We start from the raw sequence: 72,089 nt of genomic DNA, 5'->3' as shown, positions 1-72,089 counted from the left end.
TTCTTTTGGCTTGCACTTCCCTACATCAGGATCTAGAAAATGCCTCCAAATTGGGTCATAATGAAGCACACCACATTTGTTTTCTTTCTAGTCAGGATCAAACTCCTGCTCTGCCTGTTGTCCAATGTCTGAAAACAATTATTTCATGTGTGGCATCCAAATTTACAGTTGTTTGTGGTGGGAGGGCTGATTTAGTATCAGTTACTCTGCATGACCCTCTTTTTTCCTGTCAAAATCAGGCTAATAATAGCTACTTTAAAATATTATTGTTAAGATAAAAAAAAATAATATATATGAATTCCTGATAGTGCCCGGAACATTTATTTGCAGAAGCTCCACAAATGACTGCCATCTATTACTGTGGTTTTGGTATAATGTGTTAAAATCTGTATTGGGCAGATGTAATTGAAAAGGCTAACAGGCAAGCAACACAGATGGGTCAAAAATCATACTTGAAGCCTCAGGTCTCACCATCACACGCAGCAAAAATTCAGCAGCAATGGCATAGCCTGTAGGCTTTGGAGTGTCTTAACCAGCTACTGACACGCTCAGCTAAAGGACAGTGTCCTTGGAGCCAAGGACCAGGCGAAGGCCATTGTTCACAATAAGAAATGAAAGTGAGAACATCAAGCACAATGACGGCAGTGTGATCTAGTGGAACGAATACACAGGCTTTGGAGTCAAATGGGCCCGAATTTCAGTCCCAGATGTGTTATTTGACTTTAGGTAGGCAACATAATCTCCTCTATAAAATAGGGAATAATGTATACCTTGCAGGGTTGTTCTGAAAATAAGAGATACTATATGTAAAGTCTCCAGCATTTGGCTGACATGTAATCACTACTATCATCTCTATCACCTGGCTATATCACTCTCTTGCTTAATAACTTTCCTTGTTTTCTTATTTCCCTTAAGAAAAAATCCAAACTCCCGGTGTGCCTAGGTGGCTCAGTCAGTTAAGCATCCAACTCTTGATCTTGGCTCAGGTCATGATCTCACCATTTGTGATTTTGAGCCCCACATTGAGCTCTGTGCTAATAGCATGGAGCCTGCTTGGGATTCTGTCTCTCTCCTTTCTCTGCCCCTCCTCTGTTCTGTCAAAATATATAAATAGACATTAAAAAAAAAAAAAGAAAAAATCGGGGTGCCTGGGTTGCTCAGTTGGTTAAGCATCCAACTTCGGCTCAGGTCATGATCTCACAGTTCGCGAGTTTGAGCTCCGTGTCGGGCTTTGTGCTGACAGCTCGGAGCCTGGAGCCTGCTTTCGATTCTGTCTACCTCTCTCTCTGCCCCTTCTCCACTCAGGTTCTGTCTCTCTCTGTCTCTCAAAACTAAATAAACATTAAAAAAAGAAAAAAAATCCAAACTCCCTAATATGCCTTAGAAGACTCTCCATGGCCTGACTTCCTTTGACCTCTTCAGCCTTCAATCTTAATACTCCGAGATTCTTTGACTCTGCTTCAGCCACACTGAACTACTTTCTTAACCTATCCAGTCCTTTACATTGCTTTTATCTCTGTATGAAACATTATTCCCATCCTCCACTTGGCTTACCAATTTAGACATCACTTTATTCATTCATTCTTTTGTTGATTCATTCATCAAATGTTTATGGGAGACCCATCATGTAGCAGGTACTGGGATACAGCAGTGAACAAGGTGTATACATCTCTGTCCTCATTGAATTTACCCTGTAGCTTTACCATATCCACCAAAGCTAGCCATGGGGGGTTGGGAGGGCTGCTATATACTTTCATGATGCCCTGTATTTCTCTTCTTATAGCCCTTCTCTTAGTATTTTGTAATTGCTTATAACTTATAGTTAACTGTCACTAGATTGTAAGATCTGTGGAGACATGAACCATGTTGTCCTAATCTTCATTTCCACTGCCTAGCACATTAAATATGTGTTGAATCAACAGTAAAATACCGTTAGCTAAAAACTGAAAACTCAGCTTGGCTCTGAAACATTCCCAGAGCATCTACTCCATGCAAGGCACTGTAGAAGATGAAGATATGGGCCCATCACACCAGCCCAAGTGCGGGTAACAACCACCAAGATCTCTCTTAGGCCCGTGTCCCCACTTGCTAAGCTAACAAGCGCATGCTGATATTCCTTTGATTCTGCTGGCAGTGAGAACTCACCGTTGCTCTCCCCCCTCCCCCCCCCAGTTTAGCTTCTGCTGGAGAAGAGTTTTCTTTTCTGTGTTAAGGGTTCTTTCAGTTTCAGAGAGCCTACTTAAGTCTGCAGGAACCACACTAAGCTCTGAACAGCAGCAGTTGCACACACGAGAGTGCATCCTGTCAGTGAATGAACAGACCCCACATGAGGTACTTTCTGGCTTCCTCCTAGGCCTTTGGGAGTTTCCTGCTTCCCTTGGGTACTACCATCTCTATAGCTTCATCTCCTTTCCCTAATTAATATTGCCAAAGCCTAGTTGTATTTCCTGTCTCCAAATGAATAAGTATGATTGGGAACTCAGCTTTCCTCAGTTTTGCTTAATAAATTAGATTACCTTGAGGCAGTGAAAAAGTCATTCTCATGTATTGATAATGAGCATCAAAGCTGGTACAATCTCAGGGCAATTGGGCAATATGTGTCAAGAGTATCTTAAGACTTTATATCCTTTGACACAGTAATGCTCTTGCTAGGAATCCATCCTAAGGATAAAAAATGCATCACACATTTGGTTGTAGTTACCCAAAATGCAAGCATAATGCTCAGGAGAAATTTGTCTCTATCAGATTTGCTTAAAGGTTGCTTATGAGACATTCAATTTTCAGATGAGAGTTGTTATTACAAAATATTTAGGTCTAAAATTTAGCCATTTGGAGGATTTGAGAGGAAAAAGAAGCTCTCAATTCTGTAAATGTGGCAGAGTATTGAGAGGAGTGAATAAAATTCCAAAGGGTAAGCTCCACCTCTGACTTGCAAGAGCACCAAACCTCCCTTTCTTCATCTACAAAATGGGGTAATAACTGCCCTATCTCCACTGGACAGGCATGTAAGGAGGGAATCCAACTTTCCCTTTTGTATATAATAGTGAGCTCTCCATAATGATAGAATTGTCTTTACTGGCCTCTCTTTGCCTTTAGAATGACAAAATCCTTACCACAGCCACAAAGTTCCCAATACTCTGGGCCAGCCAACCTCCCTGTTGGTCACTGTTCCAGCCACACTTTTCCCCAGGGCCTTCACATAAGCTCTTCCCTCTGCCTGAAATCCTGTACCCCTTTTCCTGGCCAACTCCTGCTTATCTGTAAAATCTGAGCTTAAATGTCATTTTCATCAGGGTATCTTCCCAGACTACCCCCAACATGGGTAGGTTCTCCCTATTAATCCTCTCACAGTGCTCTCTGCAGATCCTTTGTAAGGCTCATCACAATGGTCCTTAAATACATGTTTACACCATTATTTATTTGGTTGCCTCTCCCTTTCAAAACTCCATGAGGGCAGGTTCTGTTTCTGACTTGTTCATGACTGTATTTTCAGGGCTTGGCAGAATGCCTAGCACAGAGACCCGAGGTAATTTGTTAAATGAATGAATCCTTATAATCTTAGGGTGCCAGGAACAAAGATCTAATGCCTTCATTTTACAGCCGACAAAACTTAGGCCCAGAGAAGATAAATGGCTTTTCCAGGATCACATGGCCAGTAAGTGGACAAGGTAGTTTTAGAGTTCATTCATTCATTCAATAAATATTTTCTAAGAGCCTACTATGTTCTAGGCACTGTCCTAGGTGCTGGAGTTAGAATGATGGCCAAGACAGACCCTGACTTCCTGGAATTTACATCATGGTGGAGGAGATGGCCAATAAGCACATAAACAAATAGCACTTATCAGTATCTCATACATTATAAATCTACGAAGAAAGAGGTGCTCTGAAGACAAAATCACATAACCAGTAAGGACTCAAACCCATGTTTTCTGCTTCAAAGTACAGGGCTCTTTCCACTACTCCACGCCGCTTGCCCTAAGTAAACAAACAAAACCATAATTTATGAGGCTCCCTCAGCTGCCTGTGTGTGTGCTTGGTGGGGTGAAGCCCTCATGCTGTCCATGAAAAAGGGCCAACATCATCAGAAGCAGCAGCTGACTGGCTTGCCTGCTAAAGCAGGTGTCACAGTGTTAGCCAGCCTGGCCTCTGCTGCCTTGAAACTTCACATCTGGCACCTAAAGAGAGAGGGAGTGTGTTTAAATAAGACAGCTATTGACCAAGTGGCTTGAGGAGGGTTGGAGTTGGCTGGTCTCTGGGAATGATGCAAACCACAAGGGGACAGTACTCAGGAGGTGAACAGAGAAAACAGATGGGCTCAAACTGCAGGCATGACTATTGCCTGAGCACCCCATACATCATTGTGGGAGGTTGGGGGAGGTTATCTTTTCATTTATAAAGGCGCCCCCTGATGTCTATACTTGGGGAAACAGAATGCACACTCAGACCGCTGGTTTTTCTCTAAATTGCTTCAAGTAGAAACATGCTGAAACAAGTGTATAGGTGGCACAGCGTGACATGGCTCACCTGAAAGACAGGCATGCTGGGAGATCAAAGGGGAGCTCGGACAGGTGGGCAGAATCACAAGGAAGCCCACCAAAACACTGGGTCCATTAGCACTCCCTCCTTGCTTTATCATAACATCATTTTTGATAGTTTAATGTGTTGTCTATAACATAAAGTAGACATTCTAATAAAGGACAGTTGAAAATAAATGATGATGGGGCGTCTGGGTGGCTCGTTGGTTGAGCGTCCAACTTCAGCTCAGGTCATGATCTCATGGCTCGTGAGTTTGAGCCCTGCAGTTGGGCTCTGTGCTGATGGCTCAGAGCCTAGAGCCTACTTTGGATTCTGTGTGTCTCTCTCTCTCTGCCCCTCCCCCACTCATGCTGTCTCAAAAATAAATAAATATTTAAAAGAAGGAAAGAAAATAAATGATGACAACTTATTTTTTTCCACATAGGTTAAAGCCCAAAGCACTGCTCTGAAAATAATAAGTTATCATTTACTGACCAATCGCAATAAACCAGGCACTTTTTTATAATCTCTAGTCCTGACAACAATCTTGAAGTAGGTATTACCTTCATTTTACAGATGAGCAAACTGAGGTTCAGAGAAGTTAAATGCCTTTCTAGAAGTCAAACGGGTAGTCAACAGGCACCCAGCACCAGTCTATCCAACTTAGAAAAAAATTTTTTTTAATGTTTATTATTTTTGGGAGAGAGAGAGAGACAGAGTGTGAGGGGGGTAAGGGATAGAGGGAGAGGGAGACACAGAATCTGAAGCAGGCTCCAGGCTCTGAGCTGTCAGCAGAGCCCGACGCAGAGCTCGAACCCACGAACTGTGAGATCGACCTGAGCCGAAGTCAGACACTTAACCAACTGAGCCACCCAGGTGCCCCCAGTCTGTCCAACTTTAAAATCCGGTACTTTCTACAAACCCAAGAAGTGACAACCACTTACCTACCTGATTGCAAAAAACCAACTGCCTGTAGCTGCTCTGCTGCTTCTATAGGCTGAGAAGCCATGCAACTCATATCGTGAGCTATGCACAATTCTAAGGGGAAGGGGGCTTCATGCAGCTTTATTCAGGTTGGCTGTTACACTTTAGGGGTGAGCTCCGGGGTTTGCAGCAAAAAACTTACTGCTGGAATAAAAGTATTATCACTGAACGGTCCTGGCTATCATGGCTGTTCAGTAAGTGGCTGATATGCACCCTAATGATACGCGGTACTGCTTACTGTGCTCCATACCCCTGGAAAACATCCCCTGTCAAGAATGGACAATGATAGGACACTCACAGTCAAATCCCAGCTCTATCATGAACTAACGGGGCAGCCTCTCTGATACTCAACTTCCTAATTCACAAAATTGGGCTGATATCTACACCTCACAAAATTATTAGGATTAAATAACAAAGTATATGGAAGCACTTGGTGGGGAATAGGTGTACAATAAATATGACTTTGGATGAATTTAATTGACCATTCTGGGACTATGGGTCATTTTGGCCCAAAGAATTCCAGGGAGATGCAGTAAGTTCCAGATCTAAATCAGAGTTTGTGTTTGTGCGTCAGAGAATGGCCTACATGTATCCTTAGTGGAACTGTGGAACCAATCCCATCTCCATGGTTTAACTAGGACCATGGCTCAGGCAAGAGCCAGAGGATTTCCAAGCTTGAGATGACCCAGCAAAAGGCTAATCATTCTAGATTTGAAGCCACTCCCAATTCTCTCCTGTCATGAGTTTCCAAGAAAATCAAGAAGTCATTTGCCTAAAACTGAACTAAACCTAATTTCATATTATTTTCCTCTGCTTGCTCTATTGCAAGATGCAGGTGCAACTTGGCTCTGACTTATGACCTCCAGGTAATTCTCTCTTCAGTCTACAAAGGGTGATTTTTCTAACATACAATCCAGACAAGTTAAAATTCTTCAGTGGTTTCCTATTGTCCATAGAGTGAAGTCTAACTTCACTGTGATCTGGCCCCTGATCACTTATTTGCCCTCATAGCCCACTGTTCCACCTCTCCTCAATCCGCTTATAATCTCTAAGTAGTCCAAGCTTTCTCTTGTGCCTGTGCACCCCTTATGCTGCATGCCCTGTCCTTTCTGCCTGGGATGGCTTCACGTTCTCATTTGGCAAACTCCTATTCTCAAAACCTTAATCTCTAAGGCAGTAGCAGACAGCCCTTCCTGGGGCCCACAGCAACTCGTCGCCACATACCTCCCTCACACAGAGAAGGAAGGACATGGTACGGTGGAAAGAATAAAGGCTTCAAGTCAGAAGTCCTAGAGTTCAAATTCTGGCCCTCCAGGCCAACCAGAGGAGAGCAAGCCTCAGTCTCTAGCCTAATACCCACTGGCATGGTTTTCCTTAGGTAAAGATAGATGCAGGGCATCATAGCAAAGAGTCAGTGACTTGAACCACTGGCAAGATCATCCCTATCTGGGATCAACAATTTAAAGGTGTAATTCATCTTATTTCTTTTGTTCCAACTTCCACGTTCACTCACACACCTATCTGACAGGAAGTCAGCTTCCTATACAGGTGTGCTAATCACAACCATTCAAGTATTCCAGTTCCTCCAATTTTCCACTATAAATTTATTATTAAAGACACATCTCAGGGCTCCTGGCCGGCTCAGTCGGTAGAGCATGTGATTCTTGATCGTGGAGTCATACATTCAAGCCTCACTTTGGGTGTAGTGATCACTTAAAAAGAAAATCTTAAAAAAAAAAAAGACACATCTTATTGGGCACTTATTGGGCAAAGCATTTAAGCTCTCTGAGCCTCCCCACCTTCATTTGTAAATGAAAGTGTTGTGAGGATTAGAGAAAGTAAATTTAGATATCTTGCATGAATTTTGGCCCTTGGTAAGCACTCAAGTATTATATTAGCATTATAGCACATTATAAGTATTGGTCTACATCTCTCCCTGCACTAGATAGCTAAATTCCTCAAGGGCAAGAAATTCATCTTTATATTCCCAGCATCTAGCACAACAGTGCTGGGCACATAGTAACCTTTTAACAAGTCTGTGAAATGCACAAACATGCACATGTTTGCCTTTCCAATGATGGTCTGTCCCAGGCAAGCAGAGAACTGGTCATGTGGTTTTCTATTTTTCACAGCAGCCATCATGGTTGTTGGGCAAATCAGGAAGCATTTTCAAAGCATACTTATGGCAGACCAACAGCTTCCTCTTATTAAAGGTTGCTATATAGTGGAAGAGTCACACAATGTGAAATCTGAACCTAGGTTCTAGAACATCTGGTTCACTCCCCCTTACTGTGAGATGTTGGGCACACTAGCTAAACAACCTAGGCTTGTTTTCTACAAAACAGAGAAGAGAAAAACTTTGTAGGTTATCACAAGGATGAAATAAGATAAAGTAAAGCACCATATAAAGGTAGACTATAATTGAGAGTTTCATATCAGGCTTTATGGCAGGAAAATGGTTCTGCTTCCTATACGCCCTATTCCAGGATAGAATAAAACAGAATACCATGATTATGCTATGTTTATATAACCTTCACACATCTCTTAGAAAAACCTGGTTTTGATATTCAAAATGGAAAACACTGCTTTGGCCTAAGCCAGAGCAATCAGTGGGCAACAAATGTTCAGGGGCTACTTCTCTACCTGTGAACCTGCAGTATGGCTTAAATAGGATAAAGAAATACCAAATTTCCTCTTGATTTTCTTACATGGGTAAGTCAAAGGCAAGGCCAAGAACTGGACAATCTGTTTCAAAGAAAAACAGTGTTCTTGATTTAAACTGAAACCAATTAAATGCACTGCTTAGGGAACCAGGCTCTATTTAGATGAGCTTCCTGGTGATCTAAAATTAATCAGAAAACTTTATTTTATTCCAGCCTCTCTTTAAATTCTTCTTAACATTTATTAGTCCACTTATCTAACTTGGTAATTTAGTAAGCACAGTATACTGAGCATAATGGAATCTTTGTTTATAGATTCAAGACCACTTGGCAGGGATGCTGTAGAAAGGACTCAAGCAGCAGATGAGTGGTTGAGTTAGATAAACATTAAGATTGCCTTCACATCTCACAATCTGGGAACCGAACAACTAGTTGTACTTTCACTTATAAAAACGAACATCAATCATCACTGGGCAGTATCGAAGTGTGAACTAATATAGAGCCAAGAGCAAGATAGCATAGTGGCTAAGACTACAGGCACTGAAGCCAAATTGTCAAGATTTATACCTTGGCTCTGTGTCACTTGCTAACTCTGTGATTTTGAACAAGTTACTCAACTTTTCTGCCTCCATTTCCTCATGTGTAAAATGGGAATAAACGTGCCTATCTCATAGAGTTACTATGAGGATTAAGAGTTAATACTTCTTAACATACTTGTACAGTGCCTGACACACAGTGGGTGCTCAAAAAATGTGAGTTACTCTGTTTTGTGTGAGTTTATTGTATGTCCAAATACTAGGAGCTGCCCATGCAGCATTTCATAAAAGCCTTAAACAACATTTGGGGCACTTGGGTGGCTCAGCTGGTTGAACATCTGACTCTTGATTTTGGCTCAGGTCATGATCGCAGGGTTGTGGGATCGTCAAATCCCTGCCTGGGATTCTCTCTCCCTCCCCCTCTCCCCAGTTTGTACTCTTTTTGCAATCAATCAATCAATCAAACAAACAAAAACAACCCTTTAAGGTAGGTGGTAGCTCATCGTAAAGATGAGGAAACAAGTTCTCAAAGGAGGAGTTCCTCACCTAAGGTTAGTGCCTTTAGACAAAGTTTGAATCCAGAGCCCTCTGCCTCCCAACTTGTGCTGTTTCAAAGCATCCTGCTTCCCCATTGTGCCAAAATTGAGCACACATAAAATGGAGCTGAATTCATGCTAATCTAATATATATCCCATAAAGTACCTTTTGGAATAGTCCTTGGTACCTGCTTCTTTCTTGTCAGTATTCTCATTCTTAAGATAGGACAGAAATAACTCCACTAAAGGTTCACTTAATAGATTACCTATACCATGACTGTATAAATGATGAGTGACATTCAAACAGTTGAATAAAATCCACTAAAATGGCGAACCGTCCCTCAGCCTGTTTTCTTGCATTAAATCCTCTGTTGTTTTTCACAAAGGACTATAAAATGTTGCCCGTTATGATTATCCTGGTACTTTTCTGATTATTAAGTTCCTGTCTACCCCTCATCTAAGCATCATCTCCACTGCTACATAATGCTATTTATTTAGGGTGCATGTCCTGCCACTCCAACATGGTAACCTCTGAGCTCTTGCAGTCTCTAAAGTATCTTATCCAGGAATGAACAGAACTAGCATTCAACAACTGCTTGACACTTTGGATTTGCATGATCCAAAGCAGATATTAAACAACATGGTTTTTCCATTCTTCAAGAGCAGTCTAGTAAAAGATGTGAAAGAAGAACCTTAAGAAAGCCTGAAAGACCAAAAGAAAGAAGTTAAAGTAGGACTAGCAATGAGGAACTTTTAAGTATTTAAAAAAAAAAAAAGAGAGAGAGGGGTAGAAGCCAAAGTGAAGCCTCAAGAAACAAGGAGTCTGGCAAGAGCAAATGAGAAAAAAGAGAGGGAATGGTGTGGGGGAGCCAGACAATATTTAGAGCTTGAAATGAAAGGGCAATTCTAGAATTAAGGTGGGTTTGGATCAGAAGCCTTACCAAGTTTCTCTGGCTAAAGAGCCTGGGTGGCAATCTGTGGGTGGCCCACACTTAAGAACACACAGAAAAAAACTGGACACAGATACAAGTGGTGAGAAGTGTCATGAAGCAGGGAGTGGCAAGAGTCAATCCTAAATGCAGTCATTTGGGTACAATGTGCCCTTCAGAGAGGGCATGGTGACAGCATGGGCTAATTTACAGAGCCGCCAGGGCAATAACTCAGAAAGCAATACTGCCTTCTCACAACAAAACGAGGCAGCCCCAGAACGTTTCATGGTGGTAAAAAGCTGCATTACAGCATACTAGATCCCGGAACCAATGAAAGGAGACAAGTTTACCAAAACGAGTCTTGACACAGAGTACGTTTCTGGCAAATACATTATTATGCACTCATTCTACTCATGTCCTGGCGAAACTATTTAGTTTCCTTATATGGCCCTTCTCTTCAGCTCTCTCCTGTAAAATAACTAATGTCTTCTTAGAGAAACAAAGATAGAAAAGAAATAGAACTGTTCCACCCGTCCTCCCTCCCCTCCTCAGTTCTTTTCAGGGAGGTGAGTGGAGGCACATATCTTTGAGAGTGTCTGAGAACTACCCCATTTTTGAAATCAATTTCAGAAAACTGAAAAGCCTTCTGCAAGAGAAATCTGTGTCGATAGGGGAAGACGAGGGAAATACTGCAACTGTCTATGCTGGCTGCCAGAATGAAGCAGCCTTGTTTTAGCTGTGACATTTTTTAATCCCATTAAAACTTTAATAGCACTAGAAGTAGGATACAATGTACATGCATGGGTAGAAATACTATATGGCACATAAAATTAAAGAATATGCCAGCTGCCCTCTTAAATGAGAATCAACTTCTAATGTTATTATTCTTCTTAAAATTTTTCAGTTGGTCTTCACAGTCTTTACATTAAAATCCAAACTCCTTAGCCGGACTCGACTTCATTTCTCAATGCATTTCATCCCTTTTCCCAAAGTCTACTGTCCATTTCCCCCCAAAGCCATGTTCCTCTGCCTGGAAAATCTTTTCCATTTCTCTTTGGAGTAAAATCCTACTCACCCTTCAAATACCCACTTAGCTTTCTCTCTTCCAGGAAGAATGCCCACACTCCTATGAGCTCTCAGAGAACCCTGTGCTTACTTGTCACTGCACTCACCATATCATGTTATAATTTCATTTTAGTGGCTTGTCTCTTCCATTAGAGCCTGTAGACAAGTGCTAAATTCTAGGATGCTACCTATATCCTCTTGTGTCCAGGTCAGAGGCCTGACACATGAGTAGACACACGTATTTTCATGTATAGTAAATACAGCCATCAATGAACCTCACTTTGTTTCAATAGAAAAGTATCTACTCTCTCTAAAATTTTTCATAATATAGAACAAGTATCTTCCACCTTTGATCACATTTCCCGCCAGAATGACGACTTTCAAAGTAGAACATCTGGCTCATATCCTTGAAAACGTTTCAGGAAGTTGGTGGCTGACTGCATTTCTCACAGCAGGAAGGAAGCCACCATTTGTAGAGCACCTATGTGCTACAACTGTGCACCAAATTTAGGCTGCATGTATACGCTTCTTCAGTCTTGACAATCTATGGTAACTCGTTTTAGCTCTATTTTGACAAAGAACCTGAGGCTTAGAAATGTGCCCAAGGTCACATGGCTAGCAAGTGATGAAGCCAAACTAACACAATGTGCAAGATCAGGACTACATTTTCTCCTAAATGAACTAAAAAATGATGTTGGCTGAAACTAAGGTTTCCCACTGGGTTGAAAAAATGATGAAGGCAGCAAATGACTTGTTCATCTCAGACTATGGGTGTGCAGTTTTAACAATATGAACTGAAAACCAGCCTTGTTCCTGTTCAGAGTTTGAATAATTGCACACACTGCTGCCGTCCTGTCAAATAACAGACTCATCAGACATTCAGTTTGAAGCACTGTTTTAAAACAACTTCTCAAATTTATTTAACTCATGTGGATAACATGGTAGAGTTTTGTATAAAAAGAAAAAAAAGGCCACCACTCCCTCCCTCCTAAGCCTTGCAGACAGCTGAGTTCAGGCAGCATACTGGGTGTGGTGATCAAAGGATTTGCATTATCCTTTCAAAGATGGAACTCCAACTACCACTGGAGTTTTCCAATTCAAAATTCAGTTTCAATAGAGAGCCCAGCAGAATTAAAAAAAAAAAAAAACACAAAAAACTAGATTGTTGCTTTTTTAATTTTTTCAATTCTTATTTAGAAAAATTACTAGAGGCAATGACAAAAATAACCATTTAAAAGATCACTCTCCAGGGGCGCCTGGGTGGCTCAGTTGGATAAGCGTCCGACTTTGGCTCAGGTCATGATCTCACGGTTCGTGGGTTTGAGCCCCGCGCTGGGCTCCATGCTGACAGCTCAGAGCCTGGATCCTGCTTCTGATTCTGCGTATCCATTCCCTCTCTCTCTCAAAAATAAATAAACATTAAAAAAATTTTTTAAAGATCATTCTCCAGAGGTTTTTTGTAAAGGTAAGTCCAGGCTTTCCATCCTTTTACATTTTAAAAAGAAAGAGGGCTGTGGAATACGTCAACCTTTACTCTGCTTATGACACAAAGCGTCTGCCTTCTCAAGTCCTAGATGTAATGCCAGGACTCATCTCCCAAACTTCTGGTCTCAATCAAGTCCATGGGGTGCCTGGCTGGAGAGGCCTGGATGATGGCTGCTAAATATGTTCGTATGAATCCAAGGTCAGTTAGAATCCTAACCTTAAACAGTAGGTTTACTGGATGCTGACTGCATCATGACATACGCAGGCTAAGTCAGACATCCCTCGTCTGTCAGTTGTGAGTCATGCCAGCAGATGAGCCTGTGTTCTTTCCCTAGAGCTCACTGTACCAGATTACTACCTCACCACTTCGATCCACCAAGGTCACTGTCCAGCTATCATGAAAATCACTTAAAAGTTATCAACAGAATAGATGATTTTCCATAAGCAACAAATGAGAATGTGTTACTTGCTGTTTAGTCCTACTAACAACTCAGTCTCTCCACCTTTCTTGGGCAGCCTATACTTTTAGGCAAATAGGAGGGTTAAAATACAGAGGAGCAACATCTGTATAAAAATGTGTGCTTTATTTCTTCCTTGTTACCTTCCTGGAAAATTGCTGTTTCTGAACATTCAGGTTCCTTGAGAAGGAGAACTTTTTCTTAACTGTTGTACCCTGCATACAGAAAAGGCTTTCTCTTTTTAGCCTCCATTTCATTGCCTGGGTTTCACTCTCTAGGTACTAACAGTGGGAAAGGGAGAGAGGAGGAGACAAAAATCACAAAGAGCAGCGTAAAACATGCCCTGTGTCAGCAACATGGCAAGGCCTCCACTATCGTCAATGCTGACACTAAGTAATTTCTGGTGGAGTTGAATACATCATTACATTTCTATTTGTGCTCTGCCTGAGGCTTTTCCCTACCTACTAATTGCGAGTGAAGGTCGAGAGAGCTTTTGTGAAAGGCGCAGAACATAAGCAATGTGCTGGTCTGTAGCCAGGTGTCAGTGTACTTTATAACGGAGGAAGAGAGGATTAAAGGATTATAGGGAGATTTTTGTTTCAGCCTTTAGTCCAACAAAGATTTAAAAGACTTACAGAAAATGGCTTCACATAGAAGTATGGTAGTAGGGAAGGGATTATGGGGAGAGTGGTAAACACAGCCAGTAAAATTCAGGGATAAATGAAGACCCACACAAGTCCACAGAATACAAAGGAACAAAGAAGAATACTTCTTGAGCCATAAGTGCTCAGGACACAGGATTCGGTAGGGACCAGTGAATTAGCAACTAAATGGCTTCAGTGATAATTCTGAAACCTGTTCCAATTTATGTTTGGAGTGAATTCTTCTCCAGAACAGGTCAAGATTGTGCTTAAAAAAATGTCCTTAAAACACAACAGCTTCTTAAATATTCTTTTGCCTCTTGCTTCCAGGTGATTTCCCTTTGGTTAAAAACCAGAAACAGTATAAACCTCACAGGATGGAATAAGTCTTTTGATACAGGCAAGGTGAGGCACAGGATGAACTTACACAGTAAGTGAGAGTCTGTCTGTCTTGGTCTTCTCCCTTGACCACTCCACGTCTCTGAACTAACAGAGATGGCAGTTCACTTCCTCTGGAAGAAGCCAGTAATGGATACTTGTCTGTTGGCTTTGCCCAGAGCAGCAGTCCCTTTCTTTGGGCCCTTTCGTTCTTCTTTGGGTTCTTTTTTCACCATCATGGCGGAGGGTCTATGTACAGAGGAGGTCTTCATCTTAAGCTCCTCTTCACTATCTGTGCAGGATTCACTCACATAGACTTTTTCAGTCACTGGCAGAATAAAAAAAAAAAATGGGAAAGGAGTGGGTCAAGTCATTTAGAACACTGTTATTAAGAGAATGAGATGTCTTGTTCACTCCAATTCCTTCAGACCCTCTGATCAAGGGAGACCCTCTGATCAGCTCACCTAATACTAGAGCCTTCTCCCACTGGGAGATCAGATCAGGCCACCAATAGGAACTGTTTATCTTAAACTCATACAGTGTCTAGTTGGGGCTCAGAGCCAACATTTACCCTTACTGTCTCGCTGCTATGTCCCATGCCTTTTGCCCAAATTCTGCATTTGGGCCCTGGTCAATGCTAGCTAACTTCCTGAACTCTACACTGAACTGTCTGTATCTCAAATACCCACTTCTACCTCCACGCTTTGACTGACTTCTTCAATCTCACTTCCCTGACCCACAGTGCCTGCCTATTTCCTTCCACTGCTGCTTTTCTAGATCTTAATCTCTGCTTTATTCGCCAGTCTTCATCTTGTCTAACCAGGTTCACAGTCAGGGGCCCTCCTGGCTGGCTATATCCTGACATCACCCACTCACTCTCTGCACATCCTAAATACAAGAATTGCAGATTACTCAATTTTTCAGTTCTTAGTTCTAAATGACCGAACACTTACTAGTGGTCTGCATTGTGAAGATAACTGCCCGAAGCAAACTCAATCATATAACAAACTTGATTGTTTTAAGACAATGATAAAATGAGAAACAAAGTTACCAATTCTCTTAATGCCCTATCAACCAAAGGCATACTTTTGTTTTTTCTTATAACAATAAAATTCACTGACCCCCTCCCCCTTTGAAAATAATTTTACCAGTGAGCAGTCAGTATAAGGAAGCTGAAAAGGGCATAGGCACAGACAATAACTTCCAACAATGATGTCACAGAACTGATGAGGGTCTCTTCAGTATTACTGCAGCACACAAACCAATCATGAGAAACAGTACAATGCCACCTTCCTGTGACTTTAGAGAGCTGCAGCAGCTGTATAACCAACATCTACATTCTTTCTCAGCTTTCTTGGTTGCAGCAGGAAGATGAAGAGTAAAGGAAAACATCTCCTCTTGGCTGAACACAGTAACCTAATATGCATCATAAATGCTCAAACGATGAAAGAACATTTTTGTCCTATTAAAGAACAATAATAGTTTTAAGCACTTAATTAGCAATTAAGAACAAACTACTCCAGAGGCAGTGGCTTTGAAATCAACTGTATCTGCATACTAATATGTAGTCTGCCATTTATAAATTCTCAAACTTTTGATGTGCATCAGGATCACCTGCAGGGCTTATTAAAACATTGCTGAACTCTAATTCCAGAGCTTCAAATTCAGTAGGTGAGGGATGGACCTGAGAATTTGCTTTTCTAACATGTTCCCAGGGAATGCTGATGCTGCTGGTCTGGGGACTATACCTTGAGAATCATTGTTCTCTCCTCCCCTGTAAAATGGGAGTAACACTGCCTCACAGAAGGTATGGATGCACCTAGTGATCTTATTAGCAAGTACCCATCAATGCTGGTCTTTCCCTTCACAATGGCAAAGCCATGCTGGAGGTCTGTTGCCGGTAGAGCATTCCTTCACCATACCCATCTAATCCCATTAAGGGTACATAATTAACAGTTCCCTCACTAAGAGTTCCTAGGATTTGTCATTACTTTTAAGAGCCTAGAATTCACTTTGCTGATTCCTATCAACTTAGAGGCTACAAATCACTGAGAAGCTTTAAATATATATATGTAGATATATATATTTACATATATAAAGTGTTCTCAAAGGCCTTACTACTCACCTATGCTCCACAGACCAGAGACATTAGACTCTCCCATGATTTTATTAGAAATGCAGAATTTCAGGTCCTACCTGAGGGCCTACTGAATCAGAATTTGAATTTTAGCAAGATCTTCAAGTAATGTGAAGTTTGAGAAATGCTGCTCTAAGGTACTTAGGGAATTCCCATGGCATACCTATTAGGTCAGCAATTATGATCCCTGAACACTAGCCCAATCTCATCGGCAACTTGAAACGCATTATGCAACTGGATTATTGGAACAAACTTATGAGCTGCTATTTACTCAATATCTCAAATTAGGGAAGTCTGAAGAGCCATATGCAGACATAGAAAAGAAACAACTTACTACTAGTTGGTGGTATAAAACTTGGTCCTTCATAAGCTATACTTTGTATTCAAATGGCAGCAGGTCTATAATGTAAAACTCCAACATCAATTAGCTCATTATTTCATTACTTATTACTGAAACCACTGGTTGTCTCATTGCCAATTCTGTGCAATGCATTGCTTGGGGGAGTTAAAACCAGTCAGGGCAACACCAACAAAATTTCTTCAGCAGCACACTGAGTATACCTCAAGAGCTAAAAGAAGGATTTCTATATTCAAAGCTTTAGTTACTTCAAACTGTAAGACAAAGGAGATTTCAACTTAAAGATACAGAACCTTTATTTTAACTGAGTAACATGCAACTTTTCTGGGCTGCCATTTAAAAAAAAAAAAAAGAGCCCAGTTTACATGGATAACATCAGAATTATTCTCCACTCAATGTTTTGCTGTTAGAATTCTAACTTGTCCAAAAGTCTACCCCACACTAATCTCAGGGGCCCAACTCCCCAGTCCCTGAAGCAAAGTCACAGAAAAGGAAAGATCAGTTTTGAAAACCCCCAGACCAGCTCTCATCCAGCATAGGACAGGACAAGCCCCCTGTGCTGGTACATTTGGAACAGTCCAAACAGAAAGGAAAGCACAACTCCTTTGTTGGTAACAGGAGCCAAGATTCATTAGGTTGAGCTTGGACTACAAACCTTAAAAAAAAAAAAAGTGCTATGTGAGCACGGTTTTCATTGTTGCATCCAAGGCTCTTAATAGTCCTGTCTGGAGACAGGAGTGTAAAAAGTCCACATCCCATACCTGGCCAAAACTTGAGTACTGTGTTTTGAACAAAGCAACAGGTAATTAGCCACAAACTCCCAGTAAATGCTCACAATGATATATCTGACATTTTTCTTTCGGGGTAGAAGGAGGGAAAAACTGGCACTGATGCCTTTGTCCTCTTAAATTTAAAACAAAGAAAAAGTAAGAACTTCAATAGTAAATGCACATATTATCACCACTAGTCAAACCAAAAGGCTTGAAAACACACTATTAGAAGACTGAAAGCAAACAAAACAAAATACAAAAAAACAACCCTAACTTGAAGTCCAGAATTCATAGGCTCACAAAAAATTTGGCACTGAAAAGACCAATTTCCAGTGTAAGGAATTTTATTCCCCGATAATATGCTACAATTAAAATGGCACAGGCCTGAGGTGCTTGGGTGGCTCAGCTGGCTGAGCACTGAACTTTAGCTCAGGTCATGATCTCCTGGTTTCTGGGTTCGGGCCCTACATAGGGCTTTGTGCTGGCAGTGCGGAGCCTGCTTTGGATTCTGTGTCTTCCTCTCTCTCTGCCCCTCCCCCACCTGCATGCTCTCTCCTAAAAATAAACATTGAAAAAAAAATCTTTAAAAAAAATGGCAGAGGCCTTTTCAGAGGAGTGAAAGGTAGGGAACAATGGGACAGGGTTTGCACTTATTCTAACAACCACACAACCTAGGAAAAGTAGATTCTTCAGAATTGATCAATCTTTTTAAGATGAAAGTTTGAAACAGAAAAGGAGAGTCAAGAAAGGGAAAAGATACTTCTTTAGGAGAGCAGGTGCCACAGGAAGGGAGAAACTACAATTATAGTCTATCCAACTAACAGGAGGTTTCCAAGACTAAGCCCACAAGTCTCTGTAAACACAAAAAGTACCAGGATCAGAGCATCCTATTGGCCTGCAAGTGTGAAAGCCCCACAGAAGTTTGAGTCAACTGTGGAAGGGTAGAACAAGCTTAAACATGGCTGAAGAATTCAACCTATAACTAACTGAAAAGCTAAATTCTAATTCCCCTCTAGGTCACCATAAAAAGCACACGTTTTTATCTAACATGACTTACAAACGGGAAACATGAAGTGATTTGGAAGAGTCAAACCCCTCTGGAGAGATGGGACAAAATACCAAGAAGACTCTTGACACTCTCTTCAGAGTCTAATCATCAGTGGGGGCTTCCTTTCCACTGTTCAAATGTATAAAACAACCATTCTAGAAAAAAAAAGTTTCTCAATGTCCGTAACAACATTTTATGTTGGTATTATGGTTTCCATATCGAAAGTGCCTTTAAACGTTACCTCACCTGAATTTTCACAACAATCCCACATATAGGCAAAATGGATATTTTACCTCCATTCCATACATCAAGAAACTCCCTACCAGAGGTGACAGGACTTTTATCCAAGACCTCAAAGCTTATTTCTACAGGATGTGGTCCAAACAAGAACCCATGTTCTGCCTTTCGTTGTAGTGTTCTCTACTCTGCTACTCAGGGTGCGTGCCATGTTTGGCATGAGTCATGTGCACATTCAAGTTTGAAGCACGCTGCTCTGTAAGAGATCACGGAGCCAGAAACTCTTCTTACCTATGCAGCCTTCCTCATCCACAAAGGTCTTAGACTTCAGCACCCGTTTTCGTTTTCTTTTTTCTCCATTTGAGCTCTAAAAGATCACAGGAAGATCAGAGGTTACAACATTCAGTTGATCAATGACTCTATAGAGAAAAATAACAAGAGCTTTTTAATCTACAATAATCACCCTCCAATATTCCATGATGATAAAAAGTTGAATGTGAAACTCTATCCATTTCCTTTTACGGACCAGTCCTACTATACAGACAAGTTTACATTCCTATATATGGAAGCTTGATGTTTAATGCTTATAAGATAACTGTGATCATTCAGTCAACAAACTTTTGGTAAGCAGTGCACCATGGTTAAAAAGACCAATAGGACAAGGACCTTAGCGGATGAGAGAAGCAAGGAAGACAGACCACTGCAATCCACTGTGGTAAGGGCTTTAATGGAGGGCTGTGGCAGACATTATGGAAGCACACAGGAAAGCTAAATCAGATGAGAGGTCCGTGGCATGTACCCTTGCTGTAGATACTTGCTATTTTAGCCTTGATGCTGCAACATTACCCTTGTCTAATTTAGTTTCACACAGATACTACTAATACCAATTTCCTTTTATGTTCAGTGGTCTTTCATCCCACTTTCCTGTCAGCTAATGAGGAAATTAGTGCAAAATTTAAATGACAGTCTTAATACAATGAATTAAAGGAAAACTAATAGTTGTAAAGGAAAAAAACCTTGTTAGCACCTTTCTTCTCAACTCTTCATTATCTACACTAATAGACAAGATGCAGCTGAAGACCATTCAAAACTATATTCCCCCATTTATTGCCAGCTTTTCTCACCCTTCCCTTTTCCAGAAGAGTTTCTGAAGAACAACAAATGTGCATAAGTTGTTTGTTCACTCTATTTCCCAAACTTTGCTCTGATGCAGGCAAGACCTTACTTTGCAAAATTCCAATAGGAGTTGGGTAACACAGCAGCCCTGATGCTGGAGGTCATGAAAAACAAAACCACTCCCAGGCCTGACCTCTGCAACCTTTCTGAGATGCGCCCTATAGCTGAGCTCTCACCGCAGGTGAGGAGAGGGAATGTCCATCCTGTAGTACCTACAGAGAGTGGAATGAGAAAAGAGCCATCTACTGGTGTCCCTGGACTATACAGCAGTGGCCGGTTCAGCATAGTTTCAGGTCCTTGGGAGGTCAGACACATGGAAAGGCAACCATCCCAGTAAAGTTTTACCTTGACAGAAGGAGGCTCTGGTTCAGTCTTAGGCACTGGTTCAGGAGGTGGAGAAGCAGGAGGAGGTGGGGATGGTGACTCAGCTTCATAATCCCCAGGAGAGTCTGGTATGACTGAAATAATGAAACAAGCTTAGCTAAGAGAACTGTGGCGCTATCTGGTACAACGCCTTCTCTGGTGACTTTTTAAATGTCTGTATCCAGCAAAGGACATTTTGCAAGCAGTAATTCATGACAACCAAGGACTTTGCAGTTATAGATCTTTAAAATACACATTTTACTAATTTTATACAAAGAAAACCAGAGAATTAAGAGTTATTAAAGCTGGAATAAACCTTAGAGATTATCTTAGCTAAACCTTTTATTTTGTAGGAAAGTCTAAAGTTGTTTTATAAATATCCACTGATCATCTAACATGTGTCATGTATTCCACTTACAATTGTTTCATTTATCCTCATAACAACCCTAAGAGACAAATATTATTCACACATTACAGTTGGGTAAAAAGAGGCTCAAAGAGGTTAATTAACTTGCCAAGGTCACAGGGCTTACAAATGAGGCAGGAGGTTTTAAACCCAAGTCAGTCTGATGCCACAGCCTTACCATTCCAATTATTCTGTGCTGCCTTACCATTCAGGGCCAGACATTTTCTTTTAAGGTTAAACAAACAGATATAATTCTCAGATTATATCAAATGTTCCATGCCAGAGTCTTCATGACTATGATCCAAGGATTATCTGCAATCACCTGAGATGTTTATTAGACTGAAATATTCCAGCTGATGTTAAGAGCATAAACTTTGGAGGAAAAATCACCTTTGAAACCGTCACAATTATAGCTCTTACAACTAAGACTGGCTTACTATTTTGTATGGGAATTATTTCTAGTGATTGCTCACTGATGAGGCTTGTTTTGTTGTAGTGAGAGTAACCGGAAAGAACACTTTGGGAAAGCAATATTGATCTGGAAGTGGTATCACCCAAGAAGAGAGCATCTCCAGAGGGATCCCATCATTCCTGAACAGTTCCAGAAACAGTGGTCTTGGTATAAGGCCCATGAGAGGGGGAAGTGAAAATCCTCAGCTGACCTACAGCTTAATCACCACAGAGAAACTGCTGGTAAAAAGACTGGGTAGTTGCTTAGCCTCACCTGCTCCCTGAATCTCCTGGCTGTATTCAAATTCTTAGCACAAGTCTTGGATCTGAAATTCTCCCAACTGATTAGGTCAGTGTTAAAAATTATGACAGTGGAGGGTTCAAGGCCAAATGACCTAAAGAGGTGAAGCAAAACAAGAGCCAGAACGAAACAATAAATTATACACTTCAAGTATGAAATGGGCCCCAAAAACTTTATAAGCTCTGGGAAACAAGAGTCAGAAACATATGAGGAAAGTGGTCCAGCTAGTAACCCAGCTCTAGGAGAATAGAACATGATGGGAGCTCAAGTAAGCAAGAGAAAAGTTAAACCACAGAGCCAAGCTCCCATTTCTTTGAAGGTATAGCAATCAGGAAAGCTGTGTCACATGCGTTACAGGGGCAGGAGGAAAGTTTACACAGTGAGGAAGCCAAAGAAAAGGAATTTTGAGTCCTCACAATTAATTTAGGAGTTTTCATTCTATTTCCACTTCTGTAACCATGAAGACACTTAATCCTAGTGGCACCCTCTAAGACCCCTGTCACTGCACTGTATACAAATGTTTATCTAGATCCTCCTCTGACTCTAACCTCCATGGAGGCAGAGACACCACAATTTCCCTGGCACTGAACAAACAGTAACGATATTTTTAATAAAGGAAAACAATCATTTTTGGAATTTGGGATGAGGGGCTTCTAGGTCAAGGAAGAGTCAGCATATACCTCCCCCTCCCTTGCACATCCACCCAAAGAGACACATTACAGTGATGACTAAGGAATGAAATGCTGTAAACCTGCCTGCCACCCCTATCCCTGCCATAACAGGGAAGAGAGTAGAAGAGGGAGCCAAGAACTTGTAATGAATAAGAATTTTCAACAAATCCCCAGAAGATGGAAGGCAGATGGGAGAAAGGTGACAGGACAAGCATCAATTAGATTGAGTCCAATAGGAGAGCTTACAATCTATTACAAAACTTCTATTTTATCTGATTTTTCAAGTTGTGTATCACTTTAAATTTTTTTAAATAAAACATTTTGGGGCACCTGGGTGGCTCAGTCAGGTAAGCATCTGACTCTTGACTTTGGCTCAGGTCATGATCTCACAGTTGTGAGATCGAGCCCCACGTCAAGCTCTGAGCTGGGCATGGAGCCTGCTTAAGATTCTCTCTCTCTCCCTCTGCCCCTCACGTGCATGCACACTCTCTCTCTCTCAAAGAAATTTAAAAAAAAATTTTTTTAACGTTTATTTATTTTTGAGAGAGAGAGAGTATGAAGAGGAGATGGAGACACAGAATCCGAAGCAGGCTCCAGACTCTGAGCTGCCAGCATAGAGCCTGACGTGGGGCTTGAACTCACAAACTGTGAGATCATGACCTGAGCCAAAGTCAGTCACTTAACTGACTGAGCCACCCGGACGCCCCACAAAGAAATTTTTTTTAAGAAAGGAAGGATGGGGGGGCGTGTCAGGGTGGCCCAGTCAGTTAAGCATCCAGTCCTTGTTTTCAGCTCAGCTTCAATCCACAAACTGTGGGACTGGACCCCACATGGGGCTCTGTGCTGACAGCACAGAGTCTGCTTGGGATTCTCTCTTTCCCTTTCTCTCTGCCCTTCCCTTGCTTGTTCTGTCTCAAAATAAACAAACTTTTAAAAGAAAAACAAGGGAAGGAAGGAAGGAAGAATACAGAAAACAACTAGAATTTTCTGGGCTTTACAAACATTAATCATTCATTCACATAATATTCCCCACAAAATCACTGTTACTATTATTTCGGTTTTATATAACTGAGATTCAAAGAGACTAAAAAAAATTTGGCCACATTCATATGCTAGAATCCGTATGTGTCTGATTTTCCATCAAGGTAAATATATCCTCGACATACTTTTAGTGACATAAGCATAAGGAGGGTTTTCATACATTGGTGTATTTTAAATATATTTATAATGAATTTACAGCTTTTCAGATGAAAGGTACTCAAGAAGTGTAATTTAACACTTACCCCAGGACAGCAGAATAAGAACTGTAGTAAAACTAGTTACTAGCAGAGTAACCACTGTTTACCAGAGTGCTATGGCAGAGATGGGTCATTTTGGAAATCACTCATAGCTTCCTAGGAAAATTTATAAACTACCTATCTTAACCTAAAAAGGGTGGGGTGGGGGGGGGGGCGTCATTTGCTTAACATTCTCCATAAGTAATTTGCAAAAACTGAAAATGTTAGCAAAAACTTAATCAGCTAAAACTATTTCTTCCTAGCAATATATCTTTTTAAATTCTATCTTAGAGACAGAGCACGAGTGGGGAAGAGGGAGAGAATCTGAAGTAGGCTCCACATTCAGCACAGGGCCCAATGTGGGGCTTGATCCCACTACCCTGGGATCATGACCTGAGCCAAAATCAAGAGTTGGACATTCAACTGACTGAGCCACCCAGGCGCCCCTCTTCCTAGCAATGAAAACATTACTCTTAATGTGATTTCTATCTGGGTCTGGCTTTTTCTTGCTTTACAAAGAGAGTATGTAGAACTGCTAATGGTGCTTATGACTCTGCCAAGAAGAGAAATAAAGGAAAAGTCTCTTGGGTACAGAGTTAAAGATATGAAGTTGAAGGGAATTTTCTGAGAGAAGAGACTGCTGTTAAATACTTATGGAACACGTCAATAGAAAAAATGGGGTGAATAAGAAGAAAACCTGCTATGTCAAGCAGTGTCCTGGCATTGCTGACGTATCTTATTTGATGTTCATAAAAAGTCTACACGGTGTGATAACATCCCCATTAGAGATGAGGAAACAAGGAATTGAAGAAGTTAAATAATCTGTCTCCAGTTGCACAATAAGTGGCAGAAGGTTTTTTATTTTTAAAAATAATTTTTTTAATTTACATCCAAGTTAGCATATAGTGCGATAATGATTTCAGAAGTAGATTCCTTAATGCCCCTCACCCATTTAGCCCATCCCCCTACCCACAACCCCTCCAGCAACTCTCTGTTGGTTCTCTATATTTAAGAGTCTCTTGTTTTGTCCCCCTCCCTATTTTTATATTCTTTTTGCTTCCCTTCCCTTATGTTCATCTGTTTTGTATCTTAAAGTCCTCATATGAGTGAAGTCATATATTTGTCTTTCTCTGACTAATTTCACTTAGCATAATACCTTCTAGCTCCATCTGCGTAGTTACAAATAGCAAGATTTCATTCTTTTTGATTGCTGAGTAATACTCCTTTGTACAGATATACCACATCTTCTTTATCCATTCATCCATCGATGGACACTTGGGCTCTTTCCATACTTTGGCTATTGTTGATACTGCTGCTATAAACATTGGGGTGCCATGTACTCAGTTAAGTGGCAGAAGTAAGATTTAAACCCAGGTCTGTTTTACTCCAAAGTCCCTGTCATTTCTTCCACTTCTGCTGCCCATTTGCTAATTTCCATCTGAAGACAGCATATTGAATAGTATATATTCAGTGTCACAGGAATAAAATGGTAATAGATTAGAGTTTGTGTAAAGGTTTAAAATAAAGGCCCTCTAGCTTTGAGATGAAGAAGAAATTTAGGAATAAAATGGCAAAGGTTTGCAAATTTAGTCAGATGCTAAAAATTATTCTGCCAGATAAAAAATCTGAGAGCCTCTCATTTATATTATCTATTATTATAGGTTGTTCACCTCTATCACATTTCTTCTCACTTCTTTCTAAACTAATAACCCCACTCATATTTCTAATCACCCACAGGTATTATTTTTGTGCACTAATGATCAGCACTCCAGAGAATATTTCAGAAATATGTAATGAGTGTTTAATCAACCACAGTAATTCCCTGACTTAGAGCTGACTCCTTCACTGGAGTACCTAGTTTACCTTTTCAAAGTACATTAGGTTGATGGCTTGAAAGCCTTTTCCAGATTCTTCCCCAAATCCTTTTCCTGGTTGGAAATAGGGAAGACAATTTCAATAGCACAGTAATATTCCTGTTACTTCCTAATTATTTTCCCATGTATCTTCATGGAGTCGCTTCTATTTCCTTAATTCTTAACTTGATGGCTCTTGTTTCAGCCACACACTTGGGTATCTTCCTTTCAGGTGTCTTAGTCAAAGCATTTTGATAAATGACATGGAATGAGTATATAGTGACAGCTCCTCTAGGATGCTCACAATGCCCTATCCCTACCTATTCCAAAGAGTCATTAAAAAAAAAAACCACAGCTCTGGTGGGCACAATACCTCTATAGGATATCAGAGCTTATAAACTCCTACATGCAAGCATGACTGGTAGGATCTAAACCTATGGAAGAGTCAAAGATATACCTACATCATAGATTTAACTTCCTTGTACAATTTCTTAGGTCTGTTCATTTCTTTTCCATTACTGTCATCTGTATATATAAATGGCTTTCTCACTCATTTGTACATGTACAGTCGCTGAGTTGCTTTCGGGGTGCCTCTGTTGCCATTTTCAATTCTTACAGAAATTTCTGGTAAGAGTAGAGCCTAACAAGTTTATTTTGTCCTTTACCAGCAGAACAGGTTCCTTTTCCTGCATTCATTATTCTTCTTTAATTTCTTTTAGCATCTGTTTGTTTGTTTTGTCATTCTACCTTCATCTGATGCTGAATTCCTTTGGAGTAGATTTGCCTGACCCCTCAAAATGTTTTATACCCATTATGGCATAAATTCATAGAGAACGGATTATAGAAACTCAAGCTTCTCACCACCGTTCTCAAAGCAGGGTAGAAGTCATCTGGCATAGCAGTTTGACCAAGGCATCTTTCTCGTTAGCCTCATCCTCTTTTTTTTTTTTTTTAATTTTTTTTAAATGTTTTATATTTATTTTTGAGACAGAGAGACAGAGCATGAGCAGGGGAGGGGCAGAGAGAGAGGGAGACACAGAATCGTAAACAGGCTCCAGGCTCTGAGCTGTCAGCCCAGAGCCCGACGCAGGGCTCAAACTCACGGACCTCGAGATCATGACCTAAGCTGAAGTCAGACGCTTAACCAACTGAGCCACCCAGGTGCCCCAGCCTCATCCTCTCTCTATATACCTTCATTTACACAATTTGGGAAGAGATCTTGGCTCTTCGAACACCTGATATTCTTTGAAAAGGCATATGAATTTTCCAGGTAAGAATCTTGCCCTTATTCTGTTTATCTTACAATAGAGCCCACAGCATAAAACTAGAAGGGTCCTTAGTATCATTCCCTTTCAACAATGATACTATAGATTCTCAAACTTAGCATGTTTTTATTTATGTGGCATGGAACATCATATCACCAACACCCTTGATACCTACAATATTACCTGTTTTAAAAGATTCACATGAAGGTAGCCAAAGGAATATCTCCATTTCATTTTTTAAAAAGAAAAGCTCTTCAGGGCACCTAGGCAGTTCAGTCAGTTAAGCTTCCGACTTTGGCTCAGTCGTGATCTCATGGTTCACGGGTTTGAGCCCCGTGTCAGGCTCTTTGCTGTCAGTGTGGAGCCTGCTTCAGATCCTCTGTCCTCTCTCTTTCTGCCTCTCCCCCACTCACACTCTCTCTCTCAAAATTAGCATTAAAAAAATAAAAAAATAAAAAAGTAAAAAATAAATTAGAAAAAGAAAAGCTCTTTTTTTTTTTTAATTTTTTTTTTCAACGTTTATTTATTTTTGGGACAGAGAGAGACAGAGCATGAACAGGGGAGGGGCAGAGAGAGAGGGAGACACAGAATCAGAAACAGGCTCCAGGCTCTGAGCCATCAGCCCAGAGCCTGACGCAGGGCTCGAACTCACGGACCACAAGATCGTGACCTGGCTGAAGTCGGACGCTTAACCGACTGCACCACCCAGGCGCCCCAAGAAAAGCTCTTTGATAATATACATAATAATAATCCTTATTCTCTTTCCTTTTATGTTATTTTGCTAAATTACCAAAAAGCAATGGTTCTGATCAAAAAGCGAAAGCAGACTCTAATGGTGCTATTGTTTATCTCTCAATACTACAATTACTGTCATTGTGACCTGTAATTAATTACTTTTTAACTCCTTGAGCGTCAAAGTAAGAATTGACCCCTGCTATCAACTAAATGTTTGTGTTCCCCCAAAATTCATATTTGAAGCTCTAACCCCTAACGTGATGGTATCTGGAGGTGGGGTCTTTGGGAGGTAATTAATGGAATCAGATTACCACCCTTATAAAAGATGCAAGAGAAACACTTTCTCTCTCTGCCATGTGAAGATACGGCAAGGAGATATCCTACAAACCAGGAAGAGAGCTCTCACCAGGAACTACAATCAGGCAGTGCCTTGGTTTTGGAATTCTCACCCTTTAGAACTGTGAACAGGACAAATTTGTCCTGCTTAAGCCATCCAGTCTATGGTACTTTTGCTATAACCCAAGTAACGGAGACAATGACACTAGCCAAAAATTAATAGCAACCTTTCATAGCCCACCTTCATCTTCACTGCTATCAGACTCAGGAAGTTTGATTCTTCTCCTCTTTTTCTTCATACTTTCAGTTTCTTTTGTCTCATCATCAGATAACTCCATTCGCTTCCCCCTGTTGCCATCCAGGAATAATTTAATCATGTTACACAAAATAAAAATGTAAGTATTCATATGCTACTATGGGTCTTGCTTCATAACTCCTGGTCTTAATTCCAGAGGATAGAAGAGTCAAAGTAGACCAATAAGGATTCTTTTTAAGGATACTGTGCTGACCACAACTAAGTCATTCCATGGGGTGACCAGAATGAAACATTTTTCTAGCTCTCTATATAGTTCACTGGAAACTACTTACCAGCTCATCAATTATCATTACAAATTCCTTCTTACTTTTCCTACTGACCTTTCAATCATTCAACAAGCTTTAAATAAGCAGCTACTACATACACAGGCTTTTTGCTAAACACCGAGGATGCAAAGATGAAGAAAATACTGTTATCAAGAAGCTCTGGTGGGAGAAATAGATATAAACACCACCAAATGTAAGACAATGTGATAAAGACTACTGGACAAATAAAATGTTATGGGACAAGACTCTTGTACGAAAACTAAAAACTAAGTGGAAATTCATCAGGTAAAAAAAGGGAGACAAATATTTTAAAGAGAAGAAAAAAAATGTGCAAAGGCATAGACATAAGACCTTAAGGTGATTCTAATGACATAATAAAAAAAACCTAGACTCCATCTTAACGTTAGTTTGCTCCTCTGGATACTCTATCACACTATTCAGATATGTATAAAATGTGGTTTTTATCTTCAAGTAACTTATTCCTTATGTAACTTTATCAACTTATTTTTCTACCTCAAGCTAGTAAAAGACAAACCCCAAATAGGTAAAAAAACAAACAAAAAACAACAAAAAAAGATAAAGAGCAGAAATTAATGAAATAAAACAGAAAAAAACTAACAAGGTTAAAAATTGTTATTTTGGGGCAAAAGATTAATGAAATTAATAAACCCTTCTATAAGACTGATTAAAAAAAGACAAAACAGGGGAGCCTGGGTGGCTCAATCAGTTAAGTGTCCAACTCCGACTCAGGTCACAATCTCGCGGTTCATGGGTTCGCGGTTCCGTGCTGACCACTCGGAGGCTGGAGCCTGCTTTGGATTCTGTGTCTCCCTCTCTCTCAAAAATAAACATTAAAAAGAAAATTTAAAAAAAAAGACAAAACAATGTATTACCAACATGAGGAATAAAAGAATAAAGGAATCTGTAATGATAAGTACAGATTTTACAGATCCTCAAAGAATAAGGCTATAGTAGGGGCTTTATGCCAATGAACTCAACAACTTAGATGAAATAAATTCCTTTAAAAACACAACCAAAACTGACCCAACAAGAACAAGAAAATTTGGATGGCTCTATTTAAAGAAATCAAATTAATAAAATAAACTTCCCCACAAAGAAAACTCGGCTCAGATTCACTGAATTTTATCAAACTTTTAAGAAAAAAAATAATACATATCTTACACAAACTCAGAAAACAGTTTTCTACTAATTCTATGAAGTTACATAACTTTGGTACTAAAATATAAAGACATTATCAGAAAACTAAATAACTGATCTATCAGCCTCACAGATGCAGTGGCAAAATATCCTTACAATATTAGCAAATAAAATCCAACAACTTATAGAAAGGATAATGTATCATGACAAAAAATTAGGTTTATCCCAAGAATGCAAGGTTGGTTTAACACTTAAAAGCCGATCAAGGTAATTCACCACACTAACAGAAACCCCAAAAGATCATCTCAATAAATGCAGAAAAAGCATCAGTCAAGATTCAGCACCCATCCATAAAAAAACAGAAAAGGACAGCCTCCATCTGGTAAAGGGCATCTACTTAAAACATACAGTTAACATCACACTCAGTAATGAAATACTGAACGCATTCCTGACTATAACTGTCAACAATGAGTATTACACCCATGGGCTGGGGACATTTTAACCTACCAATCTCACATATTCCTAGGAGGTAAGGCCCACTGGACAGAGCCTTGACCCTCTGAAACTTGAGCATTTTGTTGATGTTTTCTACTAGAGTAGCCCCAGCCTTGCTACAAAAGTCAAGTATTTCTGGGCCTATCAGTGCTGACAGTGTCTTTAGAATTTCTTTCAACAGACTAATTCCTACCAACTATGAGGTAGTGTCTCAAATTCCTGGATCCATTTTTAACAGCTTGTGTGCTTTTTATTTTCTTTTCTAATTACATTTTACCACTTGAAAAATAAACTCATTGATATAAAAAGAAAACAAAGAACTTTTTCTCTTAAATTTGACTGGAAATAGTAACCCCTCACTTGGCAATCTAAAGTGAAAAACAGACACAGACACAATCAGGCACACTTATGCCATGTCCACAAATTTAAAATGAAGTAAAGAAAAAAAAGGATAATCAATTTAGTTCAATGGGGCCCAAAAAACTGGATTTGGGCTCTAAACCATCTACACTGGCTGTTCCACAGTTCTACTTCCCTAGATAAGCTACTGAGCTTCTCTCTTCATTTTGGTTATACAGCTGTATCCCTAAGGCATTAAGTAGGATTTAGTACTCAACTGAAAACTGCCCACTGTCAATAAGCCCAAACAGACCTTCTCACCCCCAGCAGAGACACTCTTCCCTCACAGGCAACAAAATTTTCCTACCTTTTTTTTTCCTTCTGCTGCATCTTAACAGGCTCTGCTTTTTTGCTGGGTTTCTTCAGGCCTGTAGGGGCTGCCAGCTTTGGTTCAGTGACAGACACTGGAGGTTGCTCCACTATTTTTTCTTCTTTCACTGTTTGTTCTGAATCCAAATTGACTTTAAGTTTATCTACAAGTATAGTATAACAGATGATATATAACCTCATCGTGCAATATCAATCTATTATTCCTCTGACAGTCGACTAAGTGCCAAGTAATTGGTTAGGAGCAGGGGGCTAAAGGGATAAAAAAACAGTCCCTGTCCTAACAGAACTCATGGTCTAGTCAGAGAACATTTCTCCTTTCCAACTACCACTCTAGCAGTAACTGTTTTCATTTCTGCCTCTTGCTAATCCTTCATTATATCACAACTCCCAGGCCAAATAATAGTAAAAGCAGGGCTTAGAAAAAGCAAATACAACTATATGAGGTATCATCATTCTCATTTATATATCACTTATTAGATGAGAAAATTAAGAGTCTGAGAGATAAAAGACGTTTCCTGAGTATACAGTTTACAAATAGTGACAACAGAAATTCGTACCAAAATCTTATTTCCTATTCCATTCTATCTTCTTAAACCTGGATACTCTTATCATCTCAGTATTATCTTAATTATATAATTTAAAGACTACTTTGGAATGAGAAAAGTTTGATGCAAACTTTTTCACTCAGGATAAGTTACCTAAAAGTCAATCTTCTCTGTAAAAACTGAATATTTATGAGATTACTGTAAGGATTAAAAGGGATTAATATGTGAGGTTGTATGGCTTACCCAAGGTAACACTGACAGAAAAGGTTGAGAGACAGGATTTGAACCTAGGTCAGTTTAACTCCTCAAAATCCTTACCTCTTTCCCTACACCAAGCTGCAACTACTATGCCATGCAGAGGATTAAAAAATGCAAGCAGGATGGGCCTAGCCATCTGAGAAATCATAGAAGAATAGCCTTCGTGCTATATTCAGTGACAGTTTTTTTCAAGAAAAGTCATAAAATACTCTTAGCTGTGAACAGCATGAGGCTCTTCAATAAGTAGCTTTGGTTATATGTAAAATGGCTAAAACCAGCTACAGTGTAGGAAAAAGACCAATTGATAGCTTAGCCTTGGCCATTACATACGGCTTAGTATAATAATTTATAAACAAAGTATATTCTTTGAAAGAATAGATGATGGATAAAAGTATAACATGCAGCTCGTTTATACTTTATTTTTTGAAGACTTTACTGAGAAATCTGGTGGAATCCACCAGAGAATGGAGGCATTTTCTCTTGCCTTTTCAAAACTGTTGTTCTCAAGTATCAGTACTTCTCAAGTTTTTCCACCAAATAGTACAGGAGAGTAAACATGTATCTCTAGGGCGTCCAGAGTCAGTAACTGATTTCCAAAAAACCAGTTCTCTGAAGCTGCATGTATATCCTTAAAGTTTATGCAAAATTTGCATCGTTACAGAATTTATATCATATTGACAGCAACTGTTTTAAAATTATATAATAGGGGCACCTGGGTAGTTCACTTGGTTAAGCGTCCAACTCTTGATTTTGACTCAGGTCATGATCTCACAGTCATGAGATCTATCCATCGATCGAGCCCCACGTCAGGCTATGCACTGGGTGGGAAGTCTGCTTGAGATGCTCTCTCTCTCTCCCTTTCCCTCTGCCCCTCCCCCACTCTCTCAAAAAAGTAGAAAATAAAATAAAATAAAATAAAATAAAATAAAATAAAATAAAATAAAATAAAATAAAATAAAAATAAGTAAAATAAAACAATTAGGAGGAAAAACCTCCAAGTATTTCCTATCTCACTCCTGGGGTAAGGAAAGCAAGGCTATTGCATACAGTCTACCAATTTCAGGAAACAGATCTTAATTAAAATACCAGTGACCAAAGAGATTCAGCATCCAGAGTTTTCACTCTGTCGTGGTTTCACAGTATTTGGGGAACTCCAAATTATTTACATATGCAGCTACAAATGGCCAATTAGCTGGTAAAGAGGCAGCTCATTGCAACACTTTCAGACTACTGTTAAGGAAAATTTAACCACATTTTCTTTTTTTCTGAATGATCAAATCATTTGTATCATTGACTAATTAAAAGCATCTCCTTTTTATACTCAAAATATGAAACACCTTTAGAAGCAAGATACAGATGATGACTTTTTAATTTTGTCACCAATGCTGTAATTTTTTTCACATATGGAGCATTACGGTTCTTGTTAATGAGATAATTCATATGCCAGAAAATTTATCCTTTTAAAGTATAAAATTCAGTGCTTTGTAATTGTGCAAATATCAACACTATCCAATTTTAGAACATTTCCATCACCCCAAAATAAACTCTGTATCCATGAGCAGTCACTCCCCAATCTCAGCCTAGCCTGTAACACTAGTCTACTAATCTACATTGTCTCTAGATTTGCCTATTCTAGACATTTTGTATAAATAAATTTATATAACAGGTGGCCTTTTCTGTCCAGCTTTTTTCATTTCACATATTTCAAGATTCATCCATGTTATAGTTCAAGGACTCATTCCTTTTTTGGCTCAATAATATCCTATTGTGTGGTTATATCACATTGTGTTTATCCATTCATCAGACGATGGACCCTTGGGTTGTTTCACCTTTTTGGCTATTATGAATAATGTTGCTATGAACATTTGTGTACAATTTTTATGTGGACATACAGTTTTAATTCACTTGAGTAGATATGTAGGAGTGGAAGCACTGGATAATTACTTAACTTTTTGAAATACTACTATACTGTTTTTCAGAGCAAGCACATTATTTTATATTCCCCACAGCAGTATATGAGGGCTTGACTTCTCCACATCCTTGCCAACACTTGTTATTGCCCGGCATTAAATTTTAAATGTTTCAAGTCTCCTCAACTCTTTTCATCCAACTCTCTTCACTTTCATCACAATGATCTTGTCATGTCTCAAATACAATAAAAATATTTATCATTTTACTTTTTTCTTTAATGTTTACTTTTGAGAGAGAGAAAGAGAGGGGGACAGGAGATCTGAAGCAGGCTCAGCACTGATAGCACAGAGCCCCTCGTGGAGCTTGAACCCATAAACCATGAGATCATGACCTGAGCCAAGTCAGACACTTAACCCACTAAACCATTCATCCGATAAAACATTCATCATTTTACTCTAAACATTCATCCTTGAAAAAACATTAGATAAATCAACTTTAGAAGCCATTCTTTTTATTAGGTTAAGTATTTAATTCTTTTATTTTATCCAGTTTCCCTACTCCTTCTATCACTGTCTGCCTAGCAATTAAAATAATTAACTATTTTATTCTTTATTGATTTGTCTGTCTCTCACAGTAGAATGTGCCATGAAGGCTGATACCTTGCTTGTCTACATTTCCTCCACTGTATCACCATGGATAATAGTTGCAAGTACACAGTATTTGCTCAATAAATATTTCTGAAATAAACACATGAATAAATTATATACTTCTGTATAGCTTGATTTTTTTTACAACTAACAAATATTCACAGCTTATATATTATATATTTTAGAAATAATAAAATTTTTTAAATTCACTGGTTACAAATGCATAAGAAAACAAAACAAAAATAAAAACGTGGACCTAAAAGTCACCAAGGAACCACACACACTCTGATTGGGTTCAGTGGACCAGTACCAGCCATGCAGGCCAGTGACATTAGCACTATCTATTTTCACAGAAGTAGGGAGCCCTCCTTGTGCATTCTGCCTGCAACAATACAACACGCTTCCCAATAACCTGAAGTATCAAATTTTCTACATATTTTCAAACGACAAAAACCTTCTCTGATGGATTTTATGGCAAATAAACACTATCTACCCCAACGCCTCCTCCAACCACTAATCCGACCATCACAGGAAAGCAGAATTCTGACTAATTTTTCTTGCACAAGCATGTAACAAAACACCTTCCCACAAGATCTTTGTAAAACTGATGCTCCAAGAAAGTGTGCCATAATTGTCCTGTGGCTCCTGAATGCTTTCTGGTATTATGCCACATAGCCCTTAGGGGAGGTGTACTTGGTATGAGAAGTATGAAAATATGTGACTACTGGTTCTTTCCATATGAAAGAATTCTAATTAAAACAAAAATTTTAAGGGCATCTGGATGGCTCAGTCTGTTAAGCTTCTGACTTTGGCTCAGGTCATGATCTTGTTCATGAGTTTGAGTCTCACATCAGGCTCTGTGCTGACGGCTTGGAGCCTGGAGCCTGCTGCTGGTTTTCTCTCTCTCGCAAAAATAAAAATACTAAAAAAATTTTTTTAAATAAAGGAAATCTTGCTTTCTCAAAAAGTATTATTTTTAAATGGCTACAATCACCTGTGCCCTTCTAATTCATACTGAGGTCTAGTTCATTAACATGAATAATCTGTAAAAAATAACTATAGAATGTCAAAAAGATTTGTTTTTGCAACCCCTTGGGAGACAGAGGTAATAATTAATAATGGTCACACCAGGCAAACTGACCCCAGCATCTAGGATATTAACCTCAACACTATACTGTTTAACCAAGCAGCCTCCCTTCTATTTTATCACCCATTTTCAAGAGCCCTATGAAACAAATAATTGTCTTTTCAAGGCAGGAAGTAAAAACAGGAATAGTAAACTACCACCCAAGGTAAACTGAACTCAGCTCACCCATTAAAATCCACTGTTCCAGTTGGGTTACTTCCATTCAATATATTGGTCAGTAGACTGCAAATTTATGTTAGGATGCAGCAAGTCTACATGGGACACCAGATGGGTAAAAACTGGGTAAGGTGGCTTTCACCTCAAATATGTTATTATATTACCATTCATGTATTAATCAAAGGAAGGTAAAAACATGCTTACTCATAGCAGCTTTTCCAAAAAAATTGTTCATCACATTCCCTTTCCCTGGTGCCTTGTTGCCTGCAGAAGATACCTAGAAGCAGAAAACACATGATTTTTTTTAGTGTCTAGGCTGTTCTTCAAGTCGGAGTCTTAAACAATCTCTTCAATTGCAGGGCACATTGTCACGATGGCACAGTCCCTATATAATCATGCCAAAATGTGTCAGCGTGAGATATAAGAACAAATCCACACCAGAGTATCTGATGTTAATCTCCAAAGCTTAGTTACTCATAGTTCTTACAGAATTATTACCCATGAATGTGTCTAAACTTTGAGTATATTTAAAAACTGCTTAGTTTGATAGAATTAAAACAGATCAGAGGCAGTATGATACACAACAAGGGAACCTCCAAAATGTTACATTTGTTATTATCAGAAGTGGATTTGAATTCTGGTTGTGCCATGTAATAGCAATCTGATATCCAGGCAATTAGCCCTTAGTTTCACCACCTACAAACGGAGATCTCTTCCTCACAGAATAGTTAGGAGGATTTAAGCAAAGATCAAACTACTGGCACACAGTAGTTCTATAAATGTTAGGGGGTTTCCCTCCACTCCCCTCTCCTTTTCTAAAGCAGAGGCCAAAAATCACGATGGTAATAACAATAATAACGATAACTATGGGGTGCCTGGGTGGCTCAGTTGGTTAAGCTCAGGACTTTAGCTCAGGTCATGATCTCCTGGTTCGTGACTTTGAGCCCGCATCAGGGTCTCTGCTGAGGCCACTTCTGATCCTCTGTCCCCCTCTCTGCCCCTCCCTGACTCATTTTCTCTCTCAAAAATAACTAAACTTTAAAAAATAACAATAATTATGCTTTTCTGGAGTATTTTTTAACAGTTTTTAATGAGACTTTTCTTAAGTCAATGCACTTTAGTTCAGATGTGTGAACAATAAATAAGGGAAGCAGATGAAGAAAAAAACAAGCAAAATTCATAAAACAGAATGAGAATGTTAAATACACTAGGAAGAAAGGCATACATGGCAAAGCTCAGAATATAAGATGTTCCCAAAATGACATATTGCTAATATACGATTCCTGGCACTTTATGGTTTTCAAGTGTTCTCACATGCATGATTTCAATTGGCTTGCAAAACAATCTTGTGATGTGCACAGGACCATTTTACAGAAGAATCCAAAGCTTGGTGAGAAGCATTTTCAAAAGAAAAAGGACAATTTCAGACGAGAATATCAAGAATTAAAGGATTCAGACCACAATGGAAAAACTAGACTATATTATTATATATTGGAACCTTATGTGATTAAACTACAATGCTCTTCTAGTTACCCATTCTGAGCTATAAAGACATCTTTAAACTTATATTTGTTACCTCTTTAGCCTCTGTTTTGGTTTCCTTGTTGGCTTCTTGGGTTTTAGAAGCAGCTTTAGAGGCAAACATTCCCATTATTCCCTTGGGCTGCTGTAAAATCTGTTTGGAGGTAGGTGGACTATGACCATTGGTTGTCAACTCATTATTGGCTTGTGTCTCACTTGATACTTGAAGATCTGACTGCTCAAACTTTTCGGAAGATGAGGATTCAGCAGGAGCTCTGGGAACTGCAGCTGCACACTGTATGGCACTAAACCTGAAGTTGGAAATGTTACATTAATTTCAAAGTCTTGCTTCTTCCACACAATACTTTCTACCTCTAACACTATTAAATTAGAAAAGTTTAGAACTAAAATGGATTTTAGAAATTATTTTGTGCAGGGGTGGCTGGGTGGCTCGGTCGGTTAAGCGTCTGACTCTTGATTTCGGCTCAGGTCATGATCTCACTGTTCGTGAGTTTGAGCCTGGCCACGGGCTCTGTGCTGGCAGTGTGGAGCCTGCCTGGGATTCTGTCTCCTGTCTCCCTCTCTCTCTGTCCTTCCCTTGCTTGCTCTCTCTCAAAAATAAATAAAAACTCTAATTTAGATAGAGAAAAAAGTATTGGAGAGATGTTGAGAGACTTGTCCTAGATTATACATCTAGTCAGTAACAGAACTAGGACTGGAATCTGAGGTCTTCTACCATACCATATTGAACATCTTACTTTTTTGAAGAAAGCACCCCAATTCAAAACAGTAAGAATATACCAAAAAATAACAAAAGATTAGTAATGTCAACATCCTTGGGAAATCAAATGGTTATCTCTTGTGTTTAAAGACCTTCACCTTACAGAGCTACATATGCAATAAATATTGACTGAACCAAAATTACGAGCTTTAAATATTAATAAAATTCCTGGCAACTCTCCTGGCCAGAGTGGGTCATGCTTTAAAACAAGGAAGAAGCTGGGAACAGAGCCACTGGCTCCTATGACCTGTGGTCCTTTATTGTCATTTGTTAAAAATTTCTAATAACACCCACTAACAGCACCAGACAAGTATGCCCAAAGCCAAGTGAAGAAATGTGGAACGGTATGCATGGCATATTAAAGGGAGCATTCATCTCTTCTATAATCATCGTAGATGTGCCTTGTTCACACAAATCCCAAGTTGTGCTTAAAGCAAAGTTCCTCAACTTTTCTGACAAAGAAAAACATTTTATTTCCCCCAGTCTTTAGCTTACTGGGAGTAGGTGAGAGCTCCTTGGAGGTAGGGAAGGGTACTATTCATCTTTTGTATTTTAGGTACCCAGTACAAGGCCTGGCACATAGAAATACGTGTGAAAGAATGAGAACTGAAGTCCCTGGAAGTGAGGCTTCTGGTTTCTCTCCCTTCTTTAATGTATCACCTCCACTTGAGGTGGGAAAAGTTAAGAAAGAAACTATGTGGTAATAGTAATCATTCGAGAGATCAACCAGGCACAACTTCTAGATTAACTGGCCTAAGAAAAAAGTCCCTGATACATCATTTAATTTCAGAAGTAACCTTAGACTGAGCAGCCCCAAAGCTGAGTCTATAGCTCCAAAATCTTCCCCTGATTTATTAGAGTCCACTTCAGAAAACCCCACACTAACACAAATATTTTGTGCATCAGAGTTAAGAACAGACGGAAATCATTTCCTTATACCCACTAGTCTTCCTCTCTGGCCTTGCAATGCTTCCATGTACACAGAAAAAAGCAATGGTTTATTTCATTGTCAACATCTGAAGTTGGCCCTGAAACAACTCTTTCTCCATTTGGTCTACATTCCACACCTTAGGGTCAGGACCAGAACTGGCAATAAGGAAGAGACCAAGTTAGGCTGGGAACATGTCCGAAGAGAGAAGAATCTGCTCAGTCCTAAAATTTCAACTTTCTTCCTGTCACAGCACTTCTTAAAACACACGAAACAATGAGTCAGATTTCAGTTGGCCCATAATTCTCAAGGGCAATTACAAACTTCTTTATTGGAGATAAATTCTTCACATTTCTACCCATTATACTTTAAGTATTTAAGTAAGGTTTCATTAAAGTGCTTCCTATTACCACATTTCTACTTTGCCATGTTTACTTTAGTGGTCCCTGAGTAAATATCATTTTGAACTTCTGAGTCCCCTTTATTCCTGTTTGTCTACTCAGATACAATAGAAGAACTGATTTTTAGAGCTTGACATGCCACAACTAGATTTTAATACAGATTATTTTTGAAATCTAATAGTACAATTTACATAAACCTATCAGGATATTCATCTTTTCTTGTAGTCCTTCCCTAAGAAACACCACTTATCAGGGTGCCTGGGTGGCTCAGTCGGTTAAGCATCCAACTTCGGATCACGACTCAGGTCATGATCTCACAATTTGTGGCTTCAGGCCCTGCATCAGGCTTTGTGCTGACAGCTCAGAGCCTGGAGCCTGCTTCAGATTCTGTGTCTCCCTCTCTCTCTGCCCCTCCCCCACTCATGCTCTGTCTCTCTTTCAAAAATAAACACTAAAAAATTTTTAAAAACCCCACCACTTATTACTCTAGCTATAGAATTATAGTTATTTATTTAATAAATATTTGTGTGCCTATTAAGGTTTGAGTGGTAGAGTAAAAGAACTAATGTCTATCATCAATTCACTCAACAGTTACTTACTAAATGCTTACCATTTGCCAGGCACCATTTTTTGGTCACAAAATAGACACAATCCCTGTTCTCATGGAACTTACAGAAACTATGTTTGGCAAGTCCCTATTTCTCCTCAAGGACCTGGCTGTATCAGTTACCCCATCTCCCCCAGTAGCTTCAACCATTTCTTCTCTTATGGCTCTTTCTGAATAGTACAAGTTCAGGGCATTCTCAACAATGTATATATTCTCTCTCAGTCTCAAATCCTCTTTAGCTACCTCTCTCTTTCTCCATTTTACAGTCCAATTTCCTGAAAAGACTTGTCCATTTTTGCTGTCCCACTTTATCATGCTCCCATTTACTCAGTTCACCAGATTCTGGCCACTCCATGGAAAAGCCTCTTACCAAGGCCATCACTAAATCCAATGGACACTTTTCAGTTCCTATTCTACTTTGCTTCTCAGTAAGATATGATATTGCCAATCAGTCCCTACCTCTTAAAACTCTTTCCTTGCTTTTAGAGCCCCCTATATTCTCGTGATTTTCCTCTCATCTCTGGCTGCTCCCATTTAGGCTCCTCTTCTCTTGCCCATCCCTTGAAAAGTGGCTATCTTTAAATAGCGCTTACTATGTACCAAACACTATTCTAAGTGTTTTATATATATTCATTCATTTACTCCTCAATAACCTGTTGAGCTTTGTACCGTTGTTAGCTTCATTTTACTGATGAGGAGACAGAGGCACAGAGAGGTTCAATAATTTGCTTAAGGTTATACAGCTAGTAACCATGGCCTCGGGTTTTACTTTCTGCCCTCCTTCATTCTACGCATTCTCTGTGAATGACTGTATCTACTGCTGTGTCCCAATTAATTACCTATTTTCTCTGATTCTGAAATCTCTATCTTCATGCCAGATTTCTCTCCTTAGCTCTAGACTCATCTATCTATTGCATGGACATCTTCACTTGGACTCCCCACAGGCTTCTCAAACTCAACATGTCCAAACCCAATTCACCATTTTTCCTTCTCCCCGCAAGCTTACTCCTCCCCACATATTCCCTTTCTTACTGATAACACCATCACCCAATTCAGCCACCAAGTCAGATATATGGTTATCATCCTTAACATCATGAACACCCCCACCCAGCCACATACACACACCTGGTCTCCAAGTGTGACAACATCCAGGTTTTGACAGCATGACTCTTGAACCTTCATACCTCTTCACCCTCAATACAACTACTATACTTCAGATAACTGTCATCTCCACCCTGAATCACTGCAATATCTCTCTTCACTGATGGCTTTGTCTCCCGATTATTCCCTTCTGATCAATGTTCACCATCTTATTGCAGCCAAGTGATCTTTTTTTTTTTAATATTTATTTTTGAATGAGAGGAAGAAAACAAGTACAAGCAGGAGAGGAACAGAGAGAGAGGGAGAAAGAGAATCCCAAGCAGGCTCTGCGCTTTCAGCACAGAGCCTGATGTGGGGCTTGATCCTACAAACCATGAGATCATGACCTGAGCCAAAATCAAGAGTTGGACACTTAATTGACTGAGCCACCTGGGTGCCCCAGGTGACCTTTCTATAAATGCAGCTCTGATCATTTCACCCATCTGCTTCAAAATCTTCAGTGGCTCCCCAGTGCCCTCAGAATAAAGTCGAAACTCTTTAACCTACTAGTCAAAGTGTAGACTGTGAGTCCTACTTTAGTCTTATATTTCATTATTTCCTACCTCTCAGTCTAAGTCCAGCCATAGAAAATGACTTTGGTTCCACACAAGCACCATGTTTCCTCACAGTTCTGTCCTCACTCTTCTACTTCTCCTTTTACTGGCTACTTCTACTTGGGCCTTAAGGCCTTGACTTAAATGTCACACCCTCTAGGAAGCCTTCTCTCTTTTGCCTCATCACTCCACCCCACCCAAAAGTGAGGGATGAGTGTCTGTGGGAAATCAAATAGCTATGTCCTGGGTTAGGCGATTATAAGGAAAGCATGTATTCTCCTAACCCAGGACATAGCTATTTGATTTCCCACCTATCCCCCTTTTTTGTTTGAAGAATCTTCTTGCTCATGGGAGTTGAGGAGGGTAATCAGTCATTGTTCATGATGTCTTGAGGAGGCCACTACAGTGGAGATCACTCAGAGGGCTATGAGAAGAGCAGGCCAGAAAGCAGTGTTCTGCTTTGCAATGCGTTCCCTATAATCTCCTAACACAGGCCCTAGCTATTTGATTTCCCACAAATGCCCCCCAAATAGCCTCCCTCAGTATTACTCCTATTATAGCACTGTCACGCTATAATGTAAGTGTTTACCATAGGACCATCAGTTCCATAAGCAGGTACTGGGCCATATTCACTCTACAGTGTGTGGCATGTCATAGGTACTCATCAGAACTTTGTGGAATGAATTCAAATGATCTCACTTAGTACCTATCAAAGTAGTAGGTGCTTAATATGTCTGGGGAACTGATTTGAACTCTTAACACAACCCCACAAAGTAGGTATTACTATTTAAAAGTTTTAGGGGCGCCTGGGTGGCGCAGTCGGTTAAGGTCCGACTTCAGCCAGGTCACGATCTCGCGGTCCGTGAGTTCGAGCCCCGCATCGGGCTCTGGGCTGATGGCTCAGAGCCTGGAGCCTGTTTCCGATTCTGTGTCTCCCTCTCTCTCTGCCCCTCCCCCGCTCATGCTCTGTCTCTCTCTGTCCCAAAAATAAATAAACGTTGAAAAAAAAATTAAAAAAAAAAAAAAAGTTTTAAAATGAATTTAATTTAAAAATGAAAAAGCCAAAACTCAAAGAGTTTAAGTAATTGGCCCAAAACCACCAGGCTATTAAGCAGCAAAGCCACAACACAAGCCTGTGCATTATGGTCCATCACCTCACTGAAAACGATATAAAGTACAAAAACAAACAAGATGTGATCCTGGCTGTGAAGATCAACTGCTTTTGGATGGAAGGTAGAGGGATAACAAATTAGAAATAGTTTTTGAAGGACGTTTACACTGGTTCCTGAAAAATGGGTAGGATTCAGACAAGCAGAGACTGGGGTAAGGGAGTAATGAGGGGGCACAACAAACATTTCTGGTGGCGGTGACAGGATAAATACATGAGAAATAGATTTATGGGGAGTCCACTGGGGTTTTCAATATGGGTTGTGGCTGCTATTTTTCACCTTATGATGTACTAATAAAACCAGGCATGTGTCTTACTGCAAGATAAATGGGGTTTTACTAGACTTGGCATTCACTCTTAAGAGGCAGCCACTGTGTAAACATCTTACAAAATCAATTCGTAAAGAAGCCCACAAGGAACATTAAGGAGCTCACTTGCTGCAGTTCTGCAAGTTGCTTTTAAGGATGTCATAGTCGGTATTGAACAGAGGCCCACTGTCCTTTAGCATGGCTTTCTGGATGCTGTACACATGGATGCTGGCAGTCACAGCTAGCTTGGACTTCACTGCTACAAGTCAACAGGAAAAGCAGTCTGTTAATACACAAACTTCATAGCATGTGGGGACTTTAACAAGAAACCCTTCTGCATTAAAACCATTTGCAATCTGTGGTGGTCCAAAAAGCCCTAAAAGGCCAAAGAGTCACATACACAGTATAACATCAACTCTTTTTTCTATAACAGGGACATAATGACAAGGTAGGTAGTGGTGAGTCAGTCCTAAGTACCACACCTGTGAGGGTATCACTCATCCAGTGGACATTCGGTAAACATTAATGAATGATTGATGATGACTATGATGTTCTGGGTTTTTTTTTTTTCAGTCAGGGAAGAATCTTTAGCATATAACTGAAGAATAATTTCTACCTGAGAAGACTCAATTATGTAATTCAATTTTTGTGCAGACAAAGCAACTCTATAACAAAAATACTAACCAGATAAGTCTGCAGAGGAGAAACACAGAAGAACATCACAAGAACAAATGTTAGATTCCACGAAGAGAGGGAATGTGCTTGAGTCTCCAGCACGTAGCACAGAGCCTGACAGAGTATAAATACTCATGATGTATCTACTGAATGAATAAATCTCACTTTGCCTACCACGGTGGGAATTCACAAAGAAAAAAGTGGACATCTCCACCACCCTAAATACCTCAGAGTTCTTCTGTAAGACAATGACACCACTGGTGGTGTTGTATAGGAAGTACAACAGTACAAGTTTTGTCTTGAGACAAAGGTCCAGATCATGTGGACCCTGTCATAAAATTCCTTTGAACTGGATTTTTAAATAGAACCATAGCATTAATAATTTTGAAATGGGAAGATAAATTTAATTTAGAAGTTCTATTAAGTCTTTCTGACTTTGGAAAAGCAATCTTTAATTTTCTTCCTAAAAAACTGTCCTGGAACACAAAACAGTATTTAGAGACTACTGTCTTTTTACAGTTGATGAGGTGTTCCACATGTTATTCATGACAGTTTTTTTGCAAGAATCACATGAGCTTTGAAATCCTGTGATAAAAGTGCTTTATAAATGTCAGCAGCTACTGGTCTTAAAAATGGGAAGTTAGGCAGATGTGGTATCCTATTTTAACATGTTTCAGAAACTACTAATAAAAGGAATATTCAGCTCTTCAGTTAAATAGCTAAATATACTGTACGCAGATGCTAGGGGCAGATTTTTTCTGTACCTACATTGATCCCAAAAGAAGAAAATCTTGCTAAGTTGCTAAAACACTTACCTTCCAATTTATCTTCTCTCACTACTGCAACCTTGTGGCACTGTAAGGAAATAACATCTCATTAGTGTTTAAAGTAGTAGTACAACTTCCAATTTGAAAGTTTCTTTGCTGATAATTCAATTGCACCTTGATGTGAAATTACGAACATTAGGTACCCATAAAAATCTGTATTACAGTTTCATAAAGTCAGGCTTATTTTTTAACTTAAGCTGTTTACTTTAAAACTTCATCGGGTTAAGGAAAGTGACAGAATATACATATCAACAATACAATGAAAAACCAAACAAATGGCAGCCCTCAGCTCACAGTGCTGCCAGCCCACAGGTCCCAAACCACAGAACAGGGTGAGTGTGCAACCAGGCCAAAGCCCTCTTTCTGTGCAGCCCGGGCCTCCTGAACGCAGTGATCATGGTGGCACCGAGCTCGGGCAAGGTGTGTCATCGCACATCACAAAATACTTTGAGCTGAAGCCCCTCTCCCACAGGGACCCACTCTGAGACAATGGGCTTGGGACACAGAAATTGGTTAGCCAAGACTTTCACTAAACAAGGGAAGCTCATTTCAGACAATGTCATGACTCAGCTTGGCCCTTCGTGAACTGAAAAATCTCACCCAACATAGCTGGGTATTAGATAGTTTTCCAAGGACACTTCCATAAGCAGAAGCCCTGGATCGTTTATCAGATAGACACGGTGATTAATCTGAACATGCCCTTTGAGGTCATTAAACAACACCTCACTCCTTGCTAAATTCATCCACCTAGCCACCCGGCCTATAACATCAAATTCATCCCTCCCAAAACCGTGATGATCTGACTGGAGGACCTATCATCCAGTGTGAGAATAACAGACCAGAAATGGTTCTCAAGAGATGGAAGGCTTACAAAACCCAAACAGAACTGGTCCTGGAATATTACCTACCAGACAAAAGGGGTGTAGGATACATTCTCCACAACAGAAACTGATAAGATCTGGCCCTATGCATATGTTTCCCTACAAACAAAAGTTCCACAAATGAACCAGAAAGCATCAGTTACTTCATGAGGAAAACCACATTTACCTAGTAAGATGAGCAGAAGCTCCTCGTCCATGCATTTAGAAGCTCCTTATCCTAAGACTGGCATGTATGAATTCTTTGAGAATTCTATTAGTTTCATTTCTACTGATTTTATCTGGAAATTAAGGATGTGTCAAATGAGTGAAATATAAAGATTCATCTTTTGAAATTATCTAGTGTTTTATCCAGTAATCTGTGGGTGTGCAATTGAAAAACATCAGAAATGTCTAAACTTAAAAAAAAAAACGTTTTTAATGTTTTTTTAAGTTTATTTATTTTTGAGAGAGAGAAACAAAGCACCCATGCATGAGGTGGGGAAGGGCAGAGAGAGAGGATACCAGGCAGGCTCCACATTGTCAACACGGAGCCAGAAGTGGGGCTTGAACCCACAAACCATGAGATCAAGACCTGAGCCAAAATCAAGAGTCAGATGCTTAACTGATTGAGCCACCGAGGCGGCCCTAAAAAAAATCTTTTAGAGCAAATTAAAAAAGCAATTGGTAGTAACCTAACATTTGTTCAGAAGAATAAGTGGTTGATAAAGTTTCCTTACTTTATGGAAAAGAAACAAAAAAATTCCATATTATTTGGGGAAAGTATCTTATAAGGGGCTTTTGCATAGACTGATGCAAAAAAAAAAAAAGCATCTTCAGCACTGTGGTATATGGCTTTGTGAGATATTATGTCTATAAAATTCCAAGAAAAAAAAAAACTGGATTTACAGATTAGTTGCAGGATGCAAATTCACTGCTACCTATACACTAAGACACTTATAAACTAGTCACATATGCTGTATTTATTTTGTCATTAAACATACCTTCAGTTTACTCGAATTTTCAATTTACTAAAAAATGTATTAATTAGCACATAAGAAAGTTCATTTTCCTAAGACTGTTCTTTTGAAAATACATGTGCACTGAGGGATGATTTACATCAGAAACAGACAGAAGTTCTTGCAAAAACACCAAAGCTGAATTTTCAACAGAAAATGTAAGTAAAGTCTTATGTTTTCAAATGTTATTGAGTTTAAAAATTTGTGCTTTAGGATCTACTTGCTAGTTTGCTTTGTAATCAAAATGTAAGATCTGCCTTGTAATTAATAAATTAATTACAAGAAGAAGAATAAAAGAAAACCCATGGCACAAGGAAACAGAAATAGATCACGTATGCTTGAGGAAAATTCCCTTGATATATATAACAATCATAATTAGTAAACAGCTATAGCAATTAAAAGCATTTACATGACAGGCTGAAAAAGACCAAAAAATAACTGAGTTTGCTGAGTTCTTTATTCCTAATCAAAGAAGTTGACACCTGCTAGCATTCACTGCCATAGTTATGGCCACTGTTATTTGGCAGGAAGAAACTCTACCGGTGAGTATAATCTGAGTTGCCATATTAAAATGAAAATGATTTGATCCCTTAGTGGGGTAACAAGGATGCTTGCTTACGTCCTGTGGGGCATATGAGAGCTAGAGGAGAAACATGACTCTTGAATGGTGTATTTACTCTTAATGTACTTGGTGCTAAATCAAATGAAACAAGTCCTTGTACAAGCTGTTATTAACTGCCTTTGAAAATGTAGCCCATTTTATTCCAGGCACTCAAAATACAAATGCCAGCAAGTGGTTCTTATGTATTTTGTGGAGGAAAAAAACTTACTTTCCTTTCTTCTGATTTTTAAAACTTCAATGTTGATCTTTCAAAATGGACCAAGGCTTTTAAGGATTATAGTAAACATTTCATTCTTCACAAAATTTTCTATAACGCCTTATTTGAATGTTAACATTATGTGCTTTCTAAAAATGCTGTGAACTCTTAAACTTATGAATTATCACTAGGTTATCAGACATGCATTAGTATTAACGTATTAGAATAAAACTCCATTTTTTTTAAGTATATTTATTTTTGAGATAGAGACAGTACGAGCTAGGGAGGGACAGAGACAGGGGAGAGAGAGAATCCCAAGCAGACTTCATGATGTCAGCACAGAGCCCGATGTGGGGCTCAATCTCATGAACTGTGAGATCATGACCTAAGTCAAAATCAAGAGTTGGACGCTTAACCAACCGAGCCACCCAGGTGCCCCTTTGAATAAAACTAAACTTTGAAACAGTGAAAAATAAACACAAGAAAATGAACACAGCATCTCAAATAGTGTGAGTAAAAGAACCTCTTAGTAAGTTTTGTAAAGAGAATTAATATATAATCATATGGAACCAAATAAAAATTGCATCTGTCTCTCACAGATTAGAATAAATTCTAAACCAAGCAGAGATTTAAGTGTAAAGAATAAAACCATACATATACTAGTAGAAAATATGGGTGAATTCTTCTATAAACAGATAAATTCTACTATAAAGTGATATGAGAATGAGGAAAAGTTTCCTAACTATAAACAATAAGAAGAATTTAAATAATCTATAAAAACTAACAAATGTACAATTTTTAGATGACAAAAATAAACTTTAAGCCAAAGTACAAAGAGAAATGATAAAGTGGGAAAAATACCTGCAACTCATATCACAAAGGGTTAATATGTAGCTTCTAAAATAGAGGAAATAAACTCCTTTAGAAAAGATAGGCAAGAGGTATGAAGACAATTCATAGGAAAAGAAACACAAATGACCCCGAAACATATGACAACATGCATTATATAGAAAAGAGACTCTCATACATTACTGGTAGGAATGAAAAATGGAGAAGTATTTCGCAATTGCCCAACAAAAGTACATACGCATCCTAACAATCCTAGGAAACGCAACCTTAAAAGTGGCAAAAATATTAAAAAAAAAAAAAAACACACGTTAACTATAGCACAATTTGTAAAGGCCATGTATTGTAAATAACTCCAAAAACTATCAATAAGGGACTGTTGAAAAACCTAAAGTATTATCAATGTAGCATCAGGTGGCTGTAATAAGGAATGAGGAATATTTTGGGGCGCCTGACTGGCTCAGTTGAAAGAGCATGTGACTCTGGGTCTCCAGGTCATGAATTCAAGCCTCATGTTGGGTGTATAGATTGCTTAAGTAAATAAATAAACTAAAAAAAAAAAAAAAGGGATATTTCTATAACTGCTATGGAATAATGTTCAGGATCTACTGTAGGTAAAAAAGCAAAATGTAAAATAGGGAGTATAGTATGAAAACTTTTACCTAAGAAAGGGAGTAATAAAGGGGCACCTAAGTGACTCAGTCAGTTGAGCATCCAACTCGATTTCAGCTCAGGCTGTGATTCCAAGGTTGTGGGATCAAGCTCCATGTCAGGCTCTGCACTGAATGTGGAGCTTGCTTAAGATTCTCTCTCCCTCTGCCCCTCTCCCCCACACTTGCACTCTCTCTCTTAAAAAAAAGGGAGGGGGAGTAATAGAATATATATTTGCATATATTAAAAATATATACAACAACAATGGAATAGAAGCAGAATCTATTAAAATAATTACCTGTAAGGAAAAGTAGGGAACCTAAAAATTGAAAGTGGGAAAAATTTGAATTTAACTAGATACTTAATTGGTGGCTTATCCACAGAGAGGAGTTATTGCAAGTGACTCTAAAACACAGGCTGATTGGGGTGCCTGGGTGGCTCAGTTGGTTAAGCATCTGACTCTTGAGTTTGGCTCAGGTCATAATCTCAGTTTGTGAGATCAAGCCCCACCTCGGGCTCTACACTAAAAGTGCAGAGCCTGCTTTGGATTCTCTCTCTCCACCCCTCCCCTGTTCACACACTCTCTCTCTCAAAACAAATAAGCTTTTAATAAAAATAAAAAATAAAAAAATAAAATACTAGCTGATTGTGCATCCCTAGTAAGATATATCCTACAGACAAAAGGAACTGCAAAGAAATCTTAACCTGTTTTTGGTAATCATATTAAAGATAGCTTTGCTTTACTAAAGCAAATATTTTTCAGTATTTTAACATATTTATGAATGTTAGGAACTACCAAAACTCATATAACATAAGAGAAAAAAGCAGTATAAAATCAACTAAATTTTTTTTCAAAAGTGTAATTTTTATAAACTGGGTATATTAGTATGTTTTCATAATGCATTTTCTCCTTAAAAAAACAAAGGTCAGGGTGCCTGGGTGGCTCAGTTGGTTAAGTGTCCAACTTCGGCTCAGGTCATGATCTTGGGTTCGAGACGCATGTTGGGCTCTGTGCTGACAGCTCAGAGCCCGAAGCCTGCTTCAGATTCTGTGTCTCCCTCTCTCTGCCCCTCCCCAACTTGTTCTCTCGCTCACTCTCTCAAAAATAAACAAACATTTAAAAAAAGAAAAAAGTCATTCCGAAAAATGTTAGGTTCTGTAAAACTGTACCAAAAAAATTATAGAGCTAAGTAGAAAAGCAGCATTAGGAATTAACCACTCAAACTTACGCAACTTTCTAAGTAAGGCCCTACAAACAAAAATGGGTACCTTCAGGAGAAAATGTGGACGGCCTAGAGAGTTCAGTGTGGCTAAATGCTGCCTGAGGGGATACTGGCAGTTGAAATGCCAACTTGCTTATGCTAAACAATGCATACCACGGTAGAGGTCTGATTCAGTGGGTTCCTCTTGGCAGTCCATCGCCTTAACCACTCGGCCACCTCGTCCCACTCAGTGGGTTCCTCTTAAGATGGACACAGGGGTGGGGTGCCTGGGTGGCTCAGTAGGTTAAGCATCTGACTTCAGCTCAGGTCATGATCTCACTCAAAATTTTATGAATATGTCAACATACATATTTTTCTTTCAGATTCTCAAAGGAATCAGTGATCAAAAAAAAAAGAATAAAAACCACTGCTTTAAAGGAACACAAGGGGTGACTGAGTGGCTCAGTCGGTTAAACATCCGACTTCAGCTCAGGTCATGATCTCATGGTCTGTGAGTTTGAGCCCTGCATTGGTGTCTGTGCTAACAGCTCAGAGGCTGGAGCCTGTTTCCGATTCTATGTCTTCCTTTCTTTCTGCCCCTCCCCTGCTCACACTCTGTCTCTCTCTCTGTCTCTCTCTCACAAATAAACATTAAAATAGTAATAATAAAAAAAAAGGAACACAATTATTCTAAGGTAAAGAAATGGTAAGACTAGGGGCACCTGGGTGGCTCAGTCAGTTGAGTATCCGACTCTTGACTTTGGCTCATGTCATGATCCCAGGGTCATGGGATCTAGCCCCATGTTGGGCTCCGTGCTGAGCATGGAGCCTGCTTAAGATTCTCTCTCTCTCTCTCTCTCTCTCTCTCTCTCTCTCTGCCCTTCTCCCCCGCTCATGCTCTCTAAAATAAAAAGATAAATAAAAAAATTGACATGACTAGATTGAGGGCAACAACTAATTAAAGAAAGAGAGGGGGACAGGGTGCCTGGGTGGCTCAGTCAGTTGAGTGTCTGACTTTGGCTCAGGTCATATTCTTGCAATTCGTGGGTTCGAGCCCCGCATCAGGCTCTGTGCTGACACCTCAGAGGCTGGAGCCTGCTTCAGATTCTGTGTGCCCCTCCCCTGCTTGCACTCTGTCTCTGTCTCTCTCTCAAAAAATAAGCATTTAAAAAAATAATAAATAAAAGGGCTTTGCCTTATAGAAAAAACAAAAGAAAAGAAAGAGGGGGGGGGTTAGTTAAACCTAGAAACAAAAGGAAAGAAGACATTCAGATGCAAACTTGGGCAGTATTCACTCTAAAGCTATGTGTGGAAAGGATTCTGGTGGCAGGTTTATTTCTGAAAGCAAATAAATCAGGTCTGCTTAATTTTGTGTTTCTGATATATAATGACATCTGATTCTGTCTACACTTATAAACACCTTGTTATCACCTGGCTTGCCAAATAGCTTACCAATGAGGAAAGAATATGCTGGTCACAGAATATAAGGATCTGATCCCATAGCAGTTGTTTCTCCTTATAAATTACTAAATTGCCAATCTAGTTTTAATGTTTGTTTATTTTTGACAGAGAGAGAGAGAGAGAGAGAGAGAGAGAGACAGAGACAGAGACAGAGCATGAGTTGGGAGAGGCAGAGAGAGAGGGAGACACAGAATTCGAAGCAGGCTCCAGGCTCCGAGCTGTCAGCACAGAGCCCAACGCGGGGCTTGAACTCACAGACTGCGAGATCATGACCTGAGCCAAAGTCAGATGCTCAACCGACTGAGCCACCTAGGCGCCCCAAGTTTTAAATTTCACATGCTTGGGACTCTTGCTACAAGATGACCCCAGTCAATACATTGATAAATCAGGCTTTTCTGAGCTGAGGGCTCTAGGGGAAAGTCAAAAGAAAGAGAAAAACTTAAACATTAGTGGATATCTGAGCAGGAAATCTAATCCTTGGGCTAAGTTCTATGGAGCTGATGGTGGTGGTAGTGGAAGCAAAAGAACTTTTAGATTCGAGATTTGGGGAAGTGAGAACAGAAAAGGTGTCCTTTACTTTTGGGAGGAAGACAGAGAGGAGAAACTATCAAAGTTCCCAAGGATCAGTCTAGTGAAGAAGAAGGAACGAGTTATCTCAGCAGAGCTTCTGATGCCCTCATCCAGGCATGACAGTAATAGAATGACCCTTGAGCCCTCAAGAGGGACAGGGAAGTAGCTAAGAGAAGTCAGCAGACCTGAAAAAGCTTTGTGCTCTGGATGATAAAAACACAGCAGTGACCTGTGCTGATGAATGACCAGATACCAGATGGGACTATAAATAGACACAGGAGAATAAAGGTGTTCCTGGCCTATGCTTCTGCACTGCATTAGCTCAGTCCCCTATTAACACCTCTGTCCCTCAGCCACTCAGACATAAGCCTACCAAAATGAAATTTTTCAAAATTTTAAACTGAAATCAAACTCAGTTTAAAAATAAATAAAATTGGACTTTCTGAACACCCAAGCTGTGGCTGAACATCTGAACAGGATGAAAATTAACCATCACTGTCCCCAGTACACTTTGAAGAGGAAGAAAGGAATAGCAGAGCAGTCTCCTAATCTTGTTGCCTAGGAAAACTGAATAATCATGATACTCTCTCTGCATCACAGCCAAGATATTACCCAAACTTAGAGTTTTAGGTTCAGTCTAAAAATCCAAAATAATCAGCATCTTGAAGTTTCCCTTTAAAATTTCCGTAATACTGAATCCTACTGTTTTCCCTTGTGTTATGTTATGTAACATGGTTTATAACTCAAACATACTCCAGCTCATAAGATTCTGACAACTTACAGAATGTCCATTCTGAATGAGACTGCCAGACACTAAATAGGTGACATGCAGCTGGGCTCCTGAATTCTCCTTTCGCTTCCTTTCAACATAATCATACAGCATCCTGTTCCAAACAAAAGGCACAAGTCATTATTAGTAAGTTTTTACCCCATCAACTCTTAATTCATGACTTAAGAGTTAAATATATAAAATCTGATGGTCCATCAAATTTTTACAGAATATTTTGATCCATCCCATAGACAGAGAGTTAAAAAAAAATGGACTTTAAACAGGACATACAGGTTTGGATCAACTTGTATGGAGTTGGCACAGTAACAACAACACACAGTGGATACAACAATGAATCAAGAAAAAGTTCAGTCACTAACTATCCTGGATAAGTTAATTTTTCTAGGCCTCTTAACCCTTAGATATAAAACGAGGGGAATCGGTGACTCTTAGCCTGGGATTCTTGTGGCCATCTCTAACCCTCCACTCCCTAAACTGAAAGCAAGATACACATGTGTTTTTGGAAGGAGACAGTTCAGGGTTAATAGATTCTCAAAGGGATTACTCTAAAACAGTAAGAACCACTATGTAGATGATCATAAGTGTCTCATTCTGAAATTCAAATTTTATGTTCGCTCAGACGCAATGCTGTTTCAGAACTGCAGAATGTAACAGCTTACTCACACTGCCCAGTATTCAGAATATTCATTAACCTGAAATTGCCACTCAATGTAGAAATAAAATCGCTTTTAATGTTTTTTAATTTTAATGTTTATTTATTTTTTAGAGAGACACAGAGCATGAATGGAGGAGGGGAAGAGAGAAAGCGAGACACAGAATCCTAAGCAGGCTGCAGGCTCTGAGCTGTCAGCACAGAGACTGGTGCGGGGCTCAAACTCATGAACTGTGAAATCATGACCTGAATTGAAGTCAGATGCTTAACAAACTGAGCCACCCAGATGCCCCAATGTTGCTTTTAGTAGTATCCCTAAACTAATTTTTATCTTTATGTCCCAGCAAGTATCCGAAGTTAACTCCCCTTAACTTAGTTTAACAAAATAATTTAACAAAAACAACAACAGAGGCATAGCATTTGTGTCTTTTATTTCAAGAAACATTTACTGTGCCTCTGATATGTCACACTTCTGCCAAGGACAGCTAAATACTGAAAAATTCCAAGGGAAACTCAACCTACACTGTTGACCACTCTTCTTGAAGCATCTGCTCTCTTAGCTTCCATGATCCCATGCCCCATTGAGTCTCCTGCTACCCCTTTCAATTGCCTCTGCCCCATTTCCTGCACAGACTTGACCATCTCCTCCTACTCCATGCTGCTGGAGTTCTGTTGTCAGCTATCTTTTCCCTCTAAAAATTAGAGTGACCAATGATCTGGGTGTGCCTGGATCTGAGGGGTTTCCTGAGACATGAACTTTTAGTGTTAAAACTAACAGACAGTCCTGAGGACACCAGGATGGTTGGTCACCTAACTACATAGTCTCATTTTGGTCTATTTCATTCACCCCATGGTTTCATTTATTCCTAACAACAACATCATCCGCTCAAACCACCCAAACCAGAAATCTGAGTCATTATCCTTCACTTCTCCCTGTCTAGTGAGTTACCAGATCTCATTAGGTCTTTCTCCTAAGTAATTCTTGACTCCAGGCCCCAAATCTCTTAACTGGACTATTTCAAGTGTTAATTCTGCCCTGCCCCTTTCCCATTCATTATCCACAAGGCCACCATGGTGAAGCTTTAAAAATGCAAATCATCTGATCAACAAAATTTTACTTTATGTTCTATTTCTAGAGGATAGAGCAGTGAACAGAGGAATCCAAATCCCTACCCTTACGCTGTAGAGAAGAAAGACAAACAATAAACTAACAAATAAGTAAATATATGTCAGGCAGTAGTGAATCTATGAAAAAAAAAATAAAGGTAAGGAGAATATAACTAGCCTGAGAAGTTCTGTGATTTTATATAAGATGATTAGGGAAGACCTCATAGCAGAACCCTTTGTGAAAGTAAGGGAGCCACCAATGTGGATATCTTGGGGAAAAATGTTCCAGGCAGACAGACTAAAAATGTAAAGGCTCTGAGGCAAGAATATAAGTAAGCAAAGTTCAAGAACAGAAAAGAGGCAAGTGTGGAGGAAGAAGAGTGGTGCCAGACTTGCAGGGCTTTATGACCCTATGTAGGACTTTAAGCACGGAAGTCATTACAAGCTTTAGAACAGAAATAACAGGATCTCACCTTTTAGAAGGATTCCTCACTGTTGTGTGGAGAATATACTGTTGAGGGGAAAGGGAGGAAGCAGAGGGACTAGTGAGGAGGCTACTGCAGTAATCCTGGCTAGAGGTGATGGTGGGCTCAGACCAGGATGTTAGCAATGGAGGTAGTGATTAATGGGTGAATTCTGGGTACATTTTAAAGGAAGAAACAACAGAATTTGCTGGTGGATTGACTGTGGGGTATGAGAGAAAGGAGTCAAAGATGATTGGACTAAGCAGCTCAAAGAATAAAGTTGTCATTCGCTGAGATGGGGAAAAATAGGTGTTGGGGGAGAAATTAGGAGCTGGGTTTAGAGGCATGTTAAATCTGAAATGCCTATTAGTCAATAAGTGATGTTGAAAGGTAATTGGATACTCTTGTCTGAAATCTTACTCCTTGTTCCAAAGTTCTCAGTCTTTTCCTAGCCCTTAAGGATTGACTCCAACACTCTAGCAATGACAGGTAAGACCCTTCTTGTTCTGGCCCCTGTATCTCTCACCATTCTCCCACACTCACTATTTTCAACCTTAGGAAACATTCTGCAGTTCCCCCTTGCTCTTTGGTATGCCCTCCATCTGCCTAGAATGCTCTTCTCAGACCTCATCTACCTAACTCCTCATCAAGACAGCAGCTCAGTTATCATCTCCTGTATGAAGCCTTCCCTAATACCACCTAGGCTAGCAGGGTATCCCTGCCTTCTAAGTTCTAACAGAACCTATGCCATACCTATTAGAGCACTTATCACACTATATTCTAACTACTTCATTATATATCTGCCATCCCCACTAGACTATAAGCTCCCCGAGGACAAAAATGTGCCCTATTCAGGGGTGCCTGGGTGGCTCAGTCAGTCAAGTGTCTGACTCTTGATGTCGGCTCAGATCAAGATCTCACAGTTTGTGAAATCGAGCCCCAAGTTGGGCTCTGTGCTGACAGCACGGATTCTCTCCCCTTCTCTCTCTGCCTGTCTCCCACTCACACTGTCTCCGTCTCTCTCAAAATAAAAGAAATAAACTTTAAAAAAATTAAAGAATAATTTCCAGGGGCACCTGGCTGGCTCAGTCACTAGAGCATGTGACTCTTGATCTTGGGGTTGTAAGTTTGAGCCCCACGTTGGATATAGAGATTACTTAAAATCTTTACAAATACAATAATTTCTGCATATCTTTTAAGTCTCTAAGATATGTTTATCTAACTGTATTACACCAAACATTTTACCTTTACTGACAAAATATGCAAAATACTCTTAAATATCAACGATACACTTCCCTACACATGATTAACTATACTTTCCCATTTTAATTTTCCCTAGAATGAATACAGTATATAGTCTATAATGCCTTCCCAAATCTATTTGTATTCTTTTTTTTAAATTTAAAACGACTTTTTTCAATGTTTATTTTTGAGAGAGAGAGACAGAGCATGAGTGGGGAGAAGCAGAGCGAGAGGGAGACACAGAATCCAAAGCAGGGTCCAGGCTCTGAGCTGTCAGCACAGAGCCCGATGTGGGGCTCGGACCCACGAACTATGAGATCATGACCTGAGCTGAAGTTGGACACTTAACCGACTGAGCCATCCAGGCGCCCCTCAAACCTATCTTCATTCTTTACAGCACTTTTACAACTTGACATTATCTTGTTGTTTTGTTTTGTTTTTTTAATTTGAGAGACAGAGAATCTTAAGCAGGTTCCATGCTCAGCACAGAGGCCAACATAGGGCTTGAATCCACAACCCTGAGCCAATCATGACTTGAGCTGAAATCAAGAATCAGATGCTCAACCGACTGAGCTACACAGGTGTCCCTGAAATTATCTTGTTTAAATCAATGATGAGAAAGAGCTAATCTGTTAGGTTTACGGTTTTATGACACAGCCTAAAATAATGCCAACAATAAGAAATGAAAAAAATACTCCTTTAAGAAATCCGGGGCACCTGGGCAACTCAGTAGGTTAAGCATCCGACTTCAGCTCAAGTCATGATCTCACAGTTCGTGGGTTCCAGGCCTGAGGTAGGCTCTGTGCTGACGGCTTAGAGCCTGGAGCCTGCTTCCGTTTCTGTGTCTTCCTCTCTCTGCTCCTCCCCCACTCGTGCTCTGTCTGTCTAAGATGAATAAACATCTAAAAAAATTTTTAACAAATCCAAGAAAATCAATAACATCCAAGCCTAGTCACTGCCCTTAGTACCACAAATAATTCTTTTAAAAAATATTTTATTTATTTTTGAGAGAGTGAGTGCACACACCAAGCAGGGGAGCGGCAGAGAGAGGGGGACCAGAGAGAGGATCCAAAGTGGGCTCTGAGCTGTCAGCAAAAAGCCCAATGCAGGGCTAGAACTCACAAACTGTGAGATCATGACCTGAATGGAAGTCAGATGCTTAACCAACTGAGCCACCCAGGGGCCCTTCGCCAATACTTAAAATGCTTCCCCTATAGATAAAATTTTTAAATATGACAGGACACTTAAGTCTCAATTTTCTCAACTGTTATAAGAGGTCAATAACACCCATCACATTGGACTGTGACAACATTATGTGAGATAAATGTATGTGAAAATATCTACCATAGTGCTTAATACTCACTCAACAAATATTTATTGGCACATATTATGAGCCAGACGCTGAAGAGACGATTGTGGCATCCTGTATTTTCCAAAGATGGCTACAACAACATCTCCCACCCCACATGTTCTTCTACACCCTCCCATAGAGAGGTGAAGTCCATCCCCATGCCTTGAATATGAGGGCTAGTGATTCATTTTAACCAAAAGAATAAAGCAGACATGACACTGCCTGACTTCTGAGGTTAGTTGGAAAAGGCAATCAGCTTTTGCCTTGTGCTGGAACACTAGCTTTTGGAGTCCTGAGCTGCTATGTAAGAAGCCCAACCACCTGGGCACGCCTGGGTGGCTCAATCTGTTAAGTGCCTGACTTCAGCTCACATCATGATCTCATGGTTTGGGAGTTTGCGCCTAGCACTGGACTCTGTGCTGACAGCTCAGAGTCCGGAGCCTGCTTTGGATTCTGTGTCTCCTCTATCTCTGCTCCTTCCTTGCTCATTCTCTCTCTCCTCTCCCTTTTCCTCTCCTCCTCTCCCTCTCCCCCACCCCACTCCTTCCCTCTCTCTCTCTCAAAAATGAACATTAAAAAAATTTTTTTTAATTAAAAAAAAAAGAAGTCCAACCACCTGGAGACACTATGCTCTGAGGAAGCCCAGCCCACATAGAAAGACACATGCGATGTCTGATTAACAGCCCCAGCTGAAGTCCCAGCAGATGGCCAACATCAACTGCCACACGTGCATAAAGATGCCCACACATGATAAGGCCCCCACCACTGAGGCTTCCAAGCTGAAACACCAAATGTGATGGAGCAGAGATAAACCATTCTGTGTCCTGCCCAAATTCTAAGCCAAAAGAATCTATGAACATAATAAAATGGTTGTTTTAAGCTGTTAAATTTTGGGATAATTTGTTATACAGCAATAGTAATTGGAAAAGTGATCAACGTGGTAAACAAGTTCTCTACCTTCATGGAGTTTATATGATAGCTGGGGCGGGCGCCCTAGAAAATGTCAGATAGTAATAAGAATTGTAAAATTCTGGATCAACTGGACATTCACATGCAAACAAATGAAATTAGACCCTTTCCTTACACCATATACAAAATGATTCCTGGAAGAAAAAGTGCCTATTTACACATTTTAGTGCTTCATTTAAAATTAGCTTGAGCTGGGGCACCTGGGTGGCTCAGTTGGTTAAGCATTTGACTCTTGATTTTGGCTCAGGTCATGACCTCACAGTTCATGAGATCGAGCCCCACGTTGGGCTCCAAGCTGACAGCATGGAGGCTGCTTGGGATTCTCTCTCTCAAAATAAATAAATAAACATTTTTAAAAAAAGGAATTTAAAATTAGCTTGAGCCAACACCTAATTTGAAAACTACAGTGTATTTGTATTATGAGGACTCAAGCATTTTTATATGTTAACAAGCATACGTAGAAACCTTGAGTATGTGATAATTATTGATGTTAAGAACTAAAATTACAAAACTCTTAGAATACAACATAGAAGTAAATCTTCATGACCTTGGGTTGGGCAAAAAACACAAGCAATAAAAGATAAAAAAAAATAAGGGTGTTTGGCGGGCTCAGTCAGTAGAACATGGGACTTCTGATCTGGGGGGGGTCATGAGTTCAAGGCCCATGTTGGGCACAGAACTTTAAAGTAATATTTTTTAAAAGATAAAATAAATTGGGCTTCATCAACAACAAAAACTTCTGTGCTTCAAAAAGTACCATCAAAAAAGTGCAAAACCTGCCCACAAAATGAGAGAAATTTTTTGCAAGTCATATATCTGATCAGGGTCTTGTATCCAGAATATATAAAATAATCTTCATAACTCAGAAGATTAGAAAACAACCCAGTGAAAAAATGGGGAAAGGATCTTTCTCCTAAGAAGATGCACAAATGGCTAATAAGCACGTGAGAAGATGATCAACATTATTAGTTATTATGGAAATGCAAATCAAAACCATAATGCCACTTCACACACCCTAGGATGGCTAAAATAAAAAAGACAAATGATAGAAAGAGTTGGCAAGAATGTGGAGAAATTGGTACTCCCCTACCTTGCTAGTGGGATTTTAAATTAGTGTAGCCACTTTAAAAAACAGCTTGTCAGTTCCTCAAAATGTTATACGTGACCCAGAAATCGGTATATATATCCAAAAAAATTGAATACACATGTCCACACAAAAATCTGTACACAAATGTTCATAGTAGCATTATTCATAATACTCAAAATGTGGAAACAACCCAAATGTCCATCAATTGACGATGATAGATAAAATGTACTATTTAAGTATGTTATGGGTTGGGGTGCCTGGGTGGCTCAGTCGGTTAAGAATCAGACTCTTGGGGCGCCTGGGTGGCTCGGTCGGTTAAGCGTCCGACTTCGGCTCAGGTCATGATCTCATGGTCCGTGGGTTTGAGCCCTGCACCGGGCTCTGTGCTGACAGCTCAGAGCCTGGAGCCTGTTTCAGATTCTGTGTCTCCCTCTCTCTGTGACCCTCCCCTGTTCATGCTCTGTCTCTCTCTGTCTCAAAAATAAATAAACGTTAAAAAAAAAAAAAAAAAGAATCTGACTCTTGATTTCGACTCAGGTCATGTGACCCTAGGGTCGTGGGATCAAGTCCCCACATCAGGCTCTGCACTGAGCATGGAGCCTGCTTGAGAGTGTCTCTGTCTCTCCGTCTCTCTCTCTCTCTCTCCCTCTGCCCCTCTTCACAGCTCTCAAGCTCATTCTCTCTAAAAATGAAAAAAAAATTTTTTTCAATATTATGGGTTGAATTGTGTCCCCCCCTCACCCAAAAAAAGGTATGTTGAAGTCCTAACCACCAGTACCTCAGAATGTGACCTTCTTTGGAAAGAGGATCTTTACAGATGTAATTAGTTAAGATGAGGTCATACTGGAGAGGGTGGGCTCCCAATTCAGTATGACTGGTATCCTTATGCAATGGCCATGTGAAGACATAAACACACAAGAAGTATGTCATGTGACAACAAAGGCAGACACTGGGGTTATGGAGCTATAAGCTAAAGAATGCCAAAGACTACCAGCAAACCGCCAGAATCTAGGAAGTAATGAAGGATTCTTTACAGGTTTCAGAGAGAGCATCTGCAGACACCTTAATTTTGGACTTTTAGCTTCTGCAAGATAAATTTCTGTTGTTTTAAGCCACCTAGTTCATAGCATTCTGTTATGTCAGCCTTAGGAAACTAACTTGCCATATAATGGAATATTATTCAGCCCTAAGAAGGACTTAAGTAGTGATACATGCAGGGACAAACCTTGAAAACATGGTGCTAAGTGAAGGAACCCAGACACACAAGAATACATATTACAGGATTCCATTCATACGAAATTACCAGAATAAGTAAATCTATAGACAGAGAGTATATTAGTGGTTGCCTAATACTGGGAAGAAGAGGGTGGGGGGATGAGAAAGGAGTGGAGAGAAAGTGGTAAGTGACTGCTAATGGATACAGGGTTTCTTTTTAGGGTGATGAAAATGTTTTAAAATTAATTATAGTGATGGCTGTATAGCTTTGTGAATATACTAAAACCTACCAAGTTGTACATTTTCAACGGGTGAATTACATGGTATGTGAATTATATCTCAATAAAGCATATCTCTTTATATCTCTTTCTTCTTTTGAAGAAAAGAACTAACAGATTGATACGACAGAAAGTTAGGAAAGGGTGGGGATACCTGAAATAGAGCATTATAAAGGGTTGTTGCAAAAAGTAACATGTGACATTTGAGCTACAACTTGAAGGATGAGGACAGCTGGGAGAAGAGCATTCCAGATAGAAGGAATGGTGCAAATGTCCAAAGGTGGAAATGAGCCCAGCATATTTGAGGAACAAGTGAGGTAGACAGTAGCATGGGATGAAGTTGTTTGAGAGACAGGGGCTAGACAGTATGCTGATTCTATAAAAATTACAGATCATCAAGGTAACTACAATAAAATGGCAGGCAACTTTATTTCATCTCCAGCTCTCAATATGCACCTTTAAGCCCCAACAGGCTTATATCATAATAGTTATTTCATAAACATGTGTAACCATAACAATTATTCTTATATATGCCCATTCTCAAAGTTACCTGAAACTCTTGGGTTTGGGCCTGACTAGCATTAGCAACAGAAATCTCAGAGAGTCAAAATCAATCCAAATCAATCCCTAGGCCAAGAGTTTCAGGTCCTGCAGGCATAAAAATCACAGTCAAAACCAGATTCTAGATCTGTCCAACGGCAGCCCACATAAAGCCAAACTGACCCATTCTATATATCAGGAATTTTCTAAGACTCATGGAATATTCCCTAACTCAAAGAAAGCTTCTATGACTCAAAGAATGGGGGAAAAAATCAGACCATCTTTAGGAATAAACTGAACTAAATGGGCATTTAATTCAATATACGTTCTCTCAGCCTGTTCACCAATTCCTCCCCTTGGGACAGAGACAACAATTTTAAGTTAAGAAATTTTTAAGTTAATTCAAAACCTTGCCTTTTCCCTTTTGGCCTCAAGTTGGACTACAAGTTTCAGCAAGCAAAGGTGATACAGCAAAATTCAAGGACAATGCCCTGTGCCATCCTGAACACTCCCTTTTTACTTTCACTTAAATAGCTCTCCCCAGGCTTATATTGTTACACAGCCTGTATCAAACACCTGTTGACCTCATTGTGAAAGTACTTCAGTAACAGCCAGATGTGGGCCTAAGGAACAGGTGTGAAAATGTAACAAAGATATAACAGGCATATGAATTTGAGACATAAACAGAATTGGCTAGCCCATTTAATAAATTTGAAATGACAAAGTGATGTTCATCAGAAGCCAAGACTACAAATAAATCCAGTAAATGTATCACCACACATTTGTATATATGTAGGTAAGTCCACCTATCTCCTAAATCATAGGCAAAATTAGTAAAAAGTATAAAAAATAGTTCTCTTTCCCATTTTCCAGGGGAAGAAAAAATTACCTCAAGGCTAACTGTAAAGCTAAAAACAAAGCAAAACAGGGGACCTGGGTGGCTCAGTCGGCTAGGCGGGTTAGGCATCTGACTTCGGCTCAGGTCATGATCTCATGGTTCATGAGTTTGAGCTCCGTGTCAGGCTCTGTGCTCACAGCTGAGTCTGGAGCCTGCTTTGGGTTCTGTGTCTCCCTCTCTCTCTGCCCCTCCCCCGCTCATGCTCACTTGCGCAAGTGCTCGCTCTCTCTCTCATAAATAAACATTAAAAAAAAATTTTTAGGGGCGCCTGGGTGGCTCAGTCGGTTAAGCATCCGACTTCAGCTCAGGTCACGATCTCGCGGTCCGTGAGTTCGAGCCCCCCCGTCGGGCTCTGGGCTGATGGCTCAGAGCCTGGAGCCTGCTTCAATCTAAACATTAAAAAAATTTTTTTTTTTTTATTTTTTAAATAAAAGTGAAGCAAAACAAACAAAACAAAAAATTCCAAAGTGAATAAAATTAGTAAATTGGACTTACTGTTTAGCCTGGTTAACATGAACTCCTAGTGTATAGCTCAGCCATTTGTATGTCACCTACAAGAAGAAAATTTTTTTTAACATTTTATTAGATAACTCCAGAGTGCAGGTCAGTCCCAAGGGTTCCTAGAGATTCCTACTCTGATGATAATGCCTTATAAATTACAGTAGCTGCCACCCTAGTTTTGGCAAGAACGATCCATCTGGGCAGGTAGGACTGAGATATTTATCTTACAAATATTAAAAAATTTGTTTCACAGGCTAATTAATGCAAGAGTCTAAAAAGAAGGGCTGAATATACAAAGAAAAAGCTCTCATTTTCCTTACATTCTGTTTTACTAGTGCCCTTTATTCACATTCCATCCTTTTGTGTGGCCGCCACTGATAAATATCTAAAACTCATCCAGGAGCTAGATTACTTTGAAGTGTATACCATAAACTTCTAAGGAAAGTTGCAGCCATACAAACGTTAACAGGCACAGATGGTGTAGGGTTCAGGAATGAAAAAAGTGGATGAATACTGTATCTGGGGTTAGACTGGAAACTACAGGCGTTAAGCCTTGTTTTTCCTTCCACCCTTCCTTGAACTTCCCGTCATTTGTCACTTCCTTGTATGCTCCTCACCTCTCAAAGTCTTCAATTCTAAATGCTGAGTTTCCAATAATTAAGACATAGACGAAAGCAATAGCAAAAGAGACAGACGTGGGTTGAAAAACTGCCTATCCCTTACTAACTACCAAGAAGTTATTTGGCTTGTCTGCTTCAACTTCCTTTTTTTAGGGTTACTTCCACCGCCCTTTGGGTGGGTCCTGTAAAGATCAAATGCAGTCATGTATATCCCAAGCTCACAGTAGGCACTCAATTATCACGGTTTGCAAAGTCCATTCACATTCATCAGCTCACTTGATCTTTTACTCAAACCCTATGAAGTATTAATACTAAATTTCCTAGAGGAGGAAATCGACTGTTGAAAGGCTAAACAATTCGTCACCTAACCCAATTAAGGCACAATTTCCTCAACAGTAAACTTGGGACTTTAAACGCCAGCCACCTTATCGGACAGGTGAAGAAACGCCTTACAATTATTATCTACCAGTGCCCCTCCCTCCGCGCCTGTCCTCTAAGCCCCGGCTCCTAGCAAAGTCCCCAGCACGCCCACCCAAGGGACGCGGACTTGCGCGCGGCAGAGAAAGTCCCCCGCGAGTCCTCGCTCGCCCAGGGGCACGAGGCGTGGGGACTTGTCTCCCCTCCGCCGGTCCCCACCAGGCCACGCGCAGAGGGGTCAAGGCCCCCCGCAACCCTGGCCTGGCCCAAGACTCAATCGCATGCCCACATTCCCCAGTCCTAGCTCCTCACGATCTTGTTCTGGTCCGTGACGAACTCGTCTATATTTTCCAGGTAAAGCTGGTCCGCCATGGTGCTGCGGCGCTGAGCCCCGCCGCCACAACCGCAGCTCCCGCCGGCGGGAAACGTCTTTCCACCCTCCCAAGTCCCGGGTCGTTTCCCACAGCAACGAATCCGACGCGCTACGGCGGCCGCCCGAGGGTCAAACTAGTCTCCGAGACGGCGCAGGCTCAAGTAGGCGGAGCTAGTAAGTTGGAGCAGGCGGAAGTGTAGAGCTAAGAGCGTGCGCGTGAGGTGGCAGCGCTGTTCTTGGAGCTGTGGTTTCAAATCTCCCATCTGCAGTTTAATGACTAACCCAGGGCAAAATACCTCACCTCTGGGAATCACAGCCTTTCCACTTTGTAAATTGATAAAATAATCCTTGCCTTTTCATACCTTTACTCAACAGATACTTATCAAGTACCTATTCCAGGCACTTCTTAGGCACTGAGGACACAGCAGTGAATGATAAAGACAGAAATAAACCAGTAATTTTAGTAGAATGATGCCAGCTGGGATAAAGTACTGCTGATTATAATCCCTCAAAATTGAGAAATTAGAGATAGTTTTCAAGAAGGGATGGGAAGAGAAATGTTTCAGAAAGAGGCAGGAACATTTGCTGGGAAGAAAAAAAGAGTTTGTTGCAGCTGGAATGTTGGGAGAAGAGGGCAATGAGGAGAGATGAGACTTGGGAAAAGGCCAATCATGCTGCACGTACAAGGCTATGTGAAGGGGCACATGAACTTGATTCTCAGGAAAAGGTTTCAGGTCGGGAGATTTCAACTAAAATTTCTCCTTACATCAGCTAAAGAACCCTTAATAACTGACTTCCACATAAGCCAGTGTAGTTCAAGAGGGCAGCATGGTGGAAAATGGAGCAAGCTCTAGAGTTAGACCCTGGATTTGAATCCTGGTGTTGATAATTGTCGTGTGACCCTAAGTAAGTTATTTAACCACTGCAAGCCTTTTACCCCATCTATAATATAGAAATAATAATAGCATCCCCTTCAAAGTTTTGTTGCAACAAGTACTGATTCAAGACATAGTAACAGCCTACTAAGGGCCAGGCACTGTTCTGGGTGCTGGGGTCAGCTGGGGTCAGCAATACACAGAGCCTGTTCACATGTAGCTTACATTCTCATAAAGATATGTGAGGGATGGCAAGGGCTTAAAATAGGATAGTGGGAAATTGAAAGAACTGAATGACTTGGGTTTTCTTTTTAGAGTCAGCAAAACCTGCTGATGAGTAGATGAATAGAGTGTGGGAAAGGTGGGAATGAAGGAAAGTACCTAGATTTGGAATCTAAATATTTAGGTAAATGGTGATGCCTTTGACTACTGGCTGTGGGAGACTGAGAGAAAGGGCAGATGAGAATATCAAAGAATATCAAAGAATTCTATTTAGTCACAGTTATAAACGAGAATATATATATATACATATATACATATGTATATATACATATATGTGTGTATATATATATATATATATCCCTCACACCATACCTACACACAATAAAATCAATGAACAGTGGATTACATTACTATACACAATGAACAGTGGATTACATTACTATATACTTATATACTATGCCTGTTGTATAGTAATGAGAGTGAGATTTCACTTAATCCCCATAACAACCCTGCAAATGAATTGTGTCTGTCCATATTTTATAGATTAGATTGCTGAGGTTTAAGAGAGGAGAGATGAATTTTCCAGGTCACAGTGTTGAGTAGTAGTACTAGGTTTGGAATTCAAGCTTCTTGTCATTGTTTCACAGGGATGGGAAGTAAGATGATTGACCAGAGTCTTGCCACTACCCCCACACCTAAGGGACCAGATGATAATATACCTGAAACAACATGGCCCTAGATATGTCAATGTTAAAAGGGTTGTGTGACTTTTAAAAGCCAGATTAGTAGTTAGCCTTGGGAGGCCTATTCAGTTTGAACATTCCTACCTCAGGGGTGAGGGACTGAATGGAATGCATGCGGGCTTTGGGGAAAAAATTTTTTTTTCTTTAAAGCAAGCAAACAAAATCCTGGGCTTGAATCCCAGCTTAACCACTTCCTAGCTGTGTGGACTTAGGCAAATCAACTTAACTTCTCTAGCCCTCAGTTTCCTGATCTTTAAAAGAAGGAGCAATAAACTGGTGTACTAATAAAATGTATAACAACCAAACTTAAAAAGCCCTGATTTGGGGCTCCTGGGTGACTCTGTCAGTTAAGCACGCAACTCTTAATTTCAGCTCAAGTCATGATTTCATGGTGGTGAGATTGAACTGTCCGTTGGGCTCTGCACTGGGCATGCAACCTGCCTGAGATTCTCTCTCTCCTTCTGCCCCTCTCCCACTTGTGTGCACACATGCAGCCTCTCTCTCTCTCTCTCTCTCTCTCTCTCTCAAAAATAAATAAATAGCCCTGAGTTGAAAACTTATGTGGTGTGAATACTCCCATCATGGCAGATTTCTAGCTAGTGATATTGATGTCACTGAATGCAAAGTACGTGGAGACACACAAGATCATGAGATCACACCATTATTTCCTCAATACACATAGAATAAATAACCTCAAGAGCATATATGGCAGTAAGGTAATTAGGAAGTGATGATATTCGAATATATATTGTCTTTGTTTTTACTATTATTTATTTAGTTGTAAATTTATATAATTTAATTTTTAGTAATGGCTCTTGTGAAAAGATAAAAAAAGGAAACCTGGTTTAGAATGGAGTTGGGAGGCCAGCAGGGGGAGCTCTCAAGCCCTACCACTCCTTGTCAATTGCAGACCCAACTGGGCAGGTTCTGTGCCTGGCGCGTTTAGCAATGTAAAATTAACTCATCTTCTTATTCTAGGCATCTGTAACATTTTCCCTATTTGAAATGTAACAGGCAAACCTCCAAAAAGGAAAAGTACCACCATTTCTACCTTAAATGCTGCTTCTTAAAAATATATATATATATTCAGTCCCTGTTCCTTATAGATGAAGCTTAATAAAAACGTCAAAAACAATAGCAGTTCTCCAGGAATCTGAACAGCCAATCAACCAAAGTATTTCTAAACAAATGAGGCCAGACAAAACTTGGGGATGGCAGTGTCAGCTGATACCAGAAGTGGGAGCCATAGGATCAAGACTCTTCAGCCTTCATGTTTCAAAAGAGGTTGGTATTAGAAACAGAAGACTAATCCTTCTTTTTCCTCCTTTTCATCCCAGAAATGATTAACATCAGAGAGGCTAATGATTGTGACGAGGCATGGGATGGTGAATCTAGACTGGACTCAATCAATATCGGGAAGAGAATAAGGAGTGGTCAACCTATATGCAGGCAGGACCCCAGACTCAGAGTAGGGGAGGGACACCAGGCCTCTGACCAGGAAACAGGGCCTGTGGGAGCAGCTCAGGAGTCCCACCAGAGAACTGGGCTACAGGGCTCCTGAAGATTTCTGGGAGATAGCATTCCAGGCAGAAGAACAGGTCAGAACCAAGGAATACAAGATTAAGAGCTATAATTTAGGGGCCACATAACTGTCCAAGGGTTGTTCCAGATCCCAGGGACCCAGAACTTATTAATACCATGCTATTAGCATTAGATCATTCATACATTCATTCATCAAATATTACTCAAGGCCTCCTGTCTACCAGGCCCTGTGTGACTACTGGGAACAGAGCATGGTCTTCCTCTCCGAGAATTTAGTCTGTGGGGAGTAAATAGCAATACAATGTGGGGAAAGCACAGGGTGCCATGGGAACCTGGCAGAGGCAACTAACCCCGCCTGGAGCTCAGAAGAAATGTGGAGAAAACTGGATTTAGGTATCCAGGACTAGATAGCATGTAATCCTTCCTTTCACTTTAGGTGAAATGTATAGGAAATCAGAGTGCTGTCACGGTTATTAACACATACAACAAGCCAATATAATAAAAGGTATTTTATGAGAACATGTGTACCTTGTGCAGGCTGTCTTGTGGAATGTACAGCTATCAAGGCCAGGGCACATCAACCTTCCTGACAGCTGGTGAGGCAGGAGCCCAGGGCAGGGTAAAATAACATGCTGTTCTAACACACCTTATCAGTTCTATAAAAATCAATGTAAAACCCCTCTGTGACCAAAACAAAGTGGGTGAGCCAAGAGGGCAATCAGACACTGGTTCCCCTGTTTTATACCCACTGCCACCCCACCATACCCCCAACCCAAACTTACACCTCAGCCTGTTTATTTCTCAACTCAATCACCAACAGTTTCACTTTGCTACCTTTGTTGCCTCAGTCACGCAGAAAAAGAGCAGGAAGATCTCACCCCGGTCCCATCTTGCAATTACTTTGTATATTGTTTTCCTTTCTCAATCCCTTTGGGGGCTGGAAGGGTGCTTTGGAGGAGTGTGTGTCCCTATTTTCGCTGTTAGCATTTTTGTTGTAAGCATTTTAGCCACATAATTGGCCAAAAAGCAGTTTTTCCATAAAAGGTAAGATCACAAAAAAATAAGAGAGGGACACTCATTAAAAAGGACATACTGAAGAATGAATAACAAAATTAAAAAGACACTATGGCAAAATACAAAGTATTTGAATGCATTCAAAATATATAGTATAGATTCATGGCAATACTGTGTAAATAACTGACTTTATTTAGTGGATTGTATCTGAGCATTTGTCTTCAAAATCTTTTGTTCATAATATTATATATATTTTTTTGCTTGTTGATTCATTTCTTCATTGGACATCAGACTTTTTTTGCTAAATTTTTTTCCTTCATTAATAGAGGTATCAGTTTCCAAATAGGAGGATGCATATTTGTAACTGAACTTTGTATTGCATTGTGACTGCCTTCTACACTGTTGTTTGTTCTTGGCATATGTCCATTGGTAGATGTTACAAAGTTCTAAGGGAAATGTGGGTTCAAAACTCTGTGCCACTGTATAGACCATTATGAGGGCTAAGACTCACATAATATAGAAATGGGAGTACTGTGTTAATGAAGAAATGAAACCAAACTCAACCAGTTGATGAAACCAACAAACTGTCAAACCAAACTACCAACCAGTTACTTTTCTCTTTTATGGCAAAATTGCCTTAGAGCCAATTAGTTATGTGGCAAAGATGTTTATGGCAAAACTACCTAAAACCAGAAGGGTGATGGTAAAAGTGAAGATAATTGGAAATGGATGATGAGAAGTTTTGTCTTAAGCACATCATTTATGAATTATTAAATTGGGAGCGGGAAGGTGAGGGAGACTTGGCATTCAGGGCTCGAAAGAAACGTGATCCTTCTCTAGACACCATTGCTGTCTGGCTTCCGGCACTGCTGGTTGGAAAGACTTCCTGAGGAAATGTCATGTGGCCTCACTTTGGTATGGAGTAAAGAAGGGGCAAAGGCCATTCTACATACAGTGGATGGAGTGGCTGCTCTCTTTGCCTCATTGTCTCTCTCCTGGCATTACTGCTTCTCTGTCTCTACGACTATTCTGTTTGACTTTGGCTTAATCACAGTTTCTACTTCCTCATAATTTTAGTTTAAACACAACCATAAGTTACCAAGGGTCATCTACACTACTACCTCCAGCTTTTACCGCATCATTACAGATGCTTTTGACAATTCCCCATCCTGTAATTCCTAAATGGTTGAACCTGATTTGCTCAGCTTATCTCAGGGTTTTGGTTTTTTAAAATCTCAGAGTATTGATATCTTCCTCAGGATACTGACCAGCCACGTACAGGTTCCTCTTGGATAGGTGCTCTTTTACTTAATCCTCAATGGTTCATTGAATTCCTTCTATGAGCCCACTATACACATGAGATACAGTAGAATACATGATGCCCAGATGCAGAGTTAGATTGGGGATCCACACATTCTATTTGGGCCATCAGAGAGAGTAGATCACCCAGGGACAGAGCTGAAGAACAGAACTCCAAGGAACATCAGCACAGAAAGGACATGCAAAGAAGGAAAGGCCTAAAAAGGGAACTGAGAGAGAAAAGGAAAACAGGTAGGTTTCCATATGGAAACAAAAAAAGTGAGTTTGAAGAAGAGAGTTTGCAACAGTGTAAAATGTGAAATGGTGTTGGATAGGGGTTGAGAGGAATACATAGGGGTTTGACAGTCAGGAGGCCTCTGATGAAGTACAAAAGGAGTGTGAGACACAAAAGCCAGATGGCAGTGAGTTAGGAGGGAGGAAATGTAAGAAAAGAAACTGAAGATGGAGGGTAAAGGCAACTCTGGCCAATTAAGTATGTGGAAATGGAGAAATAGGAGTGAGGGTGGTCATGAACTTTACAACATGTGTGCCTAAGCGATAGGGGTGGGAGGTGGTGGTGGGTATTTGTCTTAGAAAAAGGTAGGACAGGAATTCTGGGGTCTTTTTCATCTAGAATGTCCTCAGTAGGGTTGCCTCAGAAACTTCAGGCCAGAATCTGCAGGAGGAGGGCATAGGGTAGATCCTCGGTTCCCAAAGAATGGAAATTTCTTAAAGGTCTTTTCATTCTTGGATTCCCAGCACCCAGCATGGCCATAGATGGCACAGGGTAGGCCCTTAGCAAATATGTGTTGACTGGTAACTGAATGGCTGAATGAATCAATGGATGGATAAAACTGAATTAAATATTGTTCTGTTCTATAATCCCTTTGTTGATCTACAGAATATTGTTTGTGGAAGGTGTTGTCTACCTTCCCTTCCACCACTTGAACTATTATATAGTCTGTTATCAAGGTGAGCATTACTGATAAGCTAACTGGGGAAATCCAGCTTCCTTCAAAGGCCCAGAGATCAGAAATGAGGGCACAGGGTGGGGCGGGGGGAAGCTTTTATGGACAAAAGCTAGGACTAAGCACAGGTCCTAAACAGGCTTGAGAATTGCAGAGAACACTGTTGCTGGAGACTCCAAAGTGAGGTTTCCTACATTCCTATATATATAAACTTCATACACATACACATTTATCTAGTGAATACTCCATGGATTGAGTAACCTGAAGTATCTTACTTTTCAGTATTTTCTCCCAAGACTCTAGATCAACAACAAAAACAAGGGGGTAAACTTCACCCAAACAAATTCTCATTTCCCCTTTCTCTGTCCATGAGAAGATGCCTCCATCACACCTTTGATCTCTCTGTACCTGTCCAATTTCAGACTCTCCTTATCATCAGTCAATTTTTCTTAACTTGTTTTTCTGCTTATAAAGGAAAGCATCATCCTCATCTTCTCCAGCTTCATCTCGGTTCCAATCCACCCCATGGTCCATCTTTAACTCCAGTTCCAGGATGATGTTTCTAAAACACAGATCTGATGATGTTACCCCACCACCACCACCGCATACAACCACAACTCAATTTTAAAATACTTCCATCACCCCCAAAACATTCCCATGTGCCTTAATTCCCCACTTACACAATCAATCCCTGATCCCACCCCCCAACTCCAGGTAACCACTGATCTGTTCTCTGTCCTTATAATTTTGTCTTTTCATATAGATGGAACCTACAACGTGTAGTTATTTGTGTATGGCTTCTGTTTTGGACTGAATTGTGTCCACCCCCCAACCCAACCATATATTGGAGTCCTAACCCTCAGTCCCTCAGAATGTGATTGTATTTGGAGATAGGGTTTTTAAAGAGGTAACTAAGTTAATATGAGGTCATTAGGGTGGACATTAATCCATAAAACTGGTATCTGTGTAAGAAGAGTAAATTCAGACAACATTCACAACTAGAGTAGAGACCAAGTGAACACGCAGGCTCAGCAGAACTGCCCCATAGAGGGAGCCATTGTTCAAATGGGTATACTAGAGATGAAAAAGGTTAAGTCCCAGATGTTTAGTGACTTTCCCCAAGCTCATACACCAGAAAATAACTGAACTTGGGACTTGCACTGGGACTTCTTGATTCCCATCCAACCTAGGATTCCTGATAGACTAGTTGGGGAGAAGGCTGGGTGTGGGGAGGGGCATTCAGTGTCCATGTGGTGACAGATTGCTATATGTCTGATCTCAGTATGAAGCCAAAACAGGCTGGAGTTAATAAATGATCAAATTGAAGTTTTATAAAAATTAATCTAGTAGCACAAAGTACAACTCATTGACAGACATTAGTAGTCCCATC

At 40.0% G+C, this 72,089-nt stretch overlaps 1 protein-coding gene and 1 pseudogene across 1 annotated transcript; one reads left to right on the top strand and one right to left on the bottom strand.

Moving 5' to 3' along the window:
* Positions 1–12,108: 12,108 nt before the first annotated feature.
* POLD3 (DNA polymerase delta 3, accessory subunit) lies at positions 12,109–64,158 on the bottom strand. Its single transcript, XM_027039812.2, has 12 exons — positions 63,976–64,158; positions 62,621–62,676; positions 52,314–52,416; positions 44,097–44,136; positions 42,733–42,865; positions 36,775–37,030; positions 35,403–35,475; positions 30,512–30,677; positions 27,812–27,918; positions 20,259–20,371; positions 19,029–19,104; positions 12,109–14,515 (listed from the first exon to the last, which is right to left on the bottom strand). Exons 1-12 carry the CDS (start codon positions 64,033–64,035, stop codon positions 14,313–14,315), a joined length of 1,386 nt encoding a protein of 461 aa, XP_026895613.1. The 5' UTR covers positions 64,036–64,158; the 3' UTR covers positions 12,109–14,312.
* Positions 44,368–45,139, top strand: LOC113593765 (GTP:AMP phosphotransferase AK3, mitochondrial-like; annotated as a pseudogene).
* Positions 64,159–72,089: the final 7,931 nt, after the last annotated feature.

This window comes from Acinonyx jubatus, chromosome D1 (assembly GCF_027475565.1).
Source record: "Acinonyx jubatus isolate Ajub_Pintada_27869175 chromosome D1, VMU_Ajub_asm_v1.0, whole genome shotgun sequence".
Taxonomy (NCBI): domain Eukaryota; kingdom Metazoa; phylum Chordata; class Mammalia; order Carnivora; family Felidae; genus Acinonyx; species Acinonyx jubatus.
The sequence above is the reverse complement of the archived record's forward strand: the minus strand, read 5'-3'. Positions and strand labels throughout refer to the sequence as shown.

What these genes read in the sequence shown, in the direction of transcription:
- POLD3 (XM_027039812.2), bottom strand. Translation starts at nt 64,035, where the DNA reads ATGGCGGACCAGCTTTACCTGGAAAATATAGACGAGTTCGTCACGGAC. An exon ending in TGATAGCAGTGAAGATGAAG is followed by an intron (nt 20,372 to 27,811) that starts GTGGGCTATGAA and finishes TCATTATTTCAG; the next exon opens with TCATACCAGACTCTCCTGGG. An exon ending in GGATGAGGAAGGCTGCATAG is followed by an intron (nt 14,516 to 19,028) that starts GTAAGAAGAGTT and finishes TTATTCTGCCAG; the next exon opens with TGACTGAAAAAGTCTATGTG.